Below are 69,194 nucleotides of genomic sequence, written 5' to 3'. Positions count from 1 at the left end.
CTCACTAAAATTTACATTGGAAAAACGGGTCACATCTTAAAGTCATTTTCTGCAATCACAGCTCAAGCCGGAATGGCATCTACAAGATCAATATCGGTAACAACACATGGAAAACAAGATGTAGAGGCTTTCCTAAATGTGGGGATGGAGTACGGGAACTGGTAATGAAAGTTAGCGATGGGAAGGTATTTGCTTGCATTTGTTTTGAAGAAATAGCAATAACCAATGAGACCAGGAGGTTAGAAACTCGACTTACGAAACAGAAGTTCCGAATTTTAGTTCTAGTCCACGCTTTGAAATATGACTTAAATGCCACCTGCTAGTCGCATTTTCTTTACGCCTGCAAAGTTTCATGTACAGTGAGCTTTCCTTGAGAAAGTGTTCCTAATATCGTGAAGAAGTTTGAAAATTACGTAACCTCTGACGATTAGATTCCAGAGAAGTTGTACAATTTTTTCTCACCTCTAACTTAGTTTTGATAGAGCGCCAAACAATAAAAGAAAAGAAGTTTTTTTTTACAAGAATTAATAATTCAAAAATAGAGAAGCCTTTAATGTGCTCTGTTCTGTTGTAAAATACGCAGGAGGCGACTAGAGCACGAAAGAAAGAAGTGTAGGAAGAGACACAAGACGTAGTCGAGTGTTTTTTTTTTTTTTTTTAGTTCGACAGGTCGAATTAAACACTTGCTTGAAGTTGTTTAGTCTCTTATACAGAATCTAAAATTGAAATGTTCAGAATAATCCGGCCGCATTGAAGCTCATGAAAAAACGCGAGTTTTATCACATGATAATTAGAAAACAAACTGCTCGAGGCGTATGTTTCATGAATGAACGACAACCCAATTCATTCGGCTGCTGTGCCTGATGTGGTCTTCCACTCAAAGCATCGGAAAGGATATCAGAGCTCTTAGTTGTCGTAGTTGTTCACTCGAAGGGCGGCCGATTAAAAATTCTGATGCTTGCTTCACTGTGATGACCGGATATGTCATGATGAGCTGGCCGCGATGGACTTCAGCATGATCGCATTCACTCTGACACCGCTATGATTAGTATGAATTTTTAACAGTTATGCCAGTTTGGCTATACTTTTCATCATTCTTGTTTTTTTCTGTTTTGTTCTTGAACACAAACTATATATATCACACGAGTGTTGGCTATGTTTGATTTTTATTACTGTACGTAAGGAGTGGTTATTACTCCTAATATGGAGTGGTTATTAGTTATTGCCTGGAGACGGCGATGTCATGATAATTCCTGCCCTCCCCCCTGGTTCGTAGTTCCCCCCTAATACCGTTGCTTGTCTTCGTTTGATATTTATCGCAGTCTAGTCAATACTGCCTCATGCAGTCTGAACAACGACTTATTTTAGAAGCACTTGAAAGTTTCGTTTTTTCAATGTGTTTTCAACTGGAAAACTTCATTTTACAGAAGGAACCTGTTATCTTGTCATACGAGCCTCTAATTTCCGTTTTTTTTACGACTTATCTCAAAGTATACTTTCGAAATTAAATTACTTTTTTTTTTGTGGCAAAAGTCATCGATGTGTTTGTATAAGTTTGTGCACAAGTTGTTAATGAAATACACATTATTTTATTCTTTTGTCATAGGAAGTTGTCTAAACAAAGTGAAAGTTTCTCCTCATTTGCTGCCGTCTATAATTCAACAGACGAAGTAATAAGCATCAATTGTTTTCCACTACTGTTTAATGTGCCTGAAACTCATTGCTATTTCCCACAGAATCAAAACTCAGCACCATTCAAGTTCGAGAGAGATATGTAGCATAAAATTCTTGAAGAAACGAAAGACTTTTCTCACGAAAATACATTCATTTTAAGTGAGGAAAGTTCTAGATTTTGAAAATAGAAAAATTTATGTTAAAAAAATTTCTTACTTTTCTCATCGTCCAAATTCTTGACTTTTCCTCCTTTTCGTCCACGTCAGAACCTCTGGAACATTTTCCCTTCTTTTGATACAAGGCGCATTTCTTCAAGGCGTTGTAAAAAAAAATATGGCTCCTTCACAGGTGTCACCTCTGCTACAACGCAAGGCGCAAGCCAGCTCAGTACCGGCGTGGAACTCTCCAATGCTATGAAATCCTTCCCGAGGATGTTTTTGGAACGAAAATATGAAATAAGAACTGAAAAGCTCCTGAAGATGTGAACAGTAGGCACAACTGAGCAGAATAACGGAAATGCTGATTTTATTGGACATGCTTTTACCGTCTTATGGACATATTTTCTGCCACGCACACTCTGGTTTGCTGTGTAATTGTGAGCCGTAGGAAGAAGGTATTATGCCTTGGACTGTTTGACTTGATGTCACAAAGGGCGCCTTGTGTTGCGGTACCATGATTGACATATATGGTAACACCTGACAAGTTGTTTTGATGTCATTTTCTACCATTGATATCTTTTCTCCTTCCATCAGATGTTAACACCACGAATTTTTATTTTTTATGACCCTCAAGCGCACTTATTGTTTTCGTTTTAATCTTAAATATAGTTTCATTAATAGGCCAGGTAACCTTAAGCGAGAACACTTCATTTAAGGACCACGGTATATTCATTTGAGATTTTGTTACTCTTGACAATACATCTGTAAAGACAAATTGGGACGGTGAAATTTAATGGAAATTTTTTTTTTCAAGAAGTCGAAGTAGATTCTTTAATGAAAACGAAGGAAATTTATAGTGAGTGAATTGTTTAGGCGTATACACATGGATTTCTAATGTACCACTCGATCAGTTTTAGGCTGGATTTTCGGTGGAAGAGGAAATTTCTCCCCAAATCCCAGCAATGTATCTTTTTCCTTGAATTATGGGGTTTTTAAACGGATGGTCAATTTGTTAGCAAGATAACTAGAGAATATTTTGGGCAAAATATTCTCCCAACGGATTCCTGGCGATGAAAAATACTACAGTTCCTAAGTGTGAGCCTCAAAAACCAAGGCCCTAGTTGAGCTTTTGTCATTTTATACTTTTATTCTTCCTATAAATGCCTTCTTACTTTCTAAAAATTTCCTGCTTCCGTCGCTTTTTCCGACAGTAGAGATACGAGATTCTTCCTCATTGTTCGTCAATTTTTTCATTTACATATATAGGAACAGGTTACTATACAGTGCTTTTAGACAGTAACGTTGTGATAACTGTCCCCTCCCCCTTTCTTAGTTTTGCACCACTACCAATGCTGAAATAAGTTCTGTATTAATCACATGATAGTCAGTTCTGTCTCGTCAGTGAACCCTGATTAACACTTCCTGTTAGTATTACTCGAAATTTTCATTTTCCCAATGTGTGTCGTGATCCGTAATTTTTTACTTGACAAGAAGCCTGTTATCTTGAAATCAATAAGCTTTTAATTTCCGGTTTTTTTTTTCAATTACTTTCTGAAGTTTGGCTTATGAAATTGATCTAAAATTTGTTTTTTATAACAAGAGCCATCCATGTGTTTGTTGAAGTTTATGCCTCCGTTCGTTAATGAAATACGCGTCGTTTTATCTTTTTGTCATCAGTATTCGTCTCGACAAATTAAAGTGTTTTCCTTAATGTCTGTCGTATGTAATTCATCAGACTTGGCAAATGACAGAAGCTGTTTTCACGCAATATTATGATTCTGATGCTTATTGCTTTATTTTGCAAGAGAATGATTGAGTAATATTTCATTTGAGGCGAAATGTTGAAAATGAAGTTTGCAAGGAAACAAATGACTTATATATGGTCTGAAATCGCATATTAGAGGAAAAATACTAGATCGTGTAATAGGAAACTAGTATTTTAACTACATTTCTTACTTTTATCATCGCCCAAATTCTTGTTTTTCGTCTTTTTCGTTTCCTCAATTTTACTGAAACGTATTTCTTTCTTTTGATACGTAGAGCACCCATTTAAGGCCTGGTAAAATAGCGCTTTGTAACAGCTGTTATCTCTGTCACACTGTTGGGTGCAAGCTAGCTCAGATTCAGCGTGAAACTTTCCGATGCCGCGTGAGCCTTCATTCGGATCTTTCAGGAACGGAAATGTGAAATAAGAAGATAACGCTCCTGTAGATTGCAACGACAGGCATAACTTAGCAGAATAATGGTAATACGGATTGTCTTGGACATGCTTTACGACCTTTATCGCTTTGCAGACATTTTTCTCGATTCACAGACGCTCTCGTTTACGCGGTAATGGGTGGATGTAAGCGATATTGTATTAAAGTTGTAGACGGTCTCAATTTCAAGCCTTTGATGTGATTGGCTCAAAGACAAAAAAGGTGCCTTGGATCCCATTTTGTTCATTACTCAATGAGGGCGACTTTTCCTGTCAGTAAAGGGCCATTGTGTTTATATAATATACAAAATAATACGTGATCGCTTGTAGAAATGGAATATCTCTTCTCGAGTTGAGCACTCGAAGAAAATTGACTTCATATCTACGCGTGCCCGTGTATTCTCTATATATTGCTTTATGTGCCTGTCTGATTTGTTTTTATTTATGGTAATGAAGAAGATGCTAGATGCTAGGGAAAATTTTCAGAAAATTATCGATGATATTGTGGACAACCTTGTGTTAAGATCAACTTTAATTGTGATTAGCTTTCGGCTGTAAATATTAGCTCTCCTAGATGCAGCTCGCCGCTTCTATAGTTTGGGTGTTTGATATCTAACATTCGCGGATGACATTAATATCAACGCTTTTTTTTTTTTAATTTTTAACCTTGACTTGTCATTGTTACTGAATATAGATCCTGCAGAAAGCTGGAAATGATTGTAACATATACTTTGGTGGTAACTTGTTATTGTTATTGTTACTTATGATGATTTCACCACAACTCATCTCAGGTACTTGCTGAGAGCCAATACCAACACCGCGTACCAAATATGGCATGGAGCATGATGGGGACTCCTTGGACCTTACTCCAACGCGTGATTTGATCAGCCATGAAGCTGGCCCGTGCATGTTTAGGCCTTTTACCAAACAACCACTGTCGATACCGAATGGAATCGTGATCTTGGATAATTCCACTGGCAACATCTTAATCTCCTCGTGCAAAGCGGAGTGAAGTGATTGAGCAGGATAGTTTAGCAGAATACTTGTGTAGTTCGTTGAGGAGTTTGCTTCAAAATACATGGTGACACATATTTTGGTGAAATTTCTGAGCCAATATCCGGGAAGTTTAAATTCACCTCCCTCCTTGACTGATCGATATGAAGCTTGGCTGGTCCAGTGGTGAGAATCATAGCGCAAGATGCTCTAAAAGGTGAGACAGATAGTTGCCATTTCAGCAGAAATCTTAACTTTTTTTGCCGTAATAGTTATTTCCAAATTTAATCCTCACATGCAAAAACGAAATGAAAAACGAAATTGAATCACTGCCGTGGGGTCTTATCTAAAAATAGGGATATCTCAATTTTCCTGTTACTTGATCGCCAAGACAACGTTCCTGAGGAGTGGACTTCGTTATTTTATCATACATAGTCCATATTGTTGTTTGCACGTAGATGTCATACTGCAAAAAAAAATCTTAATATGAGCCACCCTTCGATAAAACGCCGTTCTCGAATAAGTACTTCCTTTCTAAACCTTATGGATCAATAGAGGCGCTTTAGGCACCTATTCAAGGATTTACGGTATATTCATATGTAATAAGCTAACCAGGATTTCTTATAGCTTTTTGGGGGAAAATTTCTACTTCATAAAGGTTCATTGTGCCGAAACATATTCTCAACCTAAGCCATGAAAGAAACAATTCAAATGAAACATACCAAGAGAAAATTCCAATCTGCAGAGTCAAGCCAGTTGACTATTTAAAGGGTGACTGAGGGTTGGAATGTTAGACAACTGGTGTTGGGTCCAGCATGACTCCCTCTTCTGTCATTCTGACCACTCTTTCCTTAATAATAATAGAAGTAAATACCTTTGAACTTTTGACTTTCATTATCAGTTCCCATACTCCAGGCCCGCATCCACGAATTCCTTTCATTCTGCACTTTGTCTTCCACGTGAAATTACCAATGCTTACGTTGTAGGGGCCACTTGGGCTTGAACTGTAAAGACACGTAATGAATGAAATCTTTCATTCTACTATACATTTTGAATTCTAAGAACTTTAGTAACAATCTCACATATATCTTTGTGTTATATTTTAAATTGTTAAGATGTTAGATCTTTGTATCTAAAGAGAACTGTGAAAGAGGACTTAAATTGATGGGGGTGATCAAAGAACATGTGAAACTAGATATCCCTGCAGAGTGTGGGCATATTTCTATTCAGTAAGCTATTTAAGCGCGATTTGGGAAGGATTTTTATAATGATTCAGAGTTCAGCAAATAGGAAGAAGAGGAAGCACTACCAGGGGCTCCTTAGAACATGTAGCCATGTCTTGCAAATACCCATTACATAAATTATTTTTCCATTTTTTATTTTACTTGCCTATTTCTTTGTAGAATGTCATAACAAGACGTCCCTGTGGTGTAGTTTTGACCTTTAATGCAACAAAGGAAAGAGTATGTTGATAAAATGTTTTAACAGAAAAGTAACCAAATATTGATTATGAGATGATAGTAATGCCATAAATGTCGTAAATAAATGTCGTAAAGACTGTTACATGTATTTAAAGACTTACATTGCGATATTTCGACTTACCAATATCAGCGTTCTCTAGGTTTGGAGGCCGATATACGCCAGTCGAAATATCGTAATCAAAGTCTTTGTGCGTTGTTCATCATTCCTTGCGGGAGTGTTCAGGACATAATTGAAATATTTTACTTCTTTTAATTGATTACGATCTCTATGGATCTAACTTTAGCAAGTTTGATTGAAAACTATGTCTGAAGCAGTTTTTTTTCTTTAAATTTAGGGATGGTTGTGGTAGAGAAGGAAATCAATTGCAATAAGAGCAACTGAAATCTCGGAAAGGTAAGTGTGTCAGCCAGCTAATTTAAGATTTTTATCTTGGTCTTTCAAACTCCTCACCCCCCTCTAAACAATCTTACTTTTGAGGGAGGAGGATCACACGAGGTGTGCTACCAAGGGGAAATCAAAAACATGGCCCATAACTAGTTTTTTTCTCACCTCATTTTATTATTCTTTTTTAATTGATTTTCCTCCAAGTTTTGTATCTCCCATACAGTCCCCCTTACCTTCAATAGAATTTGTGTTACCATTACCTCCATTAACGGCTTAACTACAGGACGAGATCAGCTTCCTGTTCGTCAAATTGATCATCTGCATGTACACAGAAACCGGTGATTATTGTTTTTCTTTTGGTAGAGGCGTCAAAATTCTTCATTTCCCCTTCCCATTCTCAGCGAACTTTATTACTACTACGTATGGCAATCAGTAAATGATAGTGGTATGGCATCCTGACGCCTTCTGAGTAACATTGAAATTTCATTTTTACCTAATTAGCCTGTGCTAACACTATTTTGCATAATAAAATTCGTTATCTTTAAAGTAGTCAACTTGTAATTTCCGTTTCTGTAATGCCTTATCTCTCCAAAGGTTTCTTGATTGATTTTAATTTTTTTTAATCACAAAGTTCATTGATGAGTTTGTTTCAATTTGTGCACTATTTGGCATTATACGCGCCATCTCATCGTTTTGATATCAACAGTCGTCTGAACGAATTAACGTTTTCCTGAACTAAACTTCATGAAACTCACCTCAACAGACGTGACAAATACAATTTTTTTTAGGTAATGTAACTGTCTGATGGTTTTGCTGCATCAACGTGAATCAAAATTTACCAAGATTTCATTTTAGGAGAAATGGAGAAAAATGGTGAAGTTGTATTTTTATGTAATTTCTTACTTTTGTCATCTTCCAAAATCTTGACTTTTCATTTTCTTCGCCCACGTCAGAATCTCTGGAACATTTGTCCCTCTTGTGATGCAAAGAGCATTTCTTTGAGGCCATGTCAAATATCGCTTCATTACAACGGTTATCTCTATCACACCGTAATGCACACGCCAGTTCAGAACCAGCGCGGAACCCTTGAACGCCGAGAGAACCTCCAAGCGGATCTTTCAGGAACGAAAATTTGAAGTAAGAAGATGAATGCTGCTTTGGATAGGAACAGCAGGCAAAAAAGAGTAAGATAATGGAAATACAAATTGTCATGCACATGCTTTCACCGCCCTAACAACACTTAACCGCTTTACAGACGCTGAGGTTTGCGTGGTAATGGGTGAAATGTGAGGGACAGCGGGAGGAAATTAAATTTGTAGGTTGACTTAATTGGGTGCCTAAATTTTATTGGCTGTATGACTCAAAGGTTGTTTATTGTTCCGTTACTACGATTGGTAATCATCAAACACCTGGAAAATTGCTATAGTGGGAATTTTTATCGTGTATTTGTTCTCGCCTTCTTTCAGTGAAAGTATTATTTTAAGCGACCATTATTCAAATTTTGTTTTCGGCAACTGCAATGAAATTTTTTTGCTATATGCACGTATTCATTGTCAACAGCTTTGATAATAGGCCAGGTGAGCTAAGATAAAATAACATAAAGGTACACGGTAATATAAAGTCATCTGAGCTCTCTACTCGTGGAGCAACATCTGTGAAGAGATTCTTCATGAACGCACTGACTGTGATTTAACCCCTTGATTGTTAGTTCTCCCCTTTAGCTGTTACACATTTCCTTGTCAATTAGTTAGGAGAATTTGGTCTTAGATCAAGATAACAACTTCTGATACATCTGAGTATTCTCATTACCTGTTTGCTGGATAGTGCATGGATAAAGGGTTAATTGTAAGATTTTTCTATTTTGAAGATTCTTCTCTCATCGTACTCGTTCATAGCCATAGTTTTAAGATGTCACACAATGGAACTAAAGTTTACATTTATATTATGGTTGGCAGAATTCAAGAAATTCAACAATTAGAATTTCTAGGTTTTCTGATTTCAACTTTTCATTCATAGCCATTGTTTTGAAATGTCAGACAACGGAACTGAAGTTTAAATTTGTATTATGGTTGGCAGACTTCAAGAAATTCAACAATTACAATGGCTGGGTTCACTGATTTCAACTTTTCATCAGGTATGGTTCTTGTTCTATTTTATTTTCAATGAATCACCCTTTGCGCGGCAGCTTGTTTCAACAGTGAGTGTCTCCATCATAAAATGCAGTAGACCTTCCAGATTCCCTCTCAGTCGCTACTGAATGTATATTCTACAAAAAGCTGGATGAGTTTCTATCTCAAAATGGCCTCTTATAACGACATCGCCACAACTTATTTGTGATTTACCCCTGAAACTGAAACCAATGCCAACTCCTCGCACCAAATATGGTAAATTGCACCATGGCACATGCTGAGACTCTACTCCAACACGTGACTTTATGTTCCATGGGTGTGGCCCGAGCATGTTGAAGCCTTGGATGAGACAGCCTTTATCGATACTAGGTGGGGTGTTTGAGGTAGCGTCATGTCCTGCGTGCCATGTCATCTTCATTCCCTTCTCAAGGGCGGTGTAAAGCGACTGTTCGGTGTAGTTCACCAGTATAGCTGCGTTCTGGGAATAAAGAGGTGTAAACTCCATTGTGATACATATCTTTGTAAAATTGCTCAGCCAGTATCCAGGTTTCTTGATCTCTGTTCCTTTTTCAGCCGAGGCTTGGCTGGTCCAGTAATGCGAGTCATAAAGGAACGTGTTCTGAGATGTAAAACAGTTTCTATTAGGAAGATTAAATTTCTGCATTTTAGAGCTCGCCGTACAAGTCAAGCGTCGTGCTACCGATAGTCGGCATTTACGCAACAGTACTGCAAAGGAATGTGATCTTATTTAAGACCGATATTTTTGCAAAAAATTGGTGACAACATACCCTGGAGCCATTGAGTCTCATTACTAATTCCCAGACTCCCTTTCCACATCCGGGAATGCCCTTCATTCTACAGTGAGTCTTCCACGTGACGTTTCTGGTTCTTATATAGTAATGGCCACTTTCACTTGAGCTGTGATGACAAGAAATGAAGCCATCTTCCTCGTTAATCAACATGTCCATCCATTATTATAAGTGTACCATTTTTTTTGCTTTAATTTTGTTTATTTGTTTGTTTGTTATTGTTTTTTTTTTCAGAAAGTTTACGATTTGAATTCGCTGAAATCTCGTCTTCTTCAAAAATGGTTTAACTAAGTTCAACTAAGTTGATGTATAGATTAACAAAAGCACCTAAATTCTCTTTACTGATCAGGTGTGCGTTTTAGAGTTTTTATTGTTGTTGTTGTTGTTTTTTTTTTTAATAACAAACACATACCTGTTTCTTTGCAGAATGTCGTGACATGACGCCCAAGTGGTTCTGTGTCGACCTTCGGAAAAAGTCACAGTGAGTAATATACTGCTAATGTCAGATAACTTTAAACTCTTGAAATATATTGGGGCTTTTTTTTGTAATAGAATCATCAGTCACATTGCAATTCAGGAGACTATATTGAACCAAATATTCATAAAACTTATTACTGATTACAAGCATTTTTCCTTTCCTTTTTTTTCCGCTACAATCAACTTCATGTCCTTGTGGTGGTCATCTATGTGCCCTTCTGTTTTCCTTCTTACCTGTATTCTTGTTGTCTTTGTTATAACAGTCTGACTTCCGCTTGTTTTTTGTTGGATTCAACACCTTTATGCGCAAAAAATATAACAGACATCAGTACTCAACTTACAATTTTTTTTTACGGAATTTCGTAAAAATTCTCACACAACGTATCTTACTGAAATTTGCAAAAGCATCGAAGAAAATATATATTGGGGATGATCAAGGGAGGCAGTTTGGAAAACAACGAAATCTGCTAAATTTTCAAAACTTTGCTTGGTTACGAGTCAACTAATTTCCAAAATTCATTAGTGCTTTTGTGAAAATCGCGAAATTTGTTTATTTAATAGTTACTTTATTCCAAAAGTTATTTTACATTTGAGAAAAAGCGTCTGCTTTTAACGAAATAATTATTCTTGCCTATGACAACTCTGCGACAGTCTTAAACAACAGAACCTGCATATATCTCTTAAAACGTGGAAGTTATATAACATGCATTAAAACCCTGTGAAAAGAAGAGTTTAAAAAATTTCAAAAGGAAGCATGCTGTGAAGTAGAAATGGAGTATGTGCAGCTTTGAAAGAAACTTTCTGTTGAGAAAGAAAGCTACCCAAAAAGCCTCGTAAAAGTCGGGAGATCAATCTGATGTTCTTTTTTACCGTTAACAAAGTTTGATATAGGATAAACTTTTAACCTCATTTTGATCACACATGATATAAAGATAGCACTTGAACAGTGTCCAAGTTACTTTTACAGCAATAGAGATGGGTTGTGAAAAATGAAAAAGGTCTGTCTTTACTTAAGTGTCGATAACAATCAACAGCTCTTCGTTTTCGTTTTGTTTTGTGTGAAGTCAAGGTGTTCTGTCCCGTTGTTTTAATACCTTTTTGACACTTAGATATAAATTAAAGTTTATTTTGAAATAATAGAGGTACTGTTTACTTTAATTTGAGGAGACAATTCCCTTTAAACTGATTTACTTTATTTTGTTATCGCTGCAGTTATCGCTTAAACCAAATGTAATCGTCAAAGACAACTACACCTCAACAAATTAGTATTGAGTACTGCCAATATGAATTGACAGAGATGCATCTTAGGTACTAATGTGTTTTTTGATATTCGTTTTTATTCACTGCTATGATTGATTTGTCCTCTTATTGCTAACAATGTTGAGCATTTTCGGCTTTGAGTCCAGTTTGTTGCAAAAATATATTTGTTCTTTGTCAGTGTCCTCTCTTCCGTCTTTTTTATAAAAGTGGTTCATAAGTGTTCTCACACCTCCGTTGTTCTCAGGAGGCATTGAGGTGAAACAAAATACTTTTTATTTAACATATTTGCCGTGAGAAATTTGAATTGTTTGTAGTATCTGTGACATAATCTTAAATCAATTGAGGCTTTGGACAACGAATTGATATCATTTCGGGTCATTTTGTTTCATTCCATGCCATAAAAAATATTTTACTGGCGCCAGTGTCATTCGTTACCTTTGTGGGATATTTAGGTTCGGTTAGAAGAGTTTCGTAGCGTGGAATTCTTGACTATAATTGCTAAAAATAAAGATTTTTCAATTGTTAAATCTACGGTGAAGGTCATTTCTTACCTTTGTTATAGTTAGAGCTCTTGCTTTCTTCATTTTCATGTTTTCTCCCAAGCTGGGATCTTTGGAGCACTGATCGTTTTGATACCAAAAACATTTTTTAGAGGCTTTTTGAAATATCGCTTTGTCGCAGTGTTCCACGCGGCTGCATCGTAAGGCACATGCTAGCTCACTATCCGCGTAGAACTCTACAATATTATGAGAATTTACACGTAGTTTTTCTCCATACGAAAAGGTAAAATATGAAGATAACCGCTCTTGAAGATGGCAACTGGAGACGAAACTGAACAGAATGATAACAAAACTAAAGATCCTGACCATTTCTCTTTATGTCTCCAATACTTACAAATACTTAGTTTCCGCTTACGTTGGGTGCGCACATCGAATGCGTAGCTTACTTAGTTATCACTTTTAAATCTGATTGGCCACGAGAACGTTGTGGCTTATCTCAATACTTATCGTATGACATGCAGGTGTCGCAAATTGCTCGTGCGTCTTTTTTTTTTTTTTTTAATTTATGCAATGAAATTGAAATAAGAAAGTTTGGTATTACAGATTGGGATGTTAACTTAATTGAGTTGTAAGAATTTTTCCCCATTTCTCTGATTTAATAGCACTGAGTACCAACTCGAACTATTGATGGGATTTCTATAGGGGTAGACTAACTCTCCTTTACATCAAACCAGTATTTGTTAACGAAAGATTCTATTCTCCTTACCTAAAAGAAATGTTTTACATCATTTGATCTCAAGACGAGTATTCCTGTGTTGTGCTGCAAGCTTTTTTAATGACTTGCGTCTACAGAAAAATTTTAGTCCAATCTATCCCCTCTAGGTCGCATTGGCTTACACTACTATCCTGTACATCATGCACTGATCAGTTCGAAGTTTCAACTTCACCACCCGGGCAACCCACGGTCATTTGACCGTCGTGTGTGCCCGAGGGAGTGAGGATTTTGAACCTTGCCTGGGTGGAGTGGGGCATTTGAACCAGAAGTGTCAAGTCTTTGCAGCATAACACACGTATTTTAATGGATGAGTTTAACGGTAAAAAGTTTGTTGTCGTGAGCGATTGGCTTCGAGAGACAATTATCGCATCTTAGAACGATAAAAACAAGAAAAAACCTATTAGCAGTACCAAAAACTAATACGTGACTTTGCTAAATTCTACAACATTCGTTGATCACACAAAGATTCTGAACCCAACTCTGGCCTGGGGTTGGGGGAGGAAGTGCGGGAATTTGAACAAGCCAATTTGCCAGGTGGGGGATGGCGAACTTTCGAATTGATCAACGCACAGTGCTTTGCTAAAAAGGTTAATCTATTCTTTCCTTATGATCTAGTTATCAATTTCCCGTATTGTGTTCAATACATTTCTTATACATTTATCGCTGAGAATTTGATGTTGAGTAAAGTGACATCCCAAGTTGATTATTTCTTTCTTCTCATCATCATGTCGCTTCACAATGTGTTGAGTTCCTTTTTGGTCACAACAGGGAATGAAAGAGTTAATGGGATACTTCACGGGTTCACTTTGGTTTCGTTTTCCTTCGCTTTTGAATAGATCTTGAAACTTGCGCCATCATCTCAATCAATCAGATTGCAAAACTAAAACCTGTCATGAGTTGGTCACTCACGTTTTTCAACACTGAACACCTGCAGCACTCCTTTACCTTGAGTTCTGATCAACTCCCTGAAATATTTACATTTGTTCCGAATCGTAGTTGTGAATCTACACTGATTTTGGTTTTACAATACTCAATCGAAAAATGCTTTACTTTACATCACTACTGAACGTAGATTCTACAGAAAGCTGCATATGTCTGTAGAGTCGGTGGAGGGCTAATAATATCTCCGCAGCTAATCTCAGTATCGATCACATTGGGGTGCTGATATCCAAAACCAAAACCTCGTACCAAATATGGTAAGGGACAGATATGTGTCTGGCTCTGTATTCCAACACGTGTCTTGACTCCCGTTACTGGTAGCTGAGAAAACAGGATGAAGCCCTGCTGCAAACAGTTGCTATCTATGCCGGGTAAGATCCAGGGAGGCTGTGTCATGTTGGACAGTTCTCCTCTCCAGTTCTTGGTCGTTCCCCCGTTTAAAGCTGCATGAAGTGAGCTGTCGGTATGGTTTAACAACAGGCTGACCTTTTTATCCAGGGATGAAAATTTCATGGTGACACATATTCTGCTGAAAGAGCTAAGCCAGTACCCAGGGAGTTTGGCTTCTACCAATTTGTCAACAGTTTGATAAGGAGATCTTGTGGCCCACTGAGGGGAATCATAGGCAAAGGTCTTCTAGAAGGTAAGAAGTTCTCTGTTAGACGCTTTATTCAAATTGACACGCTGTGTTTCTCCTAATAGAGAGGTCAGGGTATAAGTCTGAACGGGGTTCATTGAGTTGAATCCTAAGCCAAAAATTCTAAGCTCATAATAAAATGGGTCTAAAATGGCTCCAAGGGGCTTTTTTTTATATGAACTTTACTGATCACCTTTGTGAGTGAGTCAGGCAGTAAGTTGGTTGCTATTTGAGAGTCGGTAGGAAACCATTTTTAACTTCGCTCAGTGATTGGTCCAGAAAACTTGCGCTTGTATCTCAACCAATCACATTCAAAACTTTGGCCAAAATGGTTTGGTCACGTGCGTTTTCTCGCGTTTCAAGCAATTTACTGGTTTTTACTTTGAATTCTCATTGGCTAATGATGTTGTAACCTTCGCTCCGATTGGCTGTTGTGATTACTTTGGTTTTGGTTTTGTTAATCTCAACTTAAAACTGCTTCAATCAGTTATTCTGTCAAACAGCTAGACAAGCAGATAGAACATCTAGGCGACCATTAAATTTATAACAAACCTTTGATCCATTGATTCGCATTACTAGTGTCCAGCCTCCTTCTCCACATCCAGGAATTCTTCCCATTTTGCAATATGTTTTCCACGTATCTCCACCAGTTGTTATGTTGTAAAAACCACTTGGGCTTGAGCTTTGGTATAAGATTTGAATTTTAAAGAAGGCTCTCAGCAGTTGATGTTTATGAAATAAATGAGGTATTACCAGCGCCCTGATTTGTTAAAAACTTATCGTTTGTTGCACCGATAAAACATAAGAAGTGTGGTCTATCGCTGAAATTAGCTATGAATTTTGCCACCGAAGACAGTGTAATTTCAATTTTAAAGTGACTTTTGCATAGTTTTTTTGCACATGATTTCTTCCCTTTTAATTCTCAAAGTCAGAAGCAACGATCAAATTTTACAGTGATGTCTACAACAGATGGTGATGCTTTTTGTTATTTGACATTTCTTTTGGCAATATTTTCTAAAAAGTAATTTTTGACAAATAAGTCAACTTTCGTGTCATGCAGAGCCATTCAAACGGTCATTACATGCAGATGATTTTAATCGGATTCGTGTAATATTCTTTACAAAACTATTTTATTTCATGAACAGGTGTTTTTTTTGCTCCAACCCCGCACCTTCGATTGAGAAACAAAACGCGTATAATTTCTGTTCTGGTAAGATCTGTCTTCAAAATGAAGAGCGACAATGAACACTCGTCATTACGAAAATAATCCTCAAAGCTGAAAAGGGCCCAAAGTGTGATAATAAGTTCAGAAAATTTCAAGAGGGTGCAACTTAGATGGCTGTAAAAATGAAAAAATTATTTTTTGTTCTATTCAGAGACGATTTGAAAAAATTTTATAGCTGGTATCGTTTATGAAAGAGAGGCATGAGCGCTAACTTTGCAATCAGATAATGTAAAAGTAATTATGAAATAGGCTGACTTGACTTTTCATATTCCTTAAAACTGGAAATGCACCCACCTATTTTGTTGTAAGATATCGCTACACGAAGCCCTCATCGTTGTTTGATCGTCTGTTATCGTTGAAGAGACGGAACCACGGTTATCATCATTGTTGTCAATACCATAAGGACAGCTTCCTTCCAGATCTTCGCTCACTGGAAGAATCGGAACCTTTTGAGGAAACGAAAAATAAGTTTTTATTTCATATTTTTCGAGTAGTTTGGCACTCATAGCGTGTTTTGTTTGTCATTTTTTGTACTTACTAATGTTCAAAAAGTTAGCAGAATTTTTCTTGTAAAGTGTATTTGTGTGAAAACTGACAGGCTATAGCTTTTAAAGAAGGAAGGACGCGTAACATGGAAGGCTTATAAGATGGAAAGCTTGTAACATTGAATGCTTGTAGCAAGGAAAGCTTGTAACCTGGAACCTTTACAGGAATCAAAAGATAAAATACCGGAAAAATCATGGTCCAACAGCAGCGGTTGACGAGCTGAGTCCAATTTAAAAAAAAGATCGAAAGAAGTACCCTTGAAATATTCACTCAGGCACATATGTCTTTTGAAAAAAAGAGAGACGTCACGCGTAAAATTGAACCTCTTGATTGGTGTTAAAATAGAAATCTTGCAATTAACTGATTCATAGCTTTACGAAAGCCACCATCTCGAAGCCGATGGAAGATCGATTTCAAAATTGACTGATACATCCTCGTAGTAAGTTATAACATATCGTATGCTGAATGAATGAAATGTTTATATTATTTGGACGCAATCAATTGGCAACTTCGAAAAAGCGTTTTGTTGCCACAAAAATCTGACGGATACATAAAAGATTTCAATTTTCAGTTTTTTTGTGTGTATGTTTTGGCTGCTTGAGTAGTTTCTGTCATGCGATGGGAAGTCTGATAGCGGGTCTGAGTGTTTTGAAGTGACAGCTTCGTTGGGCTGTACAAACACAAGAAGTCAAATGATTCTTTATTTAAACATCTTCATGGTCATTTCAACGACATGGTTGATTAAAGAAAATTAGCATGAATTTTCTTTGTTTTTTTTGATAAACTACTTACACAATGCGGCAGAAAAAGGAGCAAAAGAGAGTATATTATTTAAAGCGAACGTGCAAAACCTTAACTGCGAAATTATCTTCTTCTCTTAGACGTTTCTCAAACTAAGCTGGTTTGGTACGAATTTTAATGCTAAAAATGTGGTTTTAAATATGCTTAGAAATGATAGACTATAAATTATCGCGAGTAAAAGTGCATTTGTCTGATAGAAGCCATTTCCGAGAGAAAGAAACAAAGAAAGGAAGGAAGAAAGAAAGAAAGAAACAAAGAAAGAAAGGGAAAAAAGTAAGCTTTCGTTCTTTCTCGAGCGTGTCCTCTACAAGGAAATGAACCCCAGACCGTGGAATTTCGTGCTTCGATGCCCTACTACTAAGTTTAGTATGCTATTATGGATCTTTCTTCATTTGTGAAAACCCTCTTTAACATAGCTTGGTTCAGTAATATCGAAAGATTCGTGCGAGTAAACGGAATGGCAAAAAATGAACTCGGTCATGAAATGAAGACAGATGTGACTCGTTTTGTTATGGGTGTAAGGTAAAGAAGAAATCTGGATCTCTTACGAGGAAAACGTTTCTTCTTTTAGATTGATTTACAGAGCATTTCAAGATTGCAAACGTTGAAACTTAATGTTAAACTTGTCAGTGTAAGACATATTTTTCAAGGAGACCTTCGCCTGCACTCAACATTGATAAGAACTGAATGAGCATTTTAAGCATTTTCCAAACTTGAAAAGTTTATAGCCGCACAGAAAAGGTATCTATTTACTAGATGTCTTACCTTTCTCAGGGTCACAATTCTTAACTTTGGATCTACGTCGCTGGCATGGATATCAGTGGAATCTTTTCCCTTGTTTTGATAAAGAGAGCATCTCTTAGTGTCTCTGTCAAAGGTCGCCTTATCGCAGTGGCTTCTCGTGTTGCATCTTAATGCGCAAGCTATCGAAGTTGCAGAGGTGAACTCAGCAGTTTTTATTGTGTCTTTAAGCGACTGTTTTTGCGGCCAGTGTGAAAAAGTGAAGTACGATGAACAGAGGTTTTGTAGATAGACGCCTGAAATATAGGCAGATAAAATGATGCCAATTCGAAATAAGGCGATCATGGTTTTTGCGGCGAGATGAAGTGTTTATTTACTTGGATAAGTCTTACGTTTCCTTATTATAGAGCTGTAGGGGATTGGAAACGATACTTACTCTGATTGGTTTTTCTCTTTTGGGTCACATGATATTTAGCGCCCGGATTCACTTTAACACTTTGACGTGTTGTTGGTGTAAATTTTCATTTGGAAGTCTTCTTGTGCTCCTTGTCTTAGAGTGCTTTTCAACAATACGCAAACTCTTACAAAAAACAATTATACAAAAATTTCTATAGCGCCCTATTCTAGAGCTCTAAAGCGCTTTACAATAAAAGGTTTAAAGCAGTAACTCAGTAAATGATAAATTCGAAAAATACTAGAGCAAAACTACAAATTAAAAAGATAAGTTTTAAGGTTGCTCCTAAAAGATGTAAGACTTAAACTACATTTTATATGCTCTGGAGGATTATTCCAAAGTTTAGGGGCGCAGACCGAAAAAGCACGATCACCGTAAAATTTTAAGGTGTCACTAACAAGTTCAGGTTGATGATCGTAAATTCCTAGATGGCTTGTGAGTTTGCAACAAATCACGAATATAGCTAGGACCTAAATCATTTAAAGATTTAAAAGTCAACGGTAGGATTTTGAAAACAATCCTCTACTCCACAGGAAGCCAGTGTGGTTCTTTCAGTTAAGGAGTATTACGGTCATATTTAGAACCACATAAGATTAGACGCGCCGCACAGTTCTAAACTAACTGAAGTTTATGAATAAAGTATTTCGGAAGTCCATACAACAGAGAGTTACAGTTGTCCAGTCTACACATTACGAAGGCATGCACTAACATTTTTGTGGACAAATTGACTCCAACCAGCCAGGTAGGATTTGAACCACGCAAGGACCCTTCCCTTGATACGCATCTTCAATCCGTGGAGTAGTACACTGTGGTCAACAGTGTCAAAAGCTGCAGATAAATCAAGGCGTAACAAAACGACGTTGCCACCATTGTCCTCAGCTCGCGATATGTCGTCCTGCCCTTTCAAAAGGGCGGTCTCAGTACTATGCAATTTCTTATAAGCAGATTGTAGTTTCTCATTGAGATTGTTCTTATCAATATGCTGCACAAGCAGGTAAACTTTCCCTCATAAGTCGTATCTTGTCGGCAAAGAAGGAGTTGAACTGTTCATCTACAGCAGAGTCAGAACTTGCAGAAGGAAACGCACGAGAGGTTTTCTGTATAACAAAGTATTAATCACTTGAAACAACATTTGCTGGTTCCCATGATTGGCCTCAATTATTGATGAGTAGTAGGCCTCTTTCGCATTTCGAGTCAGGTCATTTACAACACGACACTGAGATAAAAGACAAACTACTTGAAAATTTGTGTTCCATGTTACCGTTACTCATTATCGTAACGGACAACAATGGATACATTAACTGCAACACAGGAAAGACGCTTTTGCAGCCGCCTGACCTGCAACTTAACCCTTTGACCCTTAAGAGTGACTGGGATCTAATTTCTCCTTACAATATCACCCCTAAATCAAACATTTAGGTCATGAGAAAAAGGAAAATGATCGCAAACTAAAGAACCTCGTGATTATCAAACAAATTCTCCGTGTCAGTACCATAGGATAAGAATAAGGAGCAGTAGGGAGTATTTACATATTGACGCGAGGCTATAGGGGTTAAAACATGATTGGCATATCTTTTTAGCATGCCATTTACTCCTAGGATATGTCTAATTTCCACTTACATCCATTCCTGTAGCTGCGGTTTTCCCAGCTAAATGCTCATGTTAACTAAAATTAGCGCTTCGTTTGTCTGCTAAGCTTTGTTTTTCGATATTTTTTATTTTAAAAGTTGTCGATGACGACTGAATACAACAGAGCAGCTCAAGAATCAGTAAACCTGCCGTCTGATGATTCAGGAAAGGTGGACCAAGGAAAGCACCGAAGAAAACAAACCATAGAGAGAATGAGAGTTATAGAAAGCGGAAACGAAACGAGAGTGACAAACGATCAAATTGAAATGAGAAGAGAAGAAGAGGAGAGACAAGACAAAAATGAACAGGTGGAGGAAGGTACTCAAGTAAAGTTGAACAAACTTGAATGATTTTTTTTCGATAAATTTCATCTTTTTTTTTTCAGTCTTCAAAGTTTTTCTGTAAGGAAAGCGTTACATTTAGTAGGAAATAGAAACGTAGAAAGTCAAAAGACTGGAAGGTGGAATAAAAAGTACAGCAAATTAAGATAGATTTCTTGGAAAATGTGGGCTCGAATTTTTTTAGCCTAATTCCTTAGGTTACTGTAGTTGTCATTAAAGAACTTAAATGTTAAGTGTGGAGCCTATAACTTGTGAAAATTAGAAACGTAATAAATAAACTGGTCAACTTACCTTCTTTAGGGAAAGATTGAGATCAATTCTGGTTTTGTTTTCTTGTTCTTTTGTTTGTTTGCTACGAGTCGGGCTTTGAGATTCCCTAAGCTTATTGTTTAAGTTTGACCAAAAAGTGACGACATTAAAAAATGGGACAATTTTCCTCTAAGTATCGAGAAAAATTTGTGATTACACTGGTTTTCCTTCACACCCTGTGATTGGTCTGGAAAACTCGCGCCACCTTTCCGAAAGATCAGGTGGGGGAAGAGGGCGGAAGGGTTGGCTCTTTCTAATTTGATATCTCATTGGCTGCTTGTAGTACTTTCTTTCGCTCTGATTAGCCGTTTTTATTACTTTCACTCTGGGGGGGGGGGGGGGGGGGTGGGGGGGGGTGGGGTTCCTCAGGCACCAACCATCCCCACCCATCCTTAGTCTCCCTGCGCCTTTCATCTTTGTCGGAGATGATTGCAAGACAACGATCCCTGTTGTCTAACAACATGCTTGTTAGGCAACAGGGATTACTAAAAGTGTGGCGAGGATTTACCCTTTTCCTAAATTCTTGAATTAGGGACATGCATCGAAATGCTCCTAAATCGGAACGTTATTAAATCAAACAACAATTTTTATGCAGGAAACTCATTTTAGAGCCAAATACTTAATGTTCCATGGAATGTATGTGCACTTGATCCATGCAGTATGTACTCCTCTTGTTCCACATAATCTTAAAATTTACTTTCCATTGATGGCGAGTTCCCCGCAACTCAGTAGATAGAGCATTATACCGCGAAAGCGGTCCCAGTCGGGATGCAGATCCTGTTCCGGGGAACTTGCCGTTTTATGTCTAATTTCTTTTTTTTTAATTTTTCTTTTTGGAAGGTTCTTTTCTTTTTCGAGTGTGTGAAAATCAAAAATAACATGAAGAGTCCTTGTATACCCGTCATTTTACTTCATTACATCAACGAAGGTTTTCTTCCACTTAATGACAAGTTTACCCTTTTCCTACACTCTTGAATCAGGGACATCCATCGAAATGCTCCTAAATCGAGACGTTATTAATTCAATCAACAATTTTTTTTGCAGGAAACTCATTTTAGAGTCCAACCACTCAGCGTTCCACGGAATGTTTGTACGCTTGATTTATGCAGTATGTACTCCTCTTGTCCCGTATAGTCTTAAAATGTACTCTCCATTTATGGCAAGTTCCCCGCAGCTCAGTGGGTAGAGCATTGTACCGCGAAAGCGGTCCCAGTCAGGATGGAGATCCTGTTCCGGGGAACTTGCCGTTTTTTGTTGGATTTTTTTTCTTTATATTTTTCTTTTGAAAGGTTCTTTTCTTTTCCGAGTTTGTACGAAAATCAAAGATAATATGAAGAATCCTTGTATACCCGTCATTTTCCCTGATTACATTAGCAAAGGTTTTCTTCCGCTTACTGACAAACTTACCCTTTTCCTATACTCTGAAATTAGGGACTGTCATCGGAATGCTGCTTAATCGGAACGTTGTTAAATCAAACAACCTTTTTTTGTGGGAAACTTATCTTAGGGCCCAAACTCTCGGCGTTCCATTGAATCAAGTTGTGCAAGTGATCCATGCAGTATGTGCTCCTCTTGTTCCATATAGTCTTAAAATTTACATTCCATGGCAAGTTCCCGCAGCTCAGTGGGTAGAGCATTGTACCGTGAAAGCAGTCCCAGTCAGGATGGAAATCCTGTTCCGGGGAACTTGCCGTTTTTTTTAATTATTATTTATTTATTTATTCTTTTTAACATTCTTTTGGAAGATTCTTTTCTTTTCCGAGTTGATACGTAAATCAAAAATAATGGAAAGAGTCTCCGTATACCCTTATTTTTCACTTCATTACATTAGCGAAGGTTTTCTTCCACTTACTGGCAAGTTTACCATTTTCCTACACTCTTGAATTAGGGACATGCATCGCAATGCTCCTAAGTCGGAACGTTATTAAATCAAACAACATTTTTTTGTAGGGAAATCGTTTTATAGTCCAACCACTCAGCGTTCCACGGAATGTTTGTGCACTTGATCCATGCAGTATGTTCTCCTCTTTCTCTATATATAGTCTTAAAATTTGCTTTCTATTCATGACAAGTTCCCCGAGCGTTGTACCGCGAAAGCGGTCCCAGTCAGGATGGAGATCCTGGTCCGGGGAACTTGCCGTTTTTTGGGTTTTTTTTATTTTTATAGTTTTTTTTAACATCCTTTTTGGAAGGTTCTTTTCTTTTCCGAGTTTGTACGAAAATCAAAAATAGTATAAAGTGTCTCCTTAAACCCGTCTTTTTACTTCATTACATTAGCAAAGGTTTTCTTCCACTAACTGGCAAGTTTACCCTTTTCCTACTTTCCTAAATTAGGGACAGTAATTGGAATGCGACTAAATCGTTACGTGATTAAACAACATTTTTTTTTTGTAGGAAAATCGTTTTATAGTCCAACCACTCAGCGTTCCATAGAATGTTCGTGCACTTGATCCATGCAGTATGTTCTCCTCTTGTTCCGTATAGTCTTAAAATTAAATTTTCATTCACGGCAAGTTCCCCGCAGCTCAGTGGGTAGAGCATTGTACCGCGAAAGCGGTCCCAGTCAGGATGGAGATCCTGTTCCGGGGAACTTGCAGTTTTTTGGTTTTTATTTTTATAGTTTTTTTTTTTTAACGTTCTTTTTGGAAGGTTCTTTTCTTTTCCGAGTTTGTACGAAAATTAAAAATAATATAAAGTGTCTCCGTATACCCGTCTTTTTCACTTCATTACATTAGCGAAGGTTTTCTTCCAGTTACTGACAAGTTTACCCTTTTTCTACACTCTTGAATTAGGGACATGCATCGGAATGCTCCTAAATCGGAACGTTATTAAATCAAACAACATTTTTTTTTTAATGAAACTCATCTTAGGGCCCAAATACTCCGCGTTCCATGGAATATTTGTGCACGTGATCCATGCAATATGTGCTCCTCTTGTTCCATATAGTCTTAAAATTTACTCTCCATTCATGGCAAGTTCCCCGCAGCTCAGTGGGTAGAGCAATGTACCGCGAAAGCGGTCCTAGTCAGGATGGAGATCCTGTTCCGGGGAACTTGCCTTTTTTTGTTTTTATTTTTATAGTTTTTTTAACGTTATTTTTGGAAGGTTCTTTTCTTTTCCGAGTTTGTACGAAAATTAAAAACAATGTAAAGTGTCTGCGTATACCCGTCTTTTTTACTTCATTACATTAGCGAAGGTTTTCTTCCACTTACTGGCAAGTTTACCCTTTTTCTACACTCTTGAACTAGGGACATGCATCGGAATGCTCCTAAATCGGAACGTTATTAAATCAAACAACATTTTTTTCTTGAAGGAAACTCATCTTAGGGCCCAAATACTCAACGTTCCATGGAATATTTGTGTACGTGATCCATGCAATATGTGCTCCTCTTGTTCCATATAGTCTTAAAATTTACCCTCCACTTATGGCAAGTTCCCCGCAGCTCAGTGGGTAGAGCATTGTACCGCGAAAGCGGTCCCAGTCAGGATGGAGATCCTGTTCCGGGGAACTTGCCGTTTTTTGTTTTTTTTTTTTTATTTTTAAAGTTTTTTTTAACATACTTTTAGGAAGGTTCTTTTCTTTTCCGAGTTTGTATGAAAATCAAAAATAATGTAAAATGTCTCCTTATACTCCCGTCTTTTCACTTCATTACATTAGCGAAGGTTTTCTTCCACTTACTGACAAGTTTACCATTTTCCTACTTTCCTAAATTAAGGACAGTAATTGGAATGCTACTAAATCGGAACGTCATTAAACAACACTTTTTTTGTAGGGAAATAGTTTAATAGTCCAACCACTCAGCGTTCCACGGAATGTTTGTGCACTTGATCCATGCAGTATGTGCTCCTCTCGTTCCATATAGTCTTAAGATTTACTTTTTATTCATGGCAAGTTCCCCGCAGCTCAGTGGGTAGAGCATTGTACCGCGAAAGCGGTCCCAGTCAGGATGGAGATCCTGTTCCGGGGAACTTGCCGTTTTTTGTTTTTTTGTTTTTTATTATTTTTAGAGAGCAGCTTATGGAATGCTACTAAATCGGAACGTCATTAAACAACACTTTTTTTGTAGGGAAATAGTTTAATAGTCCAACCACTCAGCGTTCCACGGAATGTTTGTGCACGTGATCCATGCAGTATGTGCTCCTCTCGTTCCATATAGTCTTAAGATTTACTTTTTATTCATGGCAAGTTCCCCGCAGCTCAGTGGGTAGAGCATTGTACCGCAAAAGCGGTCCCAGTCAGGATGGAGATCCTGTTCCGGGGAACTTGCTGTTTTCATTGGATTTTGTTCTCTATATTTTTTTCTTTTTGTACGGTTCTTTTCTTACCGAGTTTGTACGTAGATCAAAAATTAATATGAAGTGTCCTTGTATACCCGTCTTTTTACTTCATTACATTAGCGTAGGTTCTCTTCCACTTACTGGCAAGTTAACCCTTTTCCTACACTAGGGACAGTAATCGGAATGCTGCTAAATCGGAACGTTATTAAATTAAACATCACTTTTTTTTGTAGGGAAATAGTTTTATAGTCCAACCACTCAGCGTTCCACGGAATGTTTGTGCACGTGATCCATGCAGTATGTGCTCCTCTCATTCCATATAGTCTTAAAATTTAATCACCAATCATGACAAGTTCCTTGCGACTCAGTGGGTAGAGCGTTGTACCGCAAAAGTGGTCCCAGTCAGGATGGATATCTTGTTCCGGGGAACTTGCCGTTTTTTTGTTGATTTTTTTCTATGTTTTTTCTTTTTGTACAGTTCCTTTCTTTCCCGAGTTTGTACGTGAATCAAAAATTAATATGAAGTGTCCTTGTATACACTTTATTTACCTCATTACATTACACTCTTACAATAGGGACATCCATCGAAATGCTCCTAAATCGGAACGTTATTAAATCAAACAACATTTTTTTTGAAGGAAACTCATCTTAAGGCCCAAATACTCAGCGTTCCATGGAATATTTGTGCACGTGATCCATGCAGTATGTGCTCCTCTTGTACCATATAGTCTTAAAATTTACTCTCCACTCACGGCAAGTTCCCCGCAGCTCAGTGGGTAGAGCATTGTACCGCGAAAGCGGTCCCAGTCAGGATGGAGATCCTGTTCCGGGGAACTTGCCGTTTTTAAGTTTTTTTTTTTTATTTTTATAGTTTTTTTTAACGTACTTTTAGGAAGGTTCTTTTCTTTTCTTTTTTTTTTTTTTTTTACCTTTTTTTCCATTTTTTACGATACTCAAAAGTAACGCGAAGTCTCCTTGTATACCCCTCTTTTCATTTCAGAAAGAAAGCCAACACTGTAGCGCAATAAACCAACGAGATCCGTTTATGGTTTCTTACCTTTGATTGTTTTCTACCGCTTTTAGCGCTTTCATCCAAGGAATCTTGTTTCTTGCACAGGACCAAAGCGTACAATCCAAACCGTGCAAGATCGGACCATCGCATCCGCATATTGCCCACGAGCACTGCAGGCGATTTAGCAAACACACTTAGTAAGTGCATTTTAAACAAGTGAAGCTTTAATTTTCAATTAAAAAGATAGATAACATGACAACTGGTCAGTTTTATCAAGGAGGAACAAGAAGATTAAAATATTCGCACCAGAGCTTTAATTCCCCTGTTTCTTTATTGATTTCATTCTTAGTTTTTGCCAAATGACAAGAAAACCAAAAAGGGTGCAGACAACGCATTATTGTTTCGTGTTTGACCCAAGGCTCCAAACTTCATTGCATATGCATAAGCTACATTGCGACTTCGCGGTGAAACAAACGATAACACTTCATTACAAATAGACTGGCTACGATTAAGAAGCACAATTCTTTCAATGATATTCACGTGGAATTGAAGAGATGCGAGGGACTAGCAGGGAGCGAAGAAGCTCGCAGATGACATCGAACGTGGACTGTTAACTTGTTCACGAAAAGAAGTTTCTTCCCTTGACGGCCTCTGCTTAATAGGCGCACCACGCAGTTTAAGTTCAAGGTGGGCGTCAAATTATTTCGTAGTTTGTTTTGACACACATGTATTGAGAGTTTCGGTGTTGTAAAAAAAAAAACCGTGCTAAAAGACAATATTTACTGTATTCATTATGAATATAACCAAAGCCGGTTCCAAAAGACAATATTTACTGTATTCACTGTGAATATATCTAAAGACATCCGAAGAGAAAAATTTGAGAAAACTAAACAAAGCAGATTTTCTGGGCAGCCCCATACTTAATTATGCATAGAATTCTCTGATAAAGAAAACAATGGCGAAAAAAAAGATTGCCTTGGAGACTACGGCTTTGTTGTTTGGAATTTTTCCCTCGACCACAAGATCCAAAATAGCTGTTAGAGTTGCATTCCTTTGCACTCACTCAGGTGACGATGCGTGAACATGGGAAAAATAGGCCCGTTATGCGTAGCAACTTACTGGGTTGGTAACACGTAACCAGATGTTGGCTTCACGAGCCCTTAAATGAAATCTACCCGTTGATATTTCATTTACGACAGCTTAGTAGCAACCATATCGGCTTCCACCTCAGATTCTAGCAAAATTTGCAGGAACTTTTCAAACTGAAATCTACCATTCCAGTAACCTTTAAAACTAATAGTTGAAATGAAAAAGTCTCTGAGGTTTCCTTTTTTGTGTCGGAGTAGCTCTCCCTCCCCGCCTGTCCCCTCCCCTTTCCGCCGCCTCCACCATTGGCTAATTACTGCAAATGCGCGCTTTATAATAGAATAGAAAACAAGAGTGACGTATCAAGTTTCCTTTCATAAAACATACTCGTATTAAACACGTCATTTGTTCAGTTTGTAAGGTCGCTTCCGGAATGTGCGCTTTTTAGAAGCCAGGCATTTCATTTCATTTCATACGTGCCCCTACTGCAGGAATGTAAGGGTTTACAAGAGTAAACATTACATTCTTGTTTTACAAGAATGTAATGTTTACTGTGCCTCAAGTGGCTAAATTAAACTTGACATTAAGAAGACAATGGCGTGTGGAAATCATAAATACGAGTACAAATAAAAAGCGTCAAATTAGAAAAAGCAACAACATTATTCAAGTGTAAAAACGCCTCGGAGGTCAAGATCAAGTGGTTGAATTAGCATCATAATAAACTACAAAAGTTGCAGATGTCGTTAGGGCTTTCCAAAAAAATCGCTAAGTCAGCAAAATATTGCTTAATTTTTTTTTTGTGTAAAGAAAAATCACTCCGTTTGCATATACAGCAATCTTGTATAAGTAGCAACGTGTAACAGAAAAGGTAAACTCTGATAAACCTGTATATGTGTTAATTCATAGGGACAAATGTGTCAACAATCCCTCGTGGTTCGTCAGTAAAAGGCCAAAAATGTGAGCATTTTTCCTCTCTTTTTTTACACTAAAATATAGAGAAAACATGCCATCTTTTAGTTTTAGTGTGAACTACGTTGAAAAAAGTATATATTGCCAACGAAACAGGATCCAACCTGTTCTCATGAGCGTGATCACCATATTATCTCGATCTTTTTTTGTCACAGTACGTTCAGGAGACCATCACTAAACACCCTGCATACCTCTAATGATTTCTTTGAGAGGAGCACGGCAGCTTTCCTTGAAAGTTGCCCAGTAAATTGCTTACTCGTAAACTGGATCCAGAAAACACCCTTGCTCTCTACTCAATTAAAGAGCAGGTCTCAAGCAATCCGCAATCATGGTGTTACATCCAATCGATTGTCACAAGGTGAACAGGCCTTTACACTTAGGTCAATGAAGGAGATGTATTGCTTTGGATTCTGAGAGCATCGGGAACTATCAATTTTACAGAAAAAAGTTAGTCTGGACAGAAATGAGATTACTGGATTATTTTCCGACTCCTGTTTCGTGATAGTTATTGCTCCTATGGCCGATTTCCTGAAAGGGACCGATATCATAATCGTCTCTGATTTCCGTAAGAAATAGGTTCCATTTGCAGTCTTAACAGACGAAGGAGGCAAGAAGCCAACAGAACCATTCAGAATCCGACTAATTCCCTCTCTGACGACTCTGAAGCCCATTCAGGAAAGTCCTCCGGGCTATCATCGTCAGACTGGAACACAGATAGTAGTTGATCCTGAGGCTGGCAGGGTACTGTACAATGGTAGACGCAAGATTATACCACCATTACCATGCACACGAAGAGAGGCTGACCTGGTTGGAAGACTTCTCGGCGTGACGCCCTTGATAGGAGATCGCGCAAAAAAGCAGGCTGTACGCCAAACAATAGGGTCAGTGAGTCTAATACATATTGCTGCACATGGCAATGCTGAAAGGGGAGAGAGTATTTTCTCTTCTAATATTCCCCCTAACTTCACTCCACAAGAAATACTTTCTTTTGGCGATGTTTGACATCTCAAGAATTCAGCTGCGCGTGAAACTGGTGGTATTTAGCTGTTGTTGATTAGAGTCGAGGAAGTTATTGGAATCGCCCGAGCGTTCTTAGGATCCGGTGCCCGCTCAGTGTTAGTGACACGGTAGGCCCCGGAGGGCACAATCACAAAGCAGCCCCTAACTTGTTTTTACGAACACATGTTCCGCGGTGAAAGTGCCAGTGAATCCTTACACAAGACCAGGACGTGGATAAGAAATAACGGCTTTGACTGAGGATGTGAGGATGGGCGATAACGTGGCCCTCAATTTTGGAAATTGGCCAAAGTCAAGTACAACCGAATAGTTGTAGGTTGTGACGGAATGTACTGGACTAGAGCTCGAAACTGTCTATTGTTTCCCTCTAGGGATAGAACCCTAAATGCAAAAAAACAAGATTGATCAGTACAGCAAACACGTTACGTGTTTTCGTCTAAGACAGGACATTTGAAATGAACTGCACACCCAATTTGAGAAAGTTGAGGGATGTTTACGTTCTTTGTACAAGATTATTTGTCAAACCAAGCAGACGTAGACTTTTTTTTCAGAATCTGTTCACTAAAGTGATTTTATCTGCAAAGATGCATTTTTAAAGGTGGAAAAAAATTTAACTTTTTCTGCTAACTTCTGACAGGAAATTTAGCTTTACATACGCTACAACAGACGTTCTGTGACAGTGTATTGAAATTGGTATGAAATTCTTCATTCGCTTTTTTCAAGACGGAAACTCAAATTATTTTTTATAAGACATGAAACCCTCCTTTTTCAGCGAGTTTAAAATTAAGATAAGTCAAGCGTCGAGAAGTTTATAAATTTGAAAGCACAATTGTAAGAGTCCTAAAAGGGCGCACATAACAGTCTTAAAAGATGATTATCATACTTTTGATTTAAAAACATGTTTTTGCTAAGAATAAACAGTTTCTCTCAGTTTCTTCACATAGTGTTCTGAGTGTTCCATGCTGCTGATAACAATACTCCCAGCCAAAAACTTTAATCCCAACCATTATGCACGATAAACGCTTACCAGAAGGACTCTTCTCCCCCTCCCACCCCTCCTCCCTCTTCTTTCACCCCCTCCCCCTGTCCCTTGAATACAGATATAGAGCTTATTTTTTCTATTAATTTGGCTATGGGGTGACCAATAACTAATACCAGACGAGCCAAAGGAAGGCATACTCTGTAGAATTCTTTTATTCACATCTTGCTCAAGTGCGGAGCTCTCGGCCATCATCGCCAATTGTGTCTGTATCTTACACAATACTATAATACATTATTTGCATCTTAAATTAATGGAATACGACCACACGATGTGCTCTCTTACAAAAAATAAATATCGTACTTAATTGTTAACCCTTTCACTCCCATAAGTGACCAAGACAAAATTTCTCCTTACAATATCAATACAATATCAAGCAGGCAGGTGATGAGAATAGAGAAGAATATCAATTATGGGATTATTGGCTGATCCAATACCAAATTCTCTGAGCTAACATCATAAGAATTGTATGGCAGACAGTAAGGAGAATTACTAATTAGATCTTGGGAGTGAAAGGGTTAAGTAACTGGTTAACTGTTCTCTTGTCCATGGTTCATGTAATTATTTCTTTTTCAATCGTGATTGCATGAAATATTGATTGCTTTCAGAATTGATGCACGATTTTTTATAAATTGAAAACGATATTCTTCCGTCTGGAGCAATATTCACACCTTTAATCAATTCTATCTATAATTAAAGAATCAACATTCGAACAGACTGCCACAAATTTACATATTGCGTCTTCATGTACTATTTTTGCGTTTCAACCACTCTCTGTAATGTCCGATCGACATTTTTACAAAATTTAACCTTGCGGATAATCCTTTACAAACTCTTTATCAAGTTTACACATTTCATTTTGTTTTCCTTTTAGTTCAAATGTCAATTACAAAACTGAGACTTTTTCTTTGTACGCTCGGGATGGCGAAGACAATTGGATATTTCATGGAAAGCAATCTTCCACCAAGTGTTCAAGAAAATCACTCAACATGCAGAATGCAGTGTTGCCGTATCTTTCTTAACGAACAGAAAACTTATAAGTGCAATTTCAATGTATTACTAACATAAAATTAACTTTTATGGTTAGAAATATCCAAGAGATAACTGCTTATTTGGTTCTAGCGAGATCTACATCCATTTTTCGTCCATCAATTGCGAGACTCCTTGACAAAATGAAAGCTTAAAGCATTAACTGCGTCGTCGAATTCCAATTTTTCTCTACAGTTTTTCAGATATTTAAATATTTTATAACGAGGTCAAAATAAACATTTTAAATTACCCTGTCGCGAATCTAGTAATTTCTAGATAATACTATGTCACCAGGTTTCCTTATACAACCCTTAAGTTTTAGAATCAAATAATTAGCAATGCATATTTATGAATCGTTTGCAAGCAAGGCAAACCTTGCGCGATTTTCCGTTGTCAGACTCTCCGCCTAAGCTTAGGTAACCAACAAATGGCCAGGACATGTCAGCGATTCCGGAATCTCTTTGGTTCAAATTTACCTCTTCTTGGAAAATATAGCTGGATGAAGATTCCATGACATGAATGCAAGAGTCACAGACCTTACGTTCGCAGATTTCACAAACACGCGACCACTTTCCAAATAAGGAGAATTTCCTGGACTGACAGCAAAAACACAGCCTCCCATGAGCTAAATCTTTGTAGAGCTTTTCTTCTGGGTCCAGGGCACCCAAATCTAACGAAGCTAACGTCTTACGTACGTGCTTCACTTCCTTGAGGGTCATGTAGATCTTAGACGTAATGGCGAGGTTACGGAGGTTGTAGAGAGACGGTGGAAACACTGGCTCACATTCGGGGTCGCTCATTTCAAAGCTGGCGAAACTTCTGTTCTTGATGCAGTCCTCGTCATCGAGCGACAAAAAGCTAGAATCACTCGAGTTACTAACCCTCCTGGTAACGTTTCCAAAAATCTCTTCGGGTTTGCTTAGGAAGTTGTCTTCGTTGATATCTTCCTCATCAGCTATTGTGACTTGTGGCGTTTCCGATCGGCTGATGGTCGGTGATGGGTCTATCTCCACAGTAGACGAGGAATCCCAGCGATTAATCAACTCGGTCAGTTTGATTGTTGGTTTGAGGCATTTGCGTTTGGGTGGTGCTACATCCGTCTCGTTTAAGGGAACGCCAGTCTTCTCCTCAAAGTAGATTTCTCTCACGCTCTTTAAGGCTGGTCGAGGTGCAGGCCTCAACTTCGGCTGTGATCGGATCTCATTTAATAACTTATCAAACGGGCTCGGACTTTTCTTCGGATATTGCTTCATCTTACGAAGGCTCACCTTCGATAACGGCGGTCTGGATCGAATGAACTCCAGAATGACATCATGGGCGTCTTTTTTCACCATGGCATTGATGTCGACGTGGTTCAAAGTGTGGCGTTTGTTCCGAATGTCCTGAAGGAGAATCTCGTAAGGCGACAGCTCGTATGTGACGAGCGGTAATTTGGCTTGATCAACACGCCGTAAGCTCACCCCCTGTCGCAGTTCTTTCATGACTTGCAGCCATAACTGGGCCCACTCTGCCGCTTGTAAGCTTTGTAAGAACGCCCAATTTGTCGGTCCTACTCCACGTCCCCATGTTTGAGCGACAAGAGCGCGTCCATTGCAGAGTTGGTGAAGAAATGCTGACAATTCCACTGCTTCGCTGACAAGCGCTCGACTCACTGCGCGGAAATGTTCACCTGGGTCGATAATGTCCTTGGGCAGGTGGTTAGCACAGCGATTCAAAACAGCATCCAGCGTGATATCACAGCTCATGATTTCTTGAACCTTTTCGGAGCAATCACTTTCATTTTTCGATATCAACCTTCCGCGAGGGCTCGGTAGATCAAAGCTCAAGTTGTCTGGAATCAAAACCCCTTCACCAATGTGATCACAGTTGGTCATGTCCACAATGAGTTTTTCGAGTTCTTCGTCGAGTTCACGCTCTACAAACGCCTCCATACCGTAGTCTAGGCACTCATAAACAACGCTTCCCAAGTCGAAAAGGACAGCAGACTCTCGTTGAACCGAGTTCGATTCGTCTATCTTAGTGAAGAAAACACTACCGTCTTTGCGAATTTCAATCGTCGACAGTTGAATGTCGATTTTTTGCTGTCTCAATGCCCCAAAGCTCTCTTTCTGAATGGCGATCAGTTCCTTAGTGCTTTGATAACACACAGCCCAAGCTTGTTCTTCACTCAAAGGCGCTCGAAAGCACTTGAGAATATCTGAGAGAATCATTTCTTCTCTCTGAGATGACATTTCACTGAAACACCTTTCGAGGTGGATAACGAAGGCAAAATTGTGAGGGTGAGAACTAGAAATTTTTCCGAGTTATGTGGGTGACTGCCGGTGTGGTTTCATTATGAATTCACACAGCGCTCACGGGCATTTGTTCTTCTTCTATCTTATTGGCTGTCGGAGAGAAGTGACATCAATAAATATTTCATAACTGGCGGGAATTAAATTTACTCCATTAACAGAAGCAGCATAAGATGTGTTTTCTGAAGTGCAAAAAACCGACAGAATTTTCCATGACCACCTTTCATTAATTGGCTGTTTGTTATTCGTTGTAAAAATTTGTTTTAGCACAGGTCATGTCTAAGAGAAGACGTTTTTCTCGGGCCTATTTTCATTCGACACCTCAGTGGCCGGAGATAACTTTCAGATTGTGAATACGTAATGCTGCGAATTTGTTTTCAAGCATTTATCATCTTAAATGTTTATGACATTTCCCATCCAACTTGCATGTTGACTCCCCATCTTAAAGAAACTATCTCAGAGAGCTTTCACTCAATTTCCAAGTGTTATTTGCAAATAGTCTATGAGAAATTTCCTCTTATCAGTGCCATGTTACTAAGAGTAAGCTTTATTTTTGGATTCCAGATAAACGATGATAGGGCGAAAAAATTACCTTTTAAATTGTGACGACGGAAAACAATCGGCCAAAAACTTAAAATAAAGGCTCTGTTATTTTTTGCCAAGATTTTATAATTTCTATGCAAATTCCTCGCCTACACAGCTTTTAGGTCTCCATGTTTTAGTCAGTTTATCCGGTCAATTAAGATTGCTTTCTTCTTTGGGGTGATTTGACTGCATTGAAATTCAAATCTGTCAAAAGAAAAGCGAAATGAATGATCATAATACGACGTCTAGGTGTTTCTGTTTATGAAAATACCTTTTCGCTCTAAAGAAAGATAAAGACGGTCAATTTTTTTCGTTTTCATCTACACGACTTTTTTTTGGCAAAAAAAGTTGTGTGATAAAAAAATTATACTTCTTATCGGTGAAGGTTTATCAGGATTTATGCAAAAAAAATATATTCAATTGGTCAAAGATAATCAAGTGAGCTATGATCTCATGGCATTTGAAGGCAGTTAAATCTACATCCTGCTGACCTGAAAGGCGCTGACACGTCCGTCAAATTGTTTTAATGGAGGATCCGCAAATCCCGTCAGAACTTAATGATTGAATCACTTCTCTCGTCCTTGTTATCAGTTTACTTTTTTTCAGTAAAATTCAACCCCACAACCCTTCCATAGGCGTCATTTCATTTTTTTTTCACATTTTTCCTGTCTTTTTCGGCGTGGGAATCGAGACGCGAGGTTATGTTCTCCCACACTGTGCTTGATCTCAGATGAAACCATCGTGAATGCTATCATGATAAAGTGAAAGAGAGAAATTGGAATCACTTTTGAAAAATTGACCAAAAGATACACAATTGTCATCAAGCATAACCGATATTGCACAGCAGCTGCAAGTGACAGTACCAAAAATTTGCGAATTTTTTTTGGTCGTTCTCAAATTCCTCCCAAATTAAATTTTGTTTAAAAATTTTGTAACGCTTCATTAAATTTTGGAATAAAAAATCTACCGACATTTGTTGAAAGAAAAACAGCTTTTCGTTGACTGTGAACACTCCTCGAGACTTCAACTCTCTCTTGATTTCTATCATTGTCTGAGTTCTGCAATAAGTCCAGTTGAAATATTTTTAATTCATAACATCAGGAAACTAAAAAAGCTGAGGGGCACGTATTTATGTTCATTTAAAGGCTGACAATTAACTGAAAAAAAGTTTTATGGGTGTTGTAGTGTCGCTTAATTAAAATAAAAAATAATGATTTTCTCGATTGGTTCTATATAAGGAGATTCGAAAATTAAAAGAAAAAAATCAGCGCGCCTTATTTTTTTTTTTTTCGCTTTAAAATCTCCCTACTCGATCGCCTGCACAGCTTTTCTCTGAGAAAACTCAATTAAATCAACTTGAAATGAAGAAAATTAGCGTTATGTTCTTATTGTTACTGTAAGCCCACGCTTGCCGGAATTCAATCTAAATGTCTAGAAATTGTTTTAATTGAAGACTACAACGTAAAAAAGAACTCAGACATGACAACTAAGTAAGTAAGTAAGTAAGTAAGTAAGTAAGACGATTTAAGACTCGGAGCTCTATCTTAATCGAAAATAACCCCCAAAAAAATCAAGTATGTGTATGTAGTGCTGAAGTCACCATTTTGACATCTTCACTGCAAAGGAGAACTTGATCATGGAAACTTGTTAGGGAAAAATTGGTGGTTTAAGAAAAGGATTTAGAGGATAGCAAACATAATACCAAAAGGGATAAAAACCTCATCTTTTCAAAAGTTCTTTCTAACTGTTACTACACGATAATCGATCGAAAACAGAGGCATGCTTGGTCATCATCGGCCCTTATTCTGGTTTGATAGACCTCATTAATCGTCATGACTGTTTACTAAATAAAATACAAACTAGTCACTGTCCTCAACCCGCCTTCTTTGCAGCCGTCGTTTGCGGAGCTCGACACTCCTTCCCCTCCCACCTATCTACACGTCTCACGTGTGAAACATCTGTAGACGCGTAAAGGAGGAAGGAAACGCTAAAATATAAGAAATTCCTCTCATTTTTTACTTCTCAAAGTACCTAGTGCCTCGCACTCCTCTCTCAGAGCGGACGCCTGAGCTGAAATGCTGCCTTCCCAGTAACTACCGCATAAACACAACCCTTTGGTTAAATATGTTTTTTTTGTTTGTTTGTTTTTTGTTTTTGTTTTTTTTGGGGGGGGGTGATTGGGTCAATTTTTGCGGGGTATGTGCCGCTGGCCTCTCAAACCCCAACCACATTAAAGTCTATTTTGTGGCCAATTATGGACCCCATCTTGCTCAATTTTTGGCCAATGTAACTATTTTTAACCGCGAATCTTCCCATTTTTAAATCCTTTCTTACCAGAATTTTCTTACCCTCCAAATCCCAAAAAAATTGCGAGCCAATTCCTGTATTTCTACTCAAAATACAACCGGCATTAGAGTCAATCCAGTTGTGACATAGCGACCCCATTCAGTGGCACATTCCCATGAGTCTTTCTGGGAAGTACCCCCGAAGATGAGGCCCGTCGATTTTTCTGAGAAGCCTTCGTGGAACATTTCCTGAACAGCTGCTGATTGGTTGTCAAGTCCAACAAGACTAGATCTTCCTGTTTTTCATAAAGACTAGACCCTCTTGGTCTCCATAATATTCCATAGACGTAAAATGATGACATATTTGTAGGACAAAGTGAAAGAAAAGACGGAAGGATTTTCGACGCACAATTTCAAGAAGAAGACTGATATATAATTAATTCATGCCTTCCGCGACCCCCGCGATGTTATAGAATCACTTTAACAACTGACCCACGAAAGAATGTAGTATATATGGGACATAATTCAGACATTTTCTCTGCGTTTTTTAGTCTTCTATTGTCAGAATTCTTCTGTTTTTGTGTGGGCAAGCTTAAGTCGAACGAACAGCTGAGAGAATGAATGTAACAGCTGAATCTCAACTCTTCCGGTTGAATATTGTGCCTCGAATTGATAGACGCTCAAAAAGTATTTTAATTTAAACGAATCATTTCACAGAATATCTAACCACAATTCCCATTAATTTGTGAAATATGAAGTTGAAAACAGATCGGGAAAAAAAAAATACGGTTAAATTAATGTGAACTAACGTTCATATCTTGATGAAGGAGAGAACGAAAATTTGGCGTTGTCATAACAACAGCAACACCAAGCTAAATTACCCATAATGCTTCCAGTAGAGAGTACAGTTCGAGACGAGGCCAAAAATCCACATCTTTAAGTCGCTAGACACCATTGCCCAATTTCTCACAAGTTATCAATAACACCTCTTTTCAAAAAACTAACAAAAAGAGTTTTGCAAAGGAAACGACTCCATTTTGGATTTACATTCGTGAGCCGTCATTTCGTGCAGCGAGTAGAGGGTGTGCACGCGCTTGATCCAGGGATTGTCTCGTTCGACTGCGATGTGTTGTTAACGGAAATAAATTTACTTTCATCTGCCGAGATCTTGAAGGATATCGGTTTTAACAGGAGAAAGAGCTAATCTGTGTCTATCGTTGGATTCACGTTTGGGTAACTTTGGACTTGTTTAGAGATCGCCTAGTCGGCCATTATGCGCGAGGAAGACGTAGAAGTTGCGATCAAAGTCGTGGTCGTAGGAAATGGAGCCGTTGGTAAAAGTAGTATGATTCAGAGATACTGCAAAGGTATTTTCACCAGAGACTACAAAAAGACGATAGGAGTGGACTTTTTAGAGAGGCAAATCAGGTGAGGAAGAGCAACGCGAACGGGTGTGTGATCAACTGTCGGGCGAGCCTTCAGGAGTATTGATGCACTTTACGAGAAGACCGCTCAGTGATTTTGTAACAAATGTTTTGTGATTTTCCAATATTCTTTGCATATTTCAGCAGTGTATATAACATATATGAGAGTAATCACCGGTTTTCATGGGCGAAAATGTTGGTCTAAGAGTTCTCTCTAAACGATCTTTAATTTGTGTCATTGCAGTGTTAGGGGCGAAGACGTTCGGTTAATGTTGTGGGACACAGCCGGACAAGAGGAATTTGACGCCATAACTAAGGCTTACTACCGAGGTAGGTAGCGATGTGTGTCTGTAATTGATTGCAGGTATGAGTGGTAGTTGTAAATAGGCATTTCAGTCTCCAAGTTTTCGAAACCTTACTTTGAAGTACACGGGTAAAAGAATTTGTTTATTTCGTCGATCGCAATCGATCTCAAGGAACGCTGCATATTGGAATATTTTTCAGTGGAATTGTCGTTTGCTGCGGTACATTTCCCAAAGTTTGCGTCGTTTTCTTAATCACAGTTAATACCCTTTTCGGCAACGAATCCCTTCAGCAAACCTTTCGTTAAATTGCAGTTTCTAGAGTATTAAAAATGATTGGCAATTGTGTTTACCCACTTGTTTTATATCGTTGCGGAAATTTTCGACTTTCCATCGTTTCGAAATTATAAGTTAAAATCCTAGTTCGGGTAGTGTTTTTATTTCCTTGAGAGAGTGAAATAATTCTAAAAGTAAATGAGCCATATGCATGTAGAGCAACCGGTGATTTTTTTTTACATACATAATTATTTATATTTTGTTCGGCGCACCCTGCAACTTAACTGCGATAAATTCTCGTGTAATGAACTGTTACGTAAAATAAATTCAGCTTTGCCACAATAAAATGACGATCGAAGATGAAATAATTAAATCTTTCTAGCGGATGTTTGGTTGTTGTAAGAGCTCACAATGGGATTTTTTTATGAAGATCGTAGTCTTTGTTTTAACAAATCCTTATGAAGGGCCGTAAGAATGGAACACAATGAAGTTACTATCATTGTTTAAAATCCTTTCCGCTTCACTGCGTCTGGTAAATTTTAGAGATGTCAAGCATGTGACAGCATCATTTGCACAAGTCTTTGCAGATTCACGGACACATTTTGTCTTGAACATCTTGACCATTTAGAGAACCAATATCCTCCCTAAATTTGCATAATTTCAAGAGAACCCCTATGTGAACAATTAATGTCATCTCCTGATTACTATAATGCACTTTGTAATATTTTCAATGATTACACCACATGTGTCTCACCTTGAACCTCCATGGAGATATTTAGAGCTTCTGATCTGAGTGCAGTTAATTAGGCTGGCTCTTGCTATGCCACCTTTTGGTTAAAAAAATTGATATATTGATTTAAGGGCTAGCCTTGTAACAGATATCTTAATGTCTGTCTAGAACTTAATGATTTTGCATACAGTAACTTTAATCTGGCCCAATGGTCCACATCTGTAATTCTGACTCAAGCCAGAAATTTTCTATGGTCCAAAGAGAAAAAGGGGTTTTCTGACATTCCAACCCTCCTGATCCAATCTGGAGTCTCCAGATTTGATGTGTTGCCTCTTGTTATCCCTATTTTTATCAGGTTCTCCAGATTTATAATAAAATTCTGATGACTAAGGAAATATGTTATCTTTTTTGTGGCTCCCTGCTGAATGTATTTATACCTTATGGACAGAAAGTTTACAATTATTCATGGTCTTTCAAAGTGGCTATTGTAAAAGTAGTAAAAGAATTTTCCCTTTTTGATTCTGAAAAGATGAATCAACTATAGCAAAGAAAAGCTCCAAGATATATGTGATAAGAATGAAAACCTTCTAGAATACCACAAAATGATGTCAAAATGCAGGAAATGCCACTTGAGAAAAATTAAATTTGAAAAATTTCCTGGGGAAGGCATGCCCCAGAACCTCCTTGAGGCTGGCACCTTTAGCACTAAAATATACTCCTAATTCCCCTCAAAAGGGGTTGGAGTGTCCAGGTCTTGCAATTCAATTAAATATTAAGGACTAATTTTATAGGAAGAAAAGCTGTAGCAGCAGTCATTTTGATCCAATATATGATATTCCCCAATGTTGTAATCTAGTTTTAATCAATCAATAAATTTTATCTAATCTCAGGCAATTCGTCAGCTATTTACAAAAGGATTTAACTATAGCTGTTCTTCTTGAATGCCATGCCTCAGAGAGCTTTGCCAAAGGACCTGAGGGATTCTATTTTGAGATAATTTATGTGTGATAATCAAACCCTAAGTTTGTTCTCGGAGTCCCTCAGGTTGTAGCTAGTATTGTGTTCAGAGAATTTCAAAGTTAAATAGTTCAGAGCTAACTCAGTCCAGTGTTACTCTCCTAAGTGATTGTAGATTTTGGGCCCATTTGAATCTTAAATTAAAGAAAGCAAACAAATGCCTACATGTTTAACGGACCCTTAGGATGGAGTAGTACACTCAGAAGGAAATAGATAATTTCTTTACTTCTCTAGCTTTGCCCAATTTTTCCTATGGTCTCCCCATTTATGAGGGGTCAGGATCTGAGTCTGACTTGGAGGTATACAGAACTTCTTGGACAGTTGTCACAAACAAAGTAACTTTTCTTAACCTTATGGCCAGTGCACTTGGGCCATAAACCTGAATGGATAAAACTCTTTCTGTAATTTAAAGCACAGACTTTGAACTTGGTTTTTAAGGGTTAGACTCAAAGAGGTTCTAAGATCTTTTGATCAGCTTTAACTAAGGGACTGTATGGAAAATTACTAGACAGCACCATTCCTGCTCCCTAGTGACTTTTCACTTGCCAAGGATGATTGTCAACAATAATTTTTTTGGCTGGCTTAATTATGTTGTGTTTTTTTGACTGCAGGTGCTCAAGCTTGTGCAATTGTATTTTCTACTGTTGACAGAGACTCTTTTGAAGCTGTCGAAAAATGGAGAACAAAGGTATGTTCTTAGAAATAATTAATATTTACACTGCTTTAAAATATATTATAACTTTTGAATCAGTGTGAATAGAGAAGTGTCAAAGTGAACCTGTGGAGATGCAAGTGTAATATTTCACAGCGTAAAAGCTTGAGTCCAAACTTACCTTAATCATACTTAACCATCAAGGCATTCAGTTTTATGGTCTTGAATTAAAACCTTGACTAGAATGAAAGTTCAGATATAATAAGCTGCATAAGTATGTTCACATGTTAGTTCTTGACACTTCACATGGCAAGGATTGTGATAGCTTGAATTTTTCTGCCAGGCATGAGAAATAGTTCAGCAGACATGAAATGGCATCAGATAATAGGTATTCATTTCTAGGGTTCATGCTAGCTGTCAAGGAAAGGTGATGAAATGCTCATCCTTGACGAAATTCCCTATCCAAGGGATTAGCAACACTCCTACTAGCTTCATGGTATGGAAACACAGCCAGGCTAGTTCAACTATCAGTTAACTTTACCTTTCTTTTTATTTTTTATTTGACCCTTTAACTCCTAAAAGTGACTGGGATATAATTTCTCTTCCCAACATCAGGGCTAAATCAAACTTTAAGTCATGAGAGTAAAAAAAATTATTTCAAACTAGAGAAATCATGATTGTCAAACAAATTATCCTTATCAGTACCTTAGAAAATGTATAAGGAATAGTAAGGAGATTGTAGATATTGATGTTGGGATGTAAATGGTTAACAATTATCCAATTGATCATATGTTTTCAGGTGGAAGATGAATGTGGTAATATACCAATGGTGTTAGTTCAAAACAAAATAGATTTGATTGATCAAGCATTAGTTAAAGTGTAAGTTTGTCTGCCTATAATTTTCAGGCTACTTGATTTATTGTAACTGTGTACCAAGTATTGCTTCTACATTTTCCTGTGAGAAAAATTAGGTTTGAGTATGTTTTTGAAAATATAGAAAATCTTCTGGTGACCAGTATTTCCTGGAAGTGTAACACCCTTTCAATCTATTCTCCCACAGATTTCCTTAAGGTTAAACAATTTTGCACAAAAATCATCAGCAGTCTGTCTTTCAAAGTTACCAGTTTAAACCTTGTTTTCAAACGCTGCCAAAATGTTCATGTTTGGTACATAGGGAGGATTCTCAAATGAAATTAAGAGTTAGTGTGTTAAAGACAAAGAAGACTCCTCTACCTACTGGTCCTAATTGATTGATGCTTGTGTAGTAAGGATATTAGGAATTATTTAATTTTCAACTCCAAATATTGCAATTTGGATTGGTTATCAGCTCATATTCTGAGTCACCTTATTTGGAAATGCATTGAGCCTAGTGTTGCAAAGCTAAAAATTTGTCAAATATCCAAACTTTTAGGATTTAATGAAATTTAACACAACAATTATTTCATTTGCATTTGTTGGATGTGAGATTGGTCATAGCCAACTCACTGCTACATGCCCCATTGGCTATTTACCTTCTCATATTCAATGCACAGTCATGTAATAATTGTACCCAATTGACTGGTTAGATTGAAAATATATATTTTTTCTTTTTTTGCTAGCCTTTTAGTGTTTGGCACTAATTTGTAGTACTTTGTTGCTTTGGTTGCAGTGAAGAGGCAGATGAACTAGCCAAAAGATTAAGGTTAAAATTTTATCGAGCTTCTGTGAAAGAGGATCTAAATGTTAATGATGGTAAGCAGAAAGTACAGTAAACTAGTTGAATTTACATTTTTGTTTTCCACTTTTGTGTATTACAATGATCATTGTATTGTAACTGGTTCAAAACCAAGAGAAAGCACCATGATGGTCTTATGTGATCATGATGGTGTTACATGTTTACCATTAATCTGAATTTGTGAAATAGAGAATCTAAAATTAAGGTAAACTGTGTTGCATTACAGAATACCTTCATTGTGCTTAACCCTGTAATCTCAAGATCCAACTAGTTATTCTCCTGAGTGACTGGTATACACTTCCTTACAAATCAGACAAGAGAATTTGGTGTTACATGTACCATATTTACCTGTGTATAATATGCACTTTTTTCCTTTAAAAATAACCATCAAAATCGCGGTGCGTATTATATGCGGTTTCTATTGTTTTTCAAGCACGTCCTAATTTGCATAAATTAAAAACACAAGAAAGAAAGAAACAAAAGCCTAGTATTAACTGGTCTTTATTAGCTTGAGTTAAATAATCTACTGATGAAACATTTTCAATTTCGATCCACAAACACAACAAAGAAAGTAATAAAAGCCTCGTTGTAATTAGTCTTTATTAGCTTGAGTTAAATAATCTACCAATAAAACATTTTCAATTTCAATCCATGAATAAATTTAGTAGAGTATTTAAGAAAAAGCTGACGAGATAAACATTATGATTGTACCTTACTACTGTAATCACAAGCGATAAGAAATTCAAAATGGTAACAAAACTTACCACTGCGAAACGTCAGTTGTAGGAAGAAATAATGTTTTTCTTGCTGTGAAAACTTTTTTTTATGGAAAATTTGGTCAAAAATCAGGGTGCGTATTGTACATGGGCACGTATCATACACAGGTAAATACGGTATGTCGAGATAAAACCTGCTAGCTGATAACCATGTCAGTTCTCTTAACCTGTTTACAGTGTTAATTACTCATGGGAGTTAAATAGTCAAACAACATTTGATGTGGCCAGTTTTAATAAATTACCCCATGCAGTAGTTCAGTGTTTGCACCTGCATGCATTTGAGAGACCCATGGTTAATTTATTTTCACAAAACATTAACAAATTATTGTATATTTTGTCACAAATGAATTTGATAGAAACATAAATCTCATGTACAATTTTTCCTTGTGTAATGGATTGATTTTGTTCTCTTCCAGTATTCATGTATCTCACTGAAAAGTATCTAGAAATACTGCAGAATGTTGATGTAGAGGAACCCAAACCATCACAACACAAAAATGGTAAAGTTTCACCACTCTTATTTACAATAACATTACATGTACCTGCATTGAAAAATGTACTCAGACATTTAGAACTACTGATTTACTTTTTGTGGCTTCTTATATGTCTTATAGATTTCCAACTTGAAATGTTTTTTCGAGTTGTAACAAACTCCCTCAACCTTTAGTACACTGAAATGTTCAGAATGTCATTAGTTCTCACCACCCTATCCATCAACTTCCAAGATCTTATAGTAAATTATCCTTACTGTCTGCCATACAATGATGATGTTAGTTTGGAGGATAAGGTATTAGATCAACTAATGATCCCCTAAACGATTTTTTTTTATTTTCATCACTTATCTGCTTGATGTTGTATGGATATTATAAGGAGAGATTCTGCCTTGGTCACTCATGGGAGTTTACGGGTTAAGCATGCTCACTTTTTTTTCGTATACACGTTGGTATAAACAATAGCATACACACTGGCATACACTCAATGCCAAAAAAGTTGACAATTTAAGAAAGGGTCAAGTATGAACAATACAACCTGATGGCTCTAAAAGCATGTATGTAATCATAACTAGGTGCATGTGAGTAATGAAAGCTACCCAAGCATTTTTCAGATCTAAAAATTTATGAAATGTAAGGCAGACAGCAAGGATATCAAATATTTAGATTGTGGGAGTAAATTGGGTAACTCGTAGAGCTCTCACCAGCCAGGTATTAGAAATTTAATGGTGTTTAGACTGAAAGAAAAATCTCACTGTAAGCATTCTTTTGACAGTGCAGGATATGAGCATATTTGTATTACCAGTGGTAAGGGCATTTAATGATGTTCTTTAAATTCTCTTTCACAGTTGCTGGAATGTTTAATTCAACCTCACCAGTGAATGCATCACAAGGTGGAAACAACAATGCACGCGCAACACAACAAGTAGAGACTGGAGATATTATCACACTTAAACCAAACAAGCAGAGGACAAAGGGCAAAAAGAATAAGATATCTTGCTCTTTGTTGTGACATTCGAATTTCAGGACTGTGCTTTTAATTGTCTTAACAGGTTCACAAAATTAAACAATGCCACAATATGGCAATAAGAGTGGAACTGTTTCTAACACATGTTCAGTTCATACTCAGGGGAACAAGATTTCATGCTTCTCATTAAAGTAATGGATGTGAAGTAAATTTTCACCACAAATTCATGAAGATAGCTAGTTTTGGGACAATTCTAAATTATCATATTTTCTGTTATTGGACAAGTTTGATGTTGTAGTTGCTGCATTTAAATATAACAACACTCAAATGTTGAACCTTTTCTGACTTGTTTCTATACTTTGAGGGATTTTGGGCACTGTATGAGATGACAGGTTTTGATTCAAGATCAAACCATCAGAATCAGGTCATGGAGAAAATTTTATGGAAGGAGTAGGTTGAGGAAATAATCTTGTCCATTCTTTGGAGGTTGACTGGAAATTATGAGGGGGTAATTGAAGCCCCCAATTTGTAGAAGGGGGAACTTAGGTGTTACTTTTTTGGAGAAAGGCATTGCACTTGCTTCTGCAATCCTCTTCAGAACTACCCATGTGTAGCTTGTTTCTAAAAAAAAGTACTTTTCTTCTTTACACTATTATGTGAATATTGCATGTTGAATGTGACTGTGGTATGTATGTTGGGGATTCCATTTACATATCAGTTGTTCCACCCAATTACACATACAATTGTATGAGAATTCTCTTCCCAATTTGGGTACCACTTGTGATGCATTTTTTCAACTTTAGATAAAATGTGGATAAGATGAACTGCTGTAGGATAGTTGGTCTTGACTTTTTCCTTTCTTTTTTCCCACTCTCTCTCCCTTTCTCTCTCCTTCTCTTTCCTCTGCTTCTGTTTGTTTGCTTGTTTGTGTTTTTTCTTTTTTGTTTGCTATCAGAGGGGATGGTCTTGAAGGAAGGGATCCCATTCTTAGGCCAAAGTTATCCAAAGTCCCATTTCTAATTTTTCCCCTTCAGGCCCATCATGAAAAATCAAAAGTAAGTTGAGTTTGTGAGTGAGTTAAGAGTTAACTTAGAATTTATAACAGGGTTATTATTATGGCAAAATTGCATTAATTTTGGTCACTGTCTTTTAATAACTTCATAAGTTTTGGTATTCGAATGTTAGTCACTATCTTTTGAAGACAAGATTCAGTTGAGTTAATTGCCATAAGCATGACTTTATCTTTTTCACAATAACAGCAAGGATGCAACATGAATGAATCAGTTTAAATAGAATATTATTTAATCTTCAGCTGGAAAATTTGAACATGTTTTTTAACATATTTTTCAGTGTTGCATTTTCTATTACAATTCACTACAATTTGTTAATCTTATACGCACAAAATATTGAAAAAAGCATCAAATCTCGTTGTTATAGTTATATTCGTGTTTCATATCTAGAGTTAATGTATGAAAAGAAATCAAAGAATAAAGCTGGATCCAGTAGTCCTGGGAAATAAATCATCTAACCCTCTCCATTTTATTATCAGTGTGCATAATCTCCAAACCGTTCTCAATACATTTTCAATGGTACGAATAAAGGGAAATTCTCTATACTCAAGTGCATCTTAAATTTGCAATCACTCCCCTTATTCTTGAGACCTACATGTAATGTGACCTTGTGATCGATACATTGGTGTCGAAGTGCCCCAGAATTAGTATAATTCGTCTTCCGGTCGCCGTCCACGTCTCAAAGAGTTCTACACTAAAGTTCTCTGATTATTTAAAGGAAGAAATTTTGCTTTTGGATCAGTTTTTGATCTATTAAGAAGGCAATACTTCAGGCCTTCAGATACCCGGTGAGTGCCCCTCGAAATTTTGACACTCGACTTGATAATCTTCGCACTCAGTACCACTCAGGGCTGTAGGACAAGCATTTTTTGAAACACAATAGAAACTATAGGGAGAGACTTCCATAAAGAGATACTGGAATTAATTCCTGGTACTTTCTTCCTCTCGCAGTGCAAAGTAGGAACCGAAATATCGCACACACACACACACGAAAAAGAAAATTTAAAAAACACCGCAACGCTACAAACCTTCAACTTCTTCATTCATCTCCTTTTCAGAAAGTGAGCAGAGTGACAGCAATTCTTACAAATGAAGCAAAACTTTTTAGTTTGCTAAACGTGTTTCCCATTTCGCCTTCTTTTCTTCTTTTCTTCTTTTATGCTTTAAAATTCCCGCGGTGAGTCTGCAAGAAGTGCTGCTGGAGGAAGAACAACAACAACAAGAACGAGAGGCCGGTCAGCGGAATTCTTTGTAAGGACTTGCGCTTCGAACACCTAATTGAGGAGGCTATGCGCATGTCGGCCTCTCTTCGGCTGCCTTCACAAGAAAGTGGTTAGTACAGGATACTCCGTGAAAGATTGCTATATTCTAGCCCTAGTTTTTGACAAATAATAGTTTTACGTATCTTGTATGACTTTTTAACTCTGTAAATCTCAGATTGAGCCACGATTATTCTCCGATGGCTCTTCTTACTCACTCTATTTTCCGTTGGCGTAACTGAGTTGTCATTTTTAGATCAGCTATGCTAACGCAAAAAATAGTCAAGCCGTCAGGAACAGGCGAGCCAAATGAATTGGAGAAAAGCGTATCAGAGGTACTATCTTCACTTTCTCTAACTAAACTTTCACCCTTAAAACTAACGAATGAAAGGAGCACAATTTTTAGTGGTTTAATTTGTATATGTCTGCTCACGTGGGAAAAACTTTGTGTTCATTCGTTTCATAGGCTCTTCTCGAGTTAGAACTGAACTCTACCGATCTCAAGTCGCAGCTTCGAGAACTGTACATCTCTGGAGCGAAGGTATGTTAAGTTAAATTTTAGTAACTACTCACTATCACGATTGTGTCTTACCATAAGAACACAGAATTACACGTAAGACGTCTTAAAAATTCTATATTACTTACAGTCTTGAATAATTTTACAGGAAGTCGATGTTGGAGGAAGGAAAGCTATAGTCATTTTCGTACCTGTACCACAAATCAGATCCTTCCAGAAGATCCAGGTAGTTAAACATCATATTTTATATATTGCAACTAAATGTGAGAGTGGTCGCCTTGTGTATTTGGAAAGAATCAAGTGCTTGTCTCTTATCAGGGAATAAAAGGGGTAAAGTTCTAAAGAAACTCTGGTGCTGCATCAGTGGGAGAGTATAACAGGGTAATTGGCCAGTGTGAAGAGTTTAAAGGCTGACATTTTGTGCCCTAGCCCTTCATCAGAGCAATTGGGAAGAGCTAACACTCTGACAAGGGCTAACACTCGAAATGTCAGCCTCTAAACTCTTTACAGTGGCCAATTTACATTATCAACTCAGTTGACAATATTAAATTACCCTTATCAAGGAAAGCTTATAAGAATCTCTCCCAACAATTTTTCTCAAAAGCCATTTTGGTTTTATCAACTGAATCAATGATTAAAATTTACTACCAAAAATTTTTCTAAAGCCATTCATGAGCAAATTTGCCATTCACTCTGATGAAGGGCCAATGCTTGAAACATCAATGTTATAAACTTTTAACAGTGGCCAAGATACATTTTAAACTCAGTTGATGAAAACCAAATTATTTTGTTATACCCTCACTGATACAGCACCAAAGTTTCTTAAGAAACTTGCCCCTAAATTCAAATAATTTAATCCTAAAGGATAGGAATAATCAGTGTGTGTCTCTACAATGTATGATCTACTTGCATTTTTGTTAAAGTTAGGCATCTAAAAGGTGTCATTTAAAGGCTCTTAAACCAAATTATTTTGTTATACCCTCACTGATGCAGCACCAAAGTTTCTTAAGAAACTTTCCCCTAAATTAAAATAATTTAATCCTAAAGGATAGTAATAATCAGTGTGTTTCTCTACTATGCATGATCTACTTGCATTTTTGTTAAAGTTAGGCATTTAAAAGGTGTCATTTAAAGGCTCTTAGCTATCTATAACAGCAATGTGATTTCTTAGACTTGAAGGTACAACTCTTTTTACTATTTGGAAAACTAAAATCTTTGATGAAATGTGAAGGAAGCAACCTTACCCTCTCAAGGAGATAAGGCAAGGTTCTTCTTGTAACAGATACAACCTTTATCACAATTGAGTAAAGGGGGTAAGTTTCTAAATAAATTGTGGTGCTGCATTGGTAGGAGACTTTAACAGGGTGATTGAGCATTGTCAATTGAATTGATAATGTAAAGCTAGCTTTGAAACTATGTAGGGTGGCCAATTTACATTATCAACTCATTAATAATACTTAATTACCATAATTTCCGGCCATAAACCCATGGGTAATCTGTTGATTTTGCGTTTAACACACACCACTGCGGGTAACAAGGAGGTGCAGGTTATGTGACAATTTTAAAATCTACTGGTGGTTGAACTGGAAAAATTCTCACCTTCATGCGTTTCCACCTCTCAATTGAATTTTATTGTATATATATCTATATAGATATATATATCTATATAGATATATATATATATATAGATATATATATATATATAGATATATATATATATATATATATATATATAGATATACATAAATTTATATAAATATATTAATAATTATTATAATCGACTTGTTATTAATACTTAATTACCATAATTTCTGGCCATATACCCATGGGAAATCTGTTGATTTTGCGTTAAACCCGCACCACTGAGGGTAATAGGGAGGTGCAGGTTATGTGACAATTTTAAAATCTACTAGTAGTTGAACTGGAAAAAATTCTCACCTTCATGTGTTTCCACCTCTCAATTGAATTTTATTGTATTAAGATTGCCTGAAGGCAGCACGAAAACATGATTACGACTCAAATTTATTTCATGCATAATTAGTTGTGTGATGAACAAATTGTTATCAGCACGCATGAAAACAAAACCATGATGGTGACAAAAATAATTCAAAGATATCCGGCGCATCAATAACAAATTTCCATTTAACACTAGCTTGAGCTAAAGAGAACTTTCCTGTTTTAAGGGACTTGTTAGGCCTAATAGAACCGGAGATATCTATTTTTTTCAGAAATTGCTGACAGTACTTTATAATTCAAGTTTCAACACTCACTCAGAATGATTGCTTGTACAAAATTTGGCCACAAATTTGCATTCTGTCAAGTATGAAACATTGAGATTTGGGCATAGGCTGCTAGTGTTTTTACTGCATAATTTTAGCGATAAAGTACATGCTAATATTGACACAGAATTGTGCACATGTCTGAATTTCTTTGACCTTAAACTCGACAAAGAAGTGTTCAAGCTTTTGAAAGTTAGATCAGACAACTATTAAAAGACTGAATTGTACCACATTAATGTCATGTTTTAGCCACCAAAAAGTTGAATAACATAACATGCAGGTTATCCACCAGTGTGGGTAATCTATTGCCTTTTTTTTTTTTTTTGCCGTATGCAGTAAATGGCTGGAAATTATGGTACCCTTTATCACAATTGGTGTGATAAAGTTTGTGATCTGTCCCTGTCAATTATTTGTAATAGTTTGCTGTTGTCTGTGATTTCTTTTGAGAATGGTGGTATGATGCTGCTTTCAAATGGTGGAAAGTATTATTCTAACACGTAATGAAATTTCTTCTCATGTGTTGTATCATGAACATAAAAGCACTCTTGAATTAGGCCAGGGTATTTTGATTTTGGTAATAACACTGCACAAACAATATCCTGTTCACCAGAATCCTCCATGAAGAAAGAAAATGTCGCCCCAGTCTGATTTAAAGTTTGATTGAGATGACAAATATTATTTCTGAGAGGAGCCCTCTGATGAGAGCTAAATTGTCTGAACCTGAGGAAGAAAATTAAAGGTTCTGATGAAAGCTGTCATTAGAGAATTTTATTGTAGTGTTTTCATTGACTTCTGGACTCTTTCTAATTAATACTTTGCCTTTTATTTTCTCAAAGACCCGTCTAGTGCGTGAACTTGAGAAGAAGTTCAGTGGAAGGCATGTGGTCATAGTTGCTCAGGTTTGTAATGTTTGACTCTTCCTTCTCCATTTTATTGTGTGGTTTTTTTTTTACATCCCTTTTGTATTCAACATTTTTATGACCATTGAATTAAGTGACAATATTCACTCTACCTTTGGGAAATGACTGTTAATCATTGGGCAGTTTTCACAACTTGATTTATTTGAAAGTTAGGAGGAGGACTCTTCAGTTTCTTTTTGGTACTCCTGTAATTCTTATCAAAACACCAGGGTTCAAAATAACAGCCAGCTGCTAGCAGCAGCTGGAACTTTTGGCACACTTGCCATGGATTTTTCACCAAAGAACTAAAATTTTATAAAAAATATTATGCTTATGATTGTCCAACTGAAGTAAGGTTGCTGTCATGTTATGGTGAACATTTCATATCAGGCAATAAAGCGGCCAAGAAATGTTTTAAAAGCTTTTTGGAAATGTAAACAAGTATAAAGTTTCAAAATTTGAAGCATGCTACTGAGAGTATTTTTGTTTACAGTATTCAGCTTTCTATGTATTTGTTCAAGCATGAAACATGCAAGTTTGTGTACACACCATCATATTACCATTTTTATATTTCTGCACATACATACAATCTTGAATCAAAATTTATTTTCTGCCAAATCATGTTTAATGTTGTTTGTAAAGCCTTCTCGCGCATTCAAATTAAAGTTGATACTTGACAGTAGTGTGACAATTTGTCTAGACAAAGTTGTATATTTCACATTTGAACAAACCAAAAAATTGAGCCATTCACTTCACTTTGTTGGGAAAGGAATTGCCACAACAAAACATGCTGATCAAAAAAAAGGTTCTGATGCTGAAATTTACTAGTGACAGTTGGGGGGGGAAAAATGAGCCTTGGCAAAAGCCTACAAATCCACGCTGAAAGCTGAAAAATTATTTTGAACCCTGGAACACAGCTTGGTTCAGCAGGTTGTTTACATATACATTATTGACCAAGGCTAAGATCAATGTGGCTGGATATTGGCTAATTTTGGTGGTTGTTGTTGTTGTTGTTGTTGTTTGTACAGAATGAAGTCTAATAGTTATTATATGATGTTTCTAAACTAGTACTTGATTACTGGGTATCTGCCAAAAAGTTTAATTTTTGGTGAAATTTTATCTCAGTTAATGAATACAGAATTTTCTTAATCTACACTTTAGCCTGTTTGGAGAGCCATCCTTAAAAATTTATCCTATTTTTCCTTGCAGAGGAGAATCCTTCCACGACAAACAAGAAAATCAAGAAATCAAAAACAGAAGAGGCCAAGAAGGTAAGGCTACAGTAATTTCCCACGGTAGTTGCATTTCACCACTCTTGACTTGACCCTTTAACCCACAGAAGTGATTGAAATCTAACTTCTCTTTTAATATCTGCACTTCATCCAGCAAACAAGTTATGAGAATACTTATGCTGATCAGGAAGACATTTTCATTATAAAACACCAAATTCTTGTAACTAATTTATTAGGAAATGTGTAGCAGCCAAAGAGGAGAATTAATTCGATCTTGGGATTAAAGGGTTTAAGAAAGCTTTACTGGCATGACGCTAATGATTTGCTGTTGTTGCTCCAGTCTGATTGACACCATGAGAGACAATATGTATGTGATAGGCTTAATGGCCAACATGTGGTATCAAAATTTTTATTTAATTAGATTATACTGGTCACTGAGGAAGTGCTTTTATTTTTTGTTGTCTCTGAGTTCAAGTGTTTTGTTTGTAAACAGTCGAACTTTGACAGCTGTTCACGATGCCATCCTTGAAGAACTGGTCTACCCAAGTGAAATAGTTGGAAAGAGGACAAGAGTGAAACTGGATGGTTCAAAATTAATCAAAGTGTGAGTGCAACTTAGTGTTTTGTATTTTAGTATGTTACAGTATGCCCAAATTTCTATGGTGAATTTGCACATCTTCAAACCAAAAAGTAGCATAATCAGATGGCCTCATTCTGTCTCTACATTCTTTTCTCTGATGCTTGTCAATTTAAAAGCCTTTGAAAGTCCTCTATGCATGCAAATAAATAGCAAGCTCCTTTGGAAAAGGTTGGTTGCTCTTGTGTTTCTGTGATCTTTCTCTCTTCCAAGTACTATTAGGCCGACCGAAGACTGACAGCCTTCTAATAATTCTCCCCTTTTCAGACATCTTGACAAACTGCAGCAAACAAATGTGGAACACAAGGTGAGAGTCAAACTTTGGCTTAGTGGTGCCCAACATTATCATATACATACTGGGAGTGTTCCTTGATTCCTTAGTGATGATAGAAGATGCCGCCCCAATCTGACATAAAGTTATGATTGAGTTGGCTACAACTATTTCTGAGGGGATCTTTTTTTAAAATTAGATTAATCAAGGACTGAAATGACCAACCTTAACACCATTAGTAATTCTCCTTAATGTCTGCTACACAATTCTTTTGATGGTGATTCAGAGAGTTTGGTATTGGATCAACTAATAATCTCCAAATTTTTGTTTTTCCTTATTCCCATTACTTGTCTGTTTGATATTGTATTCATGTGGCAAGGAGAAATTATGTCTTGGTCACTCAGGGAAATTAAAGGGTTAGTAATACAAGACTGACCAAATTTCCAGCTTAGAAATAGTCTTAAAGTTGTGTATTATCAGTGGTATAACCTCTTTTGGCATCCTACGTCTGCAACGAGACAGAAAAGAAGGAATTCAACAAAGTTTAAAGATTATGATTCTTATGGGTTCTCAATTTGTTTAATCATCCCTAGCGTGAATTTAAAATCTTTTGATGTGCTCCAAGAGAAATTGTTTGTTCCCTCATTGGTTTGTCAATAGCAATGGTAATTGTGATTTTTATTGCTTGTCAGGTGGACACTTTTTCCTCAGTGTACAAGAAGCTCACAGGCAAGGATGTTACATTTGAGTTCCCAAGCTATGACTGAATGCCTGCTTGAACAATAATAAAATCTTATTGACAACCTGTTCTTTTGTCATACATTGTAACTCAACAAGTAATGTTTATTTTAAGTAGACTTTGCTTGGTTATCTCTGCTTGCATGGTAAAGCTTGGGCCTTAACGGTCATGATAGTAATTCAACTTACTGTTTTCAATACAACTCTTATAATGTTTGTTCAGAGAATTCAATATTGAATCAACTAATAATCCCCCAATTCATATTTTTCTATATTCTCATCACTTGTTGCTGGATATGTTATTGATATTGTAAGGAGAAATTATGTCTTGGTCACTGGTGGGATTTTAAAGGGTTAACAGGGGAGGCTTGAATCTTTCCCTTTTTCAACAAACCCCTCTTAAGACCATGCTGGTATATATGGCCAACAGAATACCACCTCCTCCTCCAAAAGAGTGCTCAAATTTTCGATCACTAACAAAGATGTTCATCACAAGCAAGGTCATGTTTCAACTGACAATTACTGAAATTAAATACCAACTAACAGTATATTAACAGAGAAATCAGCACCTTGACGTTGAACTCAGGTACTTGTTTGACGAGGGCACAGCTTAGAGTGCTTTGTTCTTCTAACAACGAGAAATAGGACGCGAGTACTGCAAGAAGACCCTCCACTCCTGATGAGAGCTATATGTGAAAGTTAACCCGTTAACTCCCAAGATCTGATTGTTAATTCTCCCCTCTAGCTGCAACGCTTTCCTTGCAAATCAGTTCTGAGAATTTAGTGTTAGATCAAAATAGCAACTTAGTTTTGGGCTTACTCTTCTGCGTCAATACATTCGGTGTTTATTAAATGTGAGCAAAGCCAATCCTATTAGACCATTCTGTAGAAGCCAAAGCACTTAAAGAGCCTCCCGGGAAGGGAGGCTGGGGGGTGATTATGAGAGTGTTAACGATGAGAGGGTGACACACGGACGATGGTCACTTGCAGCGAAACGACAGCTAATCCGTTGGGCCTGAACGTGATTGAAGTATCGTGGAACTGTTCTGGTAGTCTAATTTTAGTGAGAGGAGCGGAATTTTACGTCGCCCTTTTAACGTCCAATTGTCAGTCGTCTTTTAAGCGATATTATCCTCGAGCTACGTCCAAATTCGTCTCCTTTGGAGGGTTACTGCAGAATTCTATGACAGAAATCCCCCTCCTCTACCAATGGAAAGTCACCCGCGGGAACGTTTCATCTGTGAGTATACTTGCTTACTTTTGCCTCTTTTGCACTCATGTTTATGTTTCCTTTTGCATTTTTATGAAAGTCCACCATCGTGACCTTCGAGTCTTTAGTAATCCTTACGTCAATTAAAACATCAAATATATTAATAATGATCAAACCTCAAAAATTTAAGGGGGAAAGCTCCCCACTCCCCCACCCCGCGGTGACAGCGTGACCTCTTTCATGTCACGAAAATACATTTAAACATCACAAATTAGTGTATCATCAAAGATTTTGGGCTCCTCTTATTTCATAAACCGTATTAAAATATATTTCGCAAAATAATAATTTAAGAAGAGTTACTATTTTGCGAAATAGACTATTTTCACCCTGCGGTGACAACTTGACTTCTTTCATGTCACAAAAATACATTTAAACATTCCATTATATTCTCGAAGATCTCGGTCACCTCCTCTTTAGCTATCCATACAAAATTAATCTCGCAAAGCAGGAACGTCAGAAGAATTACTATTTTGCGAAATGGACTATTTACACTAAGCGGGCAGTAACGATGTTGCTATTCTCCCGTCACGCAATATGTATTTGGTTGACGCACTAATTTTTTGGCCTCATATTTCATAAACCGTATTTAGATACATTTTGCAAAATAGTCATGTTTGGAGATACACTATTTTGCGAAACGGAATATTTTTATCCTTCAATAACATCAGTGTCTTTCTTTTCGGGTCAAAAATGTACTTTTAAACATTACATTATGGTACATTTCCCTATCTTGGTCACCTCTTATTTCCTAAACCGTATTAAAACTTATTTCGTTAGTAGTAATTTTGGAAGAATTGCTATTTCACGAAATGAATTATTGTTACGCCATGATGAAAAATATTGCCATTCTATTGTTAGCAGTACATATTTGATTACATAAAAGATTTACATAAGCTTTAAAAATTGCAAATTTATTGGAAACCCAGAACTAGGTTCTACTGTAACGACTACATAGACTGATGTGGAAACAAGAGTTGAAATACTATTAATTTATTGAATTAAGTCCTTGTGTAATTTTCGCCTATTTCAAACTTCAACATTGCAAGAAGCAAATCCTTGTGACCGTCTTCCAAACGCTGCTTTACACTTTTGGTGACAGTTATCAAGCCTCTCCAGAAATACGGGTGCCTTGGAAGGATACAGCTCTTATCAATGCAATAAAACCTCTTTGCCTTTTTTTTAATGCGTTACGACCATTTCAACATTGCCGTTATCGTCTTTTTTAAGTAGCGATAACGCTCCTCGTGAAGTAGAACAATGTCGTAGGGCGCTATCTGTATTCTCTTGGGGAACTCATTTGTGCAACCGGTGCATGTTATTGCATTCGAGTAGTCATGAGTAAACACTACATAAAAGGGCTCGTCATTCTGGTAGTACTCGGTGTACCTCATAGGCTCTGGCACCATAACGTCATAGGGATCTTCTTCTGACACGACTGGCACGTGGCTTACGTTGTTTTTCCGTCTTCTTTGTTTTACTCGTTGATTCGGCTTTCCCTCAAGCTGTTTAGAGAGGTTTGCGCTGATGATCTTTCCCATTTTGTTACAAGCTTTCTTGTGAGTGGCGATGAAACCTCGCAGCCTACCAGTCTTCCCTGCGACAACAAGGACGTAAGGGCACAAACCACCACTATCACGAAAAGATTTGCAGGTCTTGTCGCACGATATCTTCTCTTTCTTTTTTTCTACTGTGTAACTGGTATCAAATTCGGTGACGCAGAAGTTTGTATTCGCATGTTCTATGATCTTATAATGCGACAGTATGATTTCCGCCCTCCTCCATATATCTTTAAGCTCACATGAAGTAAATTGTAATGAGAGCTGGCACTCGACAAGGCGTGTCATCGCGTTGATGAGATGTCATTTGTGTCCACTGCAATGGATCCACCTCAAGGTGATTATAGTCTGCGGACAGACGATATTCTCCCATCTGATAGATGACTTTGACCAGCTCGTCTAAATAAGGCTGCACTACGCGTTACTCAATGAGATCGTGTATTCTCACCTGATCAGTTTTTGTCTGAAAATCTCCTCTTTTATAACAGTGTTGTATGCCTCGGTTCTCTGGTTTTGCCATTTGTTTTGGCGGATTTCCAAGGCCAGCAGCAACGCGAACAGGTCGTAACATGCATTCTTGCAAATAAAGGTCAAAGACGACCTTCAATTGAGTGAACCCATTTGGTAAATGCCTCTGGTCATTGGCGCTTAGTAACCTTCAGCTCCTTATCAAACTGCTCTTCAGAGGTACAATCTAAAAGACCTATAATCCTTCTCCCATCATGCTCGGAGCCTAGAAGCTCGCGGGCTATTTCCTTACCAATGATTTCCTTGTATGTCAAACACTTGAAATCGAGAACTGGCAGACCTGAATAGTCGATGGTCTTGGGCTTAAGAACAAGAAATTTAAAAGCCATAATCTTGCCTGATTAAACAACACACAAAGCGAGCACAAAGCAAACCTCTTGCAACACGTGGAACTTGCGCAAATGTGAAACACGATCTCTTGCTCGTAAGGAAGGGGTGTGCGACGGATGCGTAATCAGAAGCGCGTAACTTTTCCATGTATATTATTTTTATTAAAAAGTTTGAAGCAAAGTAACTGTAGTACTTGCGATAATAAAACTGCTGGACGACTATGTTGGCATGGATATGCTGCTGTTCTCTGAGGGTCTCAATGGGGTGATGGCTTTTACGGCTATCGGTTAAAATTTTGGCCAATTTTCGGTTAACGGTTACCACCTTTCCATTGTTTCCACCAGAGATATTTTTTACGGTTAACTTTTTTTACGACTCACGGTTAAAATTTGTCAATTTTTACGTCTAACGGCTAAATATTTTGGCCTTTTTACGGCTAACGGTTAACCCCATTGGGACCCACTTCTCTACACGAGACGAAGAGTCTAAACATCAGACGTAGTTTGAAGCTACACTGGTTTGCAGATTTAATGAATGTAACCGAAGAAGTTACAATTCATAGACCCAACGTTTCGACACTCCTGTCTAGTGCCTTCATCAGGGGTGATCTAAACGCTGCAACAAGAGGTCCTTTTATATGATCACTAATTAGCGGCCTTTTTTCTGACGAGGTGTAAATAGGCGTCAGGAAGCAGACCGCCATCGTCACGATTTAAAGGAGCGTGGGCGGAGTTAATGTGCCAAGCCTCCAAACAAAGGCGCTGGTGGTAACGCCGATTAGTAGTGATAATTTCTAAGAGCGTTTAGATCACCCCTGATGAAGGCACTAGACAGGAGTGTCGAAACGTTGGGTCTATGAATTGTAACTTCTTCGGTTACATTCATTAAATCTGCAAACCAGTGTAGCTTCAAACTATGTCTGATTGTCCACCTGGTTGCCGTGTGAACTTTAATATATTTTATTTGCGAGTCTAAACATGTTTAGTCGCCACTGGAAAACTGTCATGTTTGGTTTTGCACCGAAACAGTGTACACCCTTCAAAACGCACGAAATGGAGTCTTTCAAATCTCACGGGAGAACATGCCCCCACCCGCCCCCCTTGAATATTGCACCTCCGGCGCTGGTCAAATTACACCTCTGGCTCTCAAACGCACTCCCCGCGCAAAAACCTGTCTCCGGGCTTGCACCTGGTTTTTCTTTCATTTTTTATTTCACTATGTCGTATCGCTCTGCGATTTTGATTGCGACTCTAACTCCGGCTCCGCCGCTAGTAAAAACCAGCTTTTACCTCTTATTTTCCACTCCCTCCCATGTCATTAATTGGACACAACCTCAGTTTGGGCCTTCAGCGGGGCTCTATTACTTGGTTTCGGCGTCACGCAATACGGTACTACATAGTTGTCGATTATGACTAAATGAACCTGTTAGCCCAAACCTCTTGTTGAACTTTTATGGAGATGGAGTTATTAATTGGCTTTTAATTAATCATTTGAAGCTGAGGAGAGGAAAACACCGTCTTGTTGCTTGGCAGTGAAGAAGTACAGACCACAGCTAATTAAAACACTTATGTACAAGGAAAGTTGAGACCCAATCTGTCACGAGTCAGGCATTTAAATCATTTATGGGCCATTTTGCAAAACAGCAATTCTTTCAAAATTACTGCCCCGCGAAATACACTTAGAAGACGTCTATAAAGGTGAAGATAGCTTAGATCTTTGCAATTTGATGGTACGTTAAATTAAAACCTACAATCTAAATCCTATTGCAAGACACGAGAATGGTAACGTCGTTACCACTGAGTGAAAATAGTTTATTCCGCAAAACGGTAATTTTTCTGACATTACTACTTTGCGAAATAAATTATATCGGGATAGTGAAAGAAGAGGTGACCAAGGTCTTCGAGAGGTAACCGGTCAAGTCGCCCGAGAGTCATCTCGCCCGAAGTCATGTCGCCCGAAACCTGAGTCATGTTGCCCGAAATTTTAGTAATGTCACCCGAAAAAAAAGTCAAGTCACCCGAAGAAACAAATACTAAAAAGATCAAAATTTCAGACTGTAAATAGGCAATAACGTTGAGAAATTTCTTATCACTAAAGCGCTCTTTGTTTCCAACAACACTATGAAGATTCTTAAAGCGTTGTTCGTTCCTAACAACAAAGGGAAACGTTCGTTTCCAACAACAAAATGCAGCGTTGTTCGTTTGGTATGTAATCGTTTCTTACTCACGGACGTTTCGTAAGCTTGAGAAACTTTTTCTTGGTTTCTAACAATACCATGAAGACTTTGACTACACAGAAATCGATCGTATGCTCGGAACTGAAATATGTTTGAGTAACGATTCTAAAAGCGTTGTTCGTTTCTAACAACAAAGGGAAGCGTTCTCCGTTTTCTCCGAAAAAAAATGAAGCGTTGTTCGTTTGGTAAGTACTCGTTTCTTACTCACGGACATTTCGTAAGCTTGTGAAACTCTTTCTTGTTTCTTAAAATGCCATGAAGACTTTGACTACACAGAAATCGATTATATGGTCAGAATTGAAATATGTGTGAGTAACGACTCTAAAAGCGTTGTTCGTTTCTAACTAGGGAAGCGTTGTTCGTTTCTATAACAACAAATGCATGGATGCAGCTTAACATACGAGTAAAGTTCTGTTGCATCTATTTTTGACTTTCTTAACAATAACAGATGAAAACACCTGGTAAACAAATGTCGATCGTCGCGCTCGACAAGTTGGTAAAAGGTAAAGCGAGTAACATACAAATAAAATTAACTTAAGGTAAGTGTGATATTTTTAAGATAACAGTCTATTGTTTATGCTTGTAACTTTTTTCACAGTAGTAGTCTGATAGCATCATTTCCCTTAGGATCAGATTAGGTAGTTGTGCTCTGTTTTCTCCGGCGGTCGCATGTATATTTTGATCCGATCAAAGTATATATGAAGGGGGTAAAGCTAGCTACAATACGAATACAAACTGATCAAAATGAGTGTGATGATGAAGTTAGGCCACGTCAACAAGCCCTACAGTGCAACGATTACGGTCGATCATATGGCCTTTCTGACCATATGATCGACTTCTGTGTAGTCAAAGTCTTCATGGCTTTGTTAGAAACCAAGAAAAAGTTATTGAATTGAACGTTATTGCCTATTAACAGTCTGAAATTCAGATCTTTTTAGTATTTGTTTCGTCGGGCGACTTGACTTTTTTTTTTCGGGCGACATAACTAAAATTTCGTGCAACATGACTCAGGTTTCGGGCGACTTGACTGTAAACCCTTCGAAATATACTATAATGAAATTTAAGCGTATTTTTGTGACCCGAAGAGAAAGTTATTGAAGGGTGAAAATAGTCCATTTCGCAAAATAGTAAATCTCCTAAAATAACTATTTTGCGAAATATATTTTAATAAGGTTTAAGAAATAAGAGGAGCCCAAAATCTTTGGTGATATACTAATTTGTGATGTTTAAATGTATTTTCGTAATATGAAAGAGGTCACGCTGTCACTGCAGGGGTGAAAATAGTCCATTTCGCAAAATAGTAACTCTCCTTAAATTACTATTTGGCGAAATATATTATAATACGGTTTAAGAAATAAGAGGAGCCCAAAATCTTTGGTGATATACTAATTTGTAACATCTACACGTATTTTTGTGACATGAAAGAGGTCACGTTGTCGCCGTAGGGTAAAAATAGTCCATTTCGCAAAATAATAACTCCTCTTAAATTACTATTTTGCGAAATGAATAAAAATCCTTCTTGTTAATGAACGATTACTCCAAAATCCTTGTGAAAGTTATCTTTACCTTATTAGAAAATAAATCTATATCATTCCTTTAGTTTTGTTCTATCTTACCTGATTTCGTTTCGTTTCGTTTCGTTTCATTTCGTTTCGCAAAATAGTATGCCTTAGATAAACCGAGGTTATTTCGCATCTTTTCGAGACCGAATCAGTGATAAGTAAGCAATGTTGTTTTTGATTTAAGTGTGTTCCACATCATCACAAGTTCAGAGTATTATTTTCATAAGTAAAGCTAAACGGGGTAAGTATTGTGAAACTGTTACACATCTATCACAAGTCTAACAACCGAAGCAATGCTGTCGCGATGAAAGTGTGGTTTGCATCTTCTCAAGTCTGGTTGCTATGGTCAACACATTTCGTGTTCGTAGGATAAACCGAGGTTGTTTCGCATCTTTTCGAGTCCGAATAATAAGAAAGCAATGTTGTTTTGATTTAAGTGTATTTAACATTATCACAAGTGCGGAGTATTATTTTCATAAATAAAGCTAAACGGGGTGAGTATTGTGAAGTTGTTACACATTTATAACAAGTCTAACAACTTAAGCAATGCTGTCGCGATGGAACTGTGGTTTGCATCTTCTCAAGTCTGGTTGCTATAATCGAAAGCCCTATGAAGCGTAGAACGCATTCTCTTTTTAAGTCTTAAATAATCAAAAGTGTGATCAAATCGTAGTTTCGTAAATTCTCCATTCTTATTTTCATAAATAAAGTTAAACGAGGTTAGTATCATTAAAACTGTTACACATCTATCACAAGTCTAACAACTGAAGCAATGCTGTCGCGATGAAAGTGTGGTTTGTATCTTCTCAAGTCTGGTTGCTATGATCAACACTTTTCGTGTTCGTTAGATAAACCGAGGTTATTTAGCATCTTTTCGAGTCCGAATAATAATTATTCTTTTAATAATTATTATTTTCATAAATAAAGCTAAACGAGGAAAGTATCATTAGAACCGTTACACATTTATTATAAGTCTAACAACGGAAGCAATGCTGTCGCGATGATAGCGTGGTCTGCATCTTCTTAAGTCCGGTTGTTATGATCACATTTAGTGTGATCACATTTAGTGATTTCACGACAACACATTTCGTGTTCGTTAGATTAACCGAGTTTTGTAAATAAAGCCATGGTGTTTTGATTTAAGTGGGTTTCACGATCCCACGCAAAGTATTTAGTTGATGCCGCGAACCCAGATCCCACGCAGATTCCACGCAATTGCCGAAATTCAAAATGATCATCGTTGACTTGACATTCAGCAAGTTCTTGAGCCATTTTCGTCACACGCAAATCATCTCATCTGGACATTACTCAATCTGGGGACGAACTCGACTTGGTGGGGTTGAACTCGAAAAGTGGGGGGACGAATACGGTATAAGGTAAGGGCGAACTCGATAAAGGGCGAACGCGGCAGATACCTACCAAGGACAAGGCAGGGGCCTTAACCACCGGCCGTCTACACGAAGCAACAAGATTCCACCGAAGTGGACTTGTTGGCGGAACTAGGGAACGATTTTAACTCTGGATATCAGCCAGAAGAGCTCAGTAGCGACAAAGGAGCCCCTCAAGCTACTTCGGAAGGTGGGAATGCGACAGATGTCGCATTTGTTGACGATTGTATCGTTGAAGTGGCAGTTGCTAAGGTGCGAACATATGCAGACGAATATGACACGGACCCACAAAACGTCTTCTGACCGAAAGCATGAATATGTTATCCCAATTACGGTTTCTAGATTCGGGCGACCAATTTGCGCCCATTTTCGCTTGGATTTCTAAGGTACGCCTTCGGTAGATATCTCTAATAACCCAATTGAAAAGTGGACAAAAGAACACTCCTTTCCGATCATTTCATCGGAGCCAATCGCAATTGACGCATTGTTGAACAAAACATAAAACCATCATATTGTGTTAGGGGACTCTTCACAAGTTCGTCAGTTGTCTTTCTGACGATCCTCTTTCCAACATTTTGACCGGCCAAGTGGTTGAAAAGGAATGTTTCAATTTTGCGCACGGGCAAACAGAAGTTTGTGTGCAGAAGAGTTGTAACTTATTTAAACACCCTTCAAACAAAGACTGAAAGTCACTTGGATAATCTTAGAGTTGTTTCACTCCAGAATTGAGAAAAAGGAGTTCTTATTGTATTATTGTATTAATTCTCGATTTAATTTTCGAGTTTACGCGTTACGTGCCTTTTTAGCCAAATATAGGGTCTGAGAGTAATAATTAATTCGACATGTTAAATATTAACAGTCATTTATCTGACAACTGACAAATGGCTTAAAATCTAACTGAGAACTGATAAATAGCCAAAATTTTAACTGACAACTGACATTTGTACCCCCCCCCCCCTCCCCCTCATTTAGACCCTCTATAAACGGTTCAACGCACATTTAGTGTGAGCTTGAGCGTGTTCCGGTTTCGATATGCGACTCTGGATGATTGGAGACAGTAGCTTTTTTTAACACTCTTCATTAGAAGTTAAAGAATAGGGCGTTTCATTCAACAAGATAATTGTCTCCTATAATAAAGAAAAAAAAATCTATCAAACCTCCAGTACGAGTGAGACACCAATGTAGGCCAAAATCCTACAAAATCTAGCTCTGTGCCTTTGTCAAACGTGTTTACAAATCTGTTACCTCCAATCGTTTCGCATTTAAGCCACAGGACCATCACCTGACATTTAGAAATACACGCACCGCGAGAAGAATGTTACGTTTGTTTTACTAGTGTTGTCGTTGTTGTTGTTGATTGTTTGTTTGTCTTTTGTAGGCGTAACATTACAATTAGTTTGCAACCAAACATTACAGAATGAGCTAAACTGATTTTTCATGTTAATATATTTTCTATCGTGAGGTATGCCGAAGTTATATGTCAAGGGAAAAATTAAAACTAGATTTAATTAAGCGTTAAAGAAAGCGTTGCATGTCTTAAATGATTTGGAAAGGAGGTGGTACTCCCAATGAATGTAAAACATGATGAATTAATTCAAACGGCTAAGGCGATGAAGTAACACGGAATTCAGTTCTTTCACTTTAATTTCAATTTTTGTTACTTCCTAAATATTTGTAGAGATTTTCTTTGAGTATGAATCACGTCAAACGAATTTATAGTCCTCGATTCATCCATCAAGAGTTGAATTTTATGTTACTGTTGACTATAATTGTTTTTTTCTTTTTTTGATGCAGTTTTGTTTGTCGTTAGTAACCTTAAGGTTAATCATCAGTTGGTTCCGTAATAAGACTTGGAAACGCCGAATTATAAATAGCTCCGACAACATCCTCAATTAAGTATTTGTTTGTCCGCCAAAAACTTAAAAAATGAATCCTTGACAATGGAGGACTTTGAAGCCAAATTGACTGGAACTTACATCTTATAATTTTCGTGCTTGAATTCAGTCAGTCACTTCCATTCGCTCCTCCTCTAAATCCTCCCACCTTACACATTGAAAATCTGGTTAACTGCTGTTTCATATTTAGATTTTATTTTTGTATTAGGCCCTGGAATGAGAATGTCTTTCATTTCTTGCTTTTACCTGAAATTAGTGTCCACTAAAACGGTGCAACATCACTCTTGGCCATTTTTGAGAGCACGACAGCCTTCAACTTGCCAAAGATAAGTTTGTAGCTCTTTACGACGTAGTTTTACCAGGCACGTCTTGGCCCTACATCGCCTCTCTTTGTAATTTGTTGTCTGCAGTTGAGATATTGTTCACTAAGTACGAAAATTACAATTTGTACAACGTTTAAATTTTGGAATGCAATTCGCCCAGCGTGAAAGGTCAACGTCATGTGATGTTTTAAAAATTAGGTATGTAACTTCAATCAAAACATTGATTGCAAATGGTTTAATTACATGTGTCAAAAACTATCAGACTCGTCTTGTGCAGAGTACTCGTGTAAAAAAAGGTTAGTTTTCACACATAAGGAAAGCCGATACCCAAAATAGAGTTGTTTGTAATAATGTGTTTCAATTTGCATGAAAGGTGTGAGACGTATTGTTTTAAACAGCAGGAGATACTACCAGCTTCTTTGCATTTGACGCAAACCTTTTCGTGTAAGACAAGCAAGATAGTTTTCTTTGAAAACGAAGAAAGTGGGAATTAAGCCGATGAATTATTTAGTGCATCACAACAAGGTAGAGCCGGATTACGAAGTATTTGTATTTACCGCAAAACCATGTTGTCAAACAGCGGCCTTCGTTTCCATGATCGATTATGATAGGGAGAATTGCAGGTGAAGGTAAGCCATGTGAAAGTGCGCAAAACTTTCATAACTTTAAACTGAAAAAACTTTCATGTCTAAATCTATTTTGGTCAGTTGATATTAAAGGCCTTAAGAATTTGAATACATTTAGAGAATTCTTAAAGCAATTCCTCAATGCCTTAATTAAGAAATAGGCTTGAAAAAGCTATTCCGGCGGTCTGGCTAAATCGAAAACTTTCATGACAGCTATCATTTTCAATTCATGCTCGTGTCACAAATTGTCTCAATATAAGTACGTATACAAGCATTTTGTATCGAAAATTGAAATTGCGACAGCTATAACGAGTTTCAAATCATAATTCAAGAGTTAATGATTCTATGCGGTTCACGATCGTTCCCACCAATTATATTCATCTGACTTTTCTTTCATTACTTGTGGTCATCAAAAAAGTTTTGTTTTTGTCAGCTTATTATATTATGAAAAATAGTAATCTTTGTTTCCATGGTTTACCGCCGCCGTGAAGTACATTATTTGACTTTCGGATGGAGAAGATTTAAGTTTATTTTTTAATTTGTGGAGAAATCAGTAATGAAAATGTCAATTTGTTTTCAACCTAAAACACACAATACAATTTTTATCTGTCATCTTATTATTTTTTTTCAAAAAAGCTTAACTTCTACGAACGCAATGATTGATCCCAATTAATATGCTACTCACGAGTACTTGTTTGCAAACTGTTTTGTCTGAATTGGCGCTCAGAGGTGTTGAGAACTTCGGCAGATTAGCAAAGAAAATTACCTTTAATTCTTCTGATTGACGACCAGTCACGGTCGCTTTTCATCCATTTATTTCTGTTTCGTCGGGTATAAACGATTCATCAAAAAGATGAATTCTGAGGCTCCGACTAACACTTAGGTTTGTGCATTCTTGTTTAAAAAATTAGGCAGCTGGTTCCTCTTCTCTCTCAAAAGCTCCTTCCAAAGGAGAGTAAACAACTTGAAACGACGATTCATTCCATAAATTGGTCAAATCTGCTTCTTTGCTATCACTAATGGTATTCTTAGACTCGCGCCTTTATGAAAATGTGGCGTTTAGAGAGTAACGTTCTCTAACTCTGGAATATCCTTAAAAAATCGTTAAAGCTGTCGGGATTTCTAATCCACATGCACGATTGCTGCATCACTCATTAACCCTTTAACTCTCAGGAGTAATTGACTCGTAACTTCTCTTCCACAATATCCATACATTATTCAGCAAACAAGCGATGAGAATACTCAAACATATCAGGTAGAAATTGTTGATTCGACACCAAATTCTAATTTACAAGGAAATGAATAGCAGGTAGAAGGGAGAATTAGCAATCAGATCTTGAGACTCAAAGGCTTAAGCCTTACATTGACTTTCGTTTCCTTTTCGTGTTCGCGAGCTTTGGCTCTGGTAACTGTAACTTTTGATCGTAATTGTAACGTAATTCAGCGAAAACTCAGTTCAAAAGTGGATGTGTACCGTCAGTTCATAGCTTTAACCACAAGAACAAGTTTCTCCGTCGCGAAATAAGATGAGTCCTTGACAATCGTATATTAGTAATTTATTTTCAATTACTCCAGACTCTCTCTCTTTTTTAACTGTAAGCGGGACTGAGTTTTACTTTTAATTGTGAGTCAAATCAATTGTGTCAATCGAGTTGCGTGATAGTGCAGTAGACAGCAACAGTCCTTCAGTAAAGAATTTGTAGTCGGTCAAGGAGACTGACGTTTCTTCAACCTGATCGGAAGTTAAGTTTGACTACAACTATGACTTCCGCTCAGGTCGCGGCTAACTAATCTGCGGCAGTACAAGCATTTTTTCAGAAGAATCCGATTTCCACGACAATTCTTTCGTTTTCTCACCGCCAGTTATAAGAAATAAACAGACACGGTGCCTGAAGTTATTTTTTTTAGCCTGTACCTTTTTCAGCTTTATTGTCGAATGACAAAAAAAGAAAAACTTCATATTTGCATATGATGGTACATCAATTCGGAATCGAAAAGACACGGTGCAAGATGACCTCGTATCCAATTTCAGCAGCAGAACTCCCCTAGAAAAAAATGTCGTTTATGCTTTTAATAAACAAGTACTTTTATTTCAATTAAGGACTCTGAAGAAAGACATGAAGCGTTCGCGGAAGCCAATTAAGAAGGTAGGTTTAATTTCGTATTAATTTTAAATTCACTTGACTGGTGCTTCACGATTGCGCATGTTCCTGTCATGTACAATCAGTTACAGGTATTTTATATCTGAGTATTGGATAACGGCTCACATAGGTAAACGAATACCATCCAAACATTTTCTTTACAAAAAATGGGTGATATTTCACAAAGAGAGAAAAAAAATTCTCCCCGTGACATTGATGTTAGCCTGGGGTTCCAGCGTAGACAGATAGTCGCCGTGAAATGTCATCCACACGCGTTCAAATTGATTTATTTATTTTAAACAACTATTAGAATTATCAATACATTCTGGAGAAATTCTTTGTTATTTTTACTGTTTCATACCAACAAGCTCACGAAATATTGTTTCTATGCTTCCGTTTCTCAAGTGTTTCAACTTCCTGATTATCCAATTTATAATATTAATCTTAACGTCAGATAAGCGTATTTTTGGTTATTAATATATTGTGTTGCAGTATGTGAAGAACTTGCTAACGAGCACGTTCTTTACCTGAAAAACTTTTAAGCTCTGTTTTTCTCTATAATGCCCCCTGAGTGGCTCACCGGCCCCGCAGTCTTCCTCTGTTTATTTCTTGTGCGCCAACATTGGAAATGTAAACAGAATGAATCTACCAATCACTTCTAGCACTTTGAAAATCCATGTGGACATCAGTTTGTTGTTAATAAGGTTTACAGTAGCTGCTGAGATAAAATGAATTAGACAAGACGGAAAGGAACTGTATAAATTTGTTTTGGCGCCAGTGATTTCAAGTCAATATATTTTCCTCAGTTTATGTCCGTTGTGTATGGCCGTACTTCTTCGTCGTGTCAACGAACTCCGGCGCTCATATTTCTTAGCCAAACGTAATGACAATTCATTCATAACTTATTACCGCATTTGTAATCAGAATCAGAATCAACAAGCACGTCGAGTTCCGGCACGTTTTAGTCTATTTCCGCAGAGTTAGGGAGTTTAGACAATTTCTTATTCGTGAACGGGGCCAATACCTGAAAGACTTGCACATGTAACTCAATATAATTTAATACCGTTCCTGGCGGCAGGTACATCTTTTGTCACAATGTAAACAACAGCAATAAATGCTAACTGTCAGTAATGGATCTTCCTGTATTTGGTTCAAATTTCATCTCCACATGCAAAGTAATTTCGGCGAATTCTTCTCGAGTGACGCACTCGTTTTTTTTTGTCTTGCACGTTTTCAAATCTTAGGACCTTCGAAGCGTCATGACAAATTTGCACGTTCTTCTTGTGTGTATCAGTTAACGTATATCGGGCAAATTCACAATAAGGCAGTTCGTTATGAAGAAAAATAATCGAGATCTTCGCAAAAATAAGGTAAGACTATACAAAATTATGTTCTTGTGTTATGTTTAGTTAACGAATTATTGTTTTTAAACACACCAGGCGGCAGGAATTACCGAAAGTAGAACTTCCTTTATTATCTCAGGGAGCTACATGTGTCAGTATGAGAAGTAATTAAGTGGATTTAATGGAAAGAGAACAAAGTGTCTCAATAATATATTTTATGTTTCATGTACTTGTAAAACATGTAGCATCAGTGACAGAAACAACTTCATTGCAATTTTTCTATTGGTTAGGCGACACCATTACCTCATGAGAAGGCTAGCACCCCCACAAAGGTTTGTCATTGTGTTTAAAATCCTACTCATTCATAAAAAGGTTGATTTAAAAGCGCATTTTCTTCATTGTAATATGCTAGGACTCTCTGACTTTCAGTTTAATATACAGAGGAAATAATCTTATCAATTCGCTTTTTTATTGATTTTACACCTTGCGTTCTGCTATCATGAGGTCGCTTTACACTTTATCCTTAGCAAAATATATTCCAGTTTAATTGAACTCTCAAGAGAACAACGAAAATCGGAAAATGTTGCCAGCACAACAATAAATTTATTATAAACTAACTGTTTCAGTGGAAATAATAAAAATGCTCTATCGACCGAGGAAATATTTCGGATGCAGTTTTTATTTAAAAGATGCA

At 37.3% G+C, this 69,194-nt stretch overlaps 9 protein-coding genes and 2 long non-coding RNA genes across 21 annotated transcripts in view; 5 read left to right on the top strand and 6 right to left on the bottom strand.

Annotated features, from left to right (window-relative positions):
- Positions 1-2,348, bottom strand: part of LOC113673367 (uncharacterized) — a 4,729-nt gene extending 2,381 nt beyond the window's left edge. Inside the window, exons 1-2 of the mRNA XM_089189943.1 lie at positions 2,251-2,348; positions 1,891-2,014 (exon numbers count right to left, since the gene is read on the bottom strand). Coding sequence (XP_089046069.1) covers positions 1,891-2,014; positions 2,251-2,348 — 222 coding nt within the window. The remainder of the gene's footprint in view (positions 1-1,890; positions 2,015-2,250) is intronic.
- Positions 2,349-4,543: 2,195 nt separating this feature from the next.
- Positions 4,544-7,929, bottom strand: LOC149036147 (uncharacterized). 2 transcript variants are annotated; one of them, XM_089188762.1, is made up of 5 exons: positions 7,792-7,929; positions 7,122-7,206; positions 6,412-6,463; positions 5,897-6,026; positions 4,544-5,232 (listed from the first exon to the last, which is right to left on the bottom strand). In XM_089188762.1, the coding sequence occupies exons 4-5, from the start codon at positions 5,960-5,962 to the stop codon at positions 4,711-4,713; spliced, it is 588 nt and encodes a 195-aa protein (XP_089044888.1). In that variant the 5' UTR covers positions 5,963-6,026; positions 6,412-6,463; positions 7,122-7,206; positions 7,792-7,929; the 3' UTR covers positions 4,544-4,710. The 2 variants fall into 2 exon arrangements, with proteins under 2 accessions (XP_089044888.1, XP_089044887.1); XM_089188761.1 differs by having other exon boundaries at positions 7,149-7,206.
- Positions 5,100-7,980, top strand: LOC149036146 (uncharacterized). Its single transcript, XR_016181467.1, has 4 exons — positions 5,100-5,239; positions 6,426-6,485; positions 6,839-6,897; positions 7,842-7,980. It is a non-coding gene; the product is annotated as an uncharacterized LOC149036146 (long non-coding RNA).
- Positions 7,981-9,032: 1,052 nt separating this feature from the next.
- On the bottom strand, positions 9,033-9,705 carry LOC149036145 (uncharacterized). The gene has a single exon (XM_089188763.1). It carries the CDS (start codon positions 9,679-9,681, stop codon positions 9,139-9,141), a length of 543 nt encoding a protein of 180 aa, XP_089044889.1. The 5' UTR covers positions 9,682-9,705; the 3' UTR covers positions 9,033-9,138.
- Positions 9,706-9,730: 25 nt separating this feature from the next.
- On the bottom strand, positions 9,731-12,581 carry LOC149036144 (uncharacterized). Its single transcript, XM_089189942.1, has 4 exons — positions 12,115-12,581; positions 10,538-10,601; positions 10,239-10,290; positions 9,731-9,935 (listed from the first exon to the last, which is right to left on the bottom strand). The coding sequence occupies exons 1-4, from the start codon at positions 12,430-12,432 to the stop codon at positions 9,731-9,733; spliced, it is 639 nt and encodes a 212-aa protein (XP_089046068.1). The 5' UTR covers positions 12,433-12,581.
- An 834-nt stretch (positions 12,582-13,415) lies between these two features.
- On the bottom strand, positions 13,416-18,167 carry LOC113671212 (uncharacterized). Of its 2 annotated transcripts, none has more exons than XM_089188752.1 (4): positions 17,752-18,167; positions 15,934-16,085; positions 14,967-15,096; positions 13,416-14,413 (listed from the first exon to the last, which is right to left on the bottom strand). In XM_089188752.1, the coding sequence occupies exons 1-4, from the start codon at positions 18,070-18,072 to the stop codon at positions 13,898-13,900; spliced, it is 1,119 nt and encodes a 372-aa protein (XP_089044878.1). In that variant the 5' UTR covers positions 18,073-18,167; the 3' UTR covers positions 13,416-13,897. The 2 variants fall into 2 exon arrangements, with proteins under 2 accessions (XP_089044878.1, XP_089044879.1); XM_089188753.1 differs by lacking the exon at positions 17,752-18,167 and adding an exon at positions 16,369-16,497.
- LOC149036143 (uncharacterized) lies at positions 14,280-21,645 on the top strand. The gene is made up of 3 exons (XR_016181465.1): positions 14,280-14,420; positions 19,909-20,128; positions 21,505-21,645. It is a non-coding gene; the product is annotated as an uncharacterized LOC149036143 (long non-coding RNA).
- An 8,353-nt stretch (positions 21,646-29,998) lies between these two features.
- LOC113675699 (protein spire homolog 1) lies at positions 29,999-33,360 on the bottom strand. The gene has a single exon (XM_027192291.2). The coding sequence runs from the start codon at positions 33,119-33,121 to the stop codon at positions 31,223-31,225; it is 1,899 nt and encodes a 632-aa protein (XP_027048092.1). The 5' UTR covers positions 33,122-33,360; the 3' UTR covers positions 29,999-31,222.
- A 3,574-nt stretch (positions 33,361-36,934) lies between these two features.
- Positions 36,935-45,920, top strand: LOC113675697 (ras-related protein Rab-23). The gene is made up of 7 exons (XM_027192288.2): positions 36,935-37,479; positions 37,720-37,805; positions 40,412-40,488; positions 41,252-41,331; positions 42,101-42,183; positions 43,359-43,442; positions 44,282-45,920. The coding sequence occupies exons 1-7, from the start codon at positions 37,325-37,327 to the stop codon at positions 44,443-44,445; spliced, it is 729 nt and encodes a 242-aa protein (XP_027048089.1). The 5' UTR covers positions 36,935-37,324; the 3' UTR covers positions 44,446-45,920.
- An 846-nt stretch (positions 45,921-46,766) lies between these two features.
- LOC113675698 (small ribosomal subunit protein eS7) lies at positions 46,767-53,367 on the top strand. The gene is made up of 9 exons (XM_089188747.1): positions 46,767-46,802; positions 46,986-47,064; positions 47,196-47,270; positions 47,395-47,472; positions 50,362-50,424; positions 51,634-51,695; positions 52,150-52,260; positions 52,561-52,600; positions 53,257-53,367. Exons 2-9 carry the CDS (start codon positions 46,993-46,995, stop codon positions 53,329-53,331), a joined length of 576 nt encoding a protein of 191 aa, XP_089044873.1. The 5' UTR covers positions 46,767-46,802; positions 46,986-46,992; the 3' UTR covers positions 53,332-53,367.
- An 11,375-nt stretch (positions 53,368-64,742) lies between these two features.
- LOC113681538 (uncharacterized) overlaps positions 64,743-69,194 on the top strand; it is a 41,637-nt gene continuing 37,185 nt past the window's right edge. For 2 of the 9 annotated variants that reach the window (XM_089188742.1, XM_089188736.1), the window contains exons 1-3: positions 64,970-65,019; positions 67,118-67,163; positions 68,791-68,832. In XM_089188742.1, the coding sequence (XP_089044868.1) occupies positions 67,134-67,163; positions 68,791-68,832 (72 nt within the window). In that variant the 5' untranslated portion in view covers positions 64,970-65,019; positions 67,118-67,133. Of the gene's footprint in view, positions 65,020-67,030; positions 67,164-68,284; positions 68,528-68,790; positions 68,833-69,194 lie in introns of those variants that run through there. The other 7 variants (XM_089188741.1, XM_027198634.2, XM_089188735.1 and 4 more) reach the window with 6 other exon arrangements.

The sequence above is a fragment of the Pocillopora damicornis genome, chromosome 12 (genome assembly GCF_964200805.1).
Source record: "Pocillopora damicornis chromosome 12, jaPocDami1.2, whole genome shotgun sequence".
NCBI lineage: Eukaryota > Metazoa > Cnidaria > Anthozoa > Scleractinia > Pocilloporidae > Pocillopora > Pocillopora damicornis.
This window is presented reverse-complemented; position numbering and strand designations above follow the sequence as displayed.

Bases quoted from the DNA above. Each gene is read 5' to 3' on its own strand.
- LOC113675698 (XM_089188747.1), top strand. From the start codon at position 46,993: ATGCTAACGCAAAAAATAGTCAAGCCGTCAGGAACAGGCGAGCCAAAT. The intron at 47,271-47,394 runs GTATGTTAAGTT...ATAATTTTACAG, and splicing joins TGTACATCTCTGGAGCGAAG to GAAGTCGATGTTGGAGGAAG. The intron at 52,261-52,560 runs GTGAGTGCAACT...TCCCCTTTTCAG, and splicing joins GGTTCAAAATTAATCAAAGT to ACATCTTGACAAACTGCAGC.
- LOC113675699 (XM_027192291.2), bottom strand. From the start codon at position 33,121: ATGTCATCTCAGAGAGAAGAAATGATTCTCTCAGATATTCTCAAGTGC.
- LOC149036147 (XM_089188762.1), bottom strand. From the start codon at position 5,962: ATGAAAGGAATTCGTGGATGCGGGCCTGGAGTATGGGAACTGATAATG. The intron at 5,233-5,896 runs GTATTTACTTCT...CTCACCTTTTAG, and splicing joins TGAAAGTCAAAAGTTCAAAG to AGCATCTTGCGCTATGATTC.
- LOC149036144 (XM_089189942.1), bottom strand. From the start codon at position 12,432: ATGGTCAGGATCTTTAGTTTTGTTATCATTCTGTTCAGTTTCGTCTCC. The intron at 10,602-12,114 runs GTAAGAAATGAC...TTGCGCATAAAG, and splicing joins GAGCTCTAACTATAACAAAG to GTGTTGAATCCAACAAAAAA. The intron at 9,936-10,238 runs GTATGTGTTTGT...TTGTCATCACAG, and splicing joins GACATTCTGCAAAGAAACAG to CTCAAGTGAAAGTGGCCATT.
- LOC149036145 (XM_089188763.1), bottom strand. From the start codon at position 9,681: ATGCAGAAATTTAATCTTCCTAATAGAAACTGTTTTACATCTCAGAAC.
- LOC113675697 (XM_027192288.2), top strand. From the start codon at position 37,325: ATGCGCGAGGAAGACGTAGAAGTTGCGATCAAAGTCGTGGTCGTAGGA. The intron at 37,806-40,411 runs GTAGGTAGCGAT...TTTTGACTGCAG, and splicing joins AACTAAGGCTTACTACCGAG to GTGCTCAAGCTTGTGCAATT. The intron at 40,489-41,251 runs GTATGTTCTTAG...ATATGTTTTCAG, and splicing joins TCGAAAAATGGAGAACAAAG to GTGGAAGATGAATGTGGTAA.
- LOC113671212 (XM_089188752.1), bottom strand. From the start codon at position 18,072: ATGATCGCCTTATTTCGAATTGGCATCATTTTATCTGCCTATATTTCA. The intron at 16,086-17,751 runs GTAAGACATCTA...TTTCCTCAAAAG, and splicing joins GAATTGTGACCCTGAGAAAG to GTTCCGATTCTTCCAGTGAG. The intron at 14,414-14,966 runs GTTTGTTATAAA...CTTACCTTCTAG, and splicing joins TGCGAATCAATGGATCAAAG to AAGACCTTTGCCTATGATTC.